This window comes from Hemiscyllium ocellatum, chromosome 14, assembly GCF_020745735.1.
Source record: "Hemiscyllium ocellatum isolate sHemOce1 chromosome 14, sHemOce1.pat.X.cur, whole genome shotgun sequence".
NCBI lineage: Eukaryota > Metazoa > Chordata > Chondrichthyes > Orectolobiformes > Hemiscylliidae > Hemiscyllium > Hemiscyllium ocellatum.
Window position 1 is genome coordinate 46,527,682 of NC_083414.1, and position 70,380 is coordinate 46,598,061.

General features: G+C 40.2%; 1 protein-coding gene and 2 non-coding genes across 6 annotated transcripts; 2 read left to right on the forward strand and 1 right to left on the reverse strand.

The window, feature by feature from the left end:
* The first annotated feature begins 3,513 nt into the window (after positions 1–3,513).
* On the forward strand, positions 3,514–3,654 carry LOC132822502 (U4 spliceosomal RNA). Its single transcript, XR_009645456.1, has one exon. It is a non-coding gene; the product is annotated as a U4 spliceosomal RNA (small nuclear RNA).
* Positions 3,655–14,492: 10,838 nt separating this feature from the next.
* LOC132822500 (U4 spliceosomal RNA) lies at positions 14,493–14,633 on the forward strand. Its single transcript, XR_009645454.1, has one exon. It is a non-coding gene; the product is annotated as a U4 spliceosomal RNA (small nuclear RNA).
* Positions 14,634–25,225: 10,592 nt separating this feature from the next.
* uba3 (ubiquitin-like modifier activating enzyme 3) lies at positions 25,226–60,590 on the reverse strand. Of its 4 annotated transcripts, none has more exons than XM_060835686.1 (18): positions 60,525–60,590; positions 60,373–60,411; positions 59,059–59,179; positions 56,077–56,157; positions 52,444–52,526; positions 51,799–51,879; positions 49,524–49,567; positions 46,062–46,126; positions 45,173–45,328; positions 44,440–44,542; positions 39,820–39,933; positions 39,685–39,738; positions 35,404–35,440; positions 35,221–35,302; positions 34,493–34,593; positions 32,628–32,691; positions 32,471–32,525; positions 25,226–30,488 (listed from the first exon to the last, which is right to left on the reverse strand). In XM_060835686.1, exons 1-18 carry the CDS (start codon positions 60,542–60,544, stop codon positions 30,400–30,402), a joined length of 1,389 nt encoding a protein of 462 aa, XP_060691669.1. In that variant the 5' UTR covers positions 60,545–60,590; the 3' UTR covers positions 25,226–30,399. The 4 variants fall into 4 exon arrangements, with proteins under 4 accessions (XP_060691669.1, XP_060691670.1, XP_060691671.1 ...); XM_060835689.1 differs by having other exon boundaries at positions 30,446–30,488; positions 32,471–32,539; XM_060835687.1 differs by lacking the exon at positions 60,373–60,411 and having other exon boundaries at positions 60,525–60,552.
* Positions 60,591–70,380: the final 9,790 nt, after the last annotated feature.

Genomic DNA, 70,380 nt, shown 5'->3' on the forward strand with positions numbered 1-70,380 from the left:
AGAAGACATTGTTTGCTAATCTCTTTCAGAAATGCAGCTTTTCGCAGAGTTAGGTGCCATTTTAAACAGAATTGTTAATTTGGAGCCTACAAATCATTTTGTTATGTTACTTTACGTTACTTGCATTAAGAAGCCATTTTGTTGTTAGTAAGAGCATGTATTAAATGGTTGCTCCTGACAACAGCCTGTATTCAGTTTTTAGATCTTCAGTTTAGTTGGAAGCATCAGCTTTTGAGGCACTGCCTCTTCTACTAGAACCTGATGAAGAGGCAGTGCCTCAAAAGCGACTGCTTCCAAATAAATCTGTTTACTATAACCTGGTTTTGTGTGATTTTTAACGAGGTTCAAGTGGAGAGAAAGCAGAGTTAACACTTCCATTCCAGTGACCCTTCTTCAGACTCCCAGGCCTGCCTGCTGCGTTTTTCCAGCGGTTTTTGATTTCCAACATTTGTAGGGTTTTTTTTGTTTATATAGTTTCAAAGGTTTATCTCAAAACCTAATAGATGTCTTGAGAGTTTCTGCCTTTCCCACTCTTACCACCTCAACATACCTCCTTGTTTCCAATTCTGTCTCAGGCTTCCTGCAGTGTTACAGCAAGTCTCAATGCAAGCTGGGGCAGCAAGACCTCATCCTCTGTCCACACATATGTTACAGCCTTCAAGAGTCAACATTGACTTTAACAATTCCAGAATATGAACATCTTTTCCCAAAACATTTTCAAGCATTCACAATTCTTGTTAGCTGTTATCATCAGTCTTTGTGTTGCCTCTCTTTGTCTTACCGAGTTTTGAGAAGATTTGTAGCTCAGATTGAGGTTTTGGATGTAAGTTTGCTCACTGAGCTGCAAGGTTCATTTCCAGACATTTCGTTACCTTACTAGGTAACATTTTCAGTGGGCCTCAGGCAAAGCAATGCTGAAAATTCCTGCTATTTATATGTTTGGGTTTCTTTGGATTGGTGATGTAATTTCCTGTGGTAATGTTATTTCCTGTGGTGAAGTCACTTCCTGTTCCTTTTCTCAGAGGGTGGTAGATGGGGTCCAACTCGATGTGTTTGTTGATAAAGTTTCGGTTGGAATGCCATGCTTCTAGGAATTCTCATGTGTGTCTTTGTTTGGCTTGTCCTAGGATGGATGTATTGTCCCAATTGAAGTGGCGTCCTTCCTCATCCGTAGGTGAGGATACTAGTGAGAGAGGGTCATGTCTTTTTGTAGCTAATTGATGTTCATGTATCCTGGTGGCTAGTTTTCTGCCTGTTTGTCCAATATAGTGTTTGTTACAGTCCTTGCATGGTATTTTGTAAATTACATTTGTTCTGCTTGTTGTCTGTATAGGATCTTTCAAGTTCATTAGCTGCTGTTTTAGTGTGTGGGTGGGTTTGTGAACGACCATGATGCCAAGAGGTCTGAGTAGCTGGCAGTCTTTGATGTAGGGGAAAGTGGCCAGGATTTCTGGACGTGTTTTGTCTGCTTGTTGGGGTCTACTGCTGAGAAATTGGCAGACTGTGTTCATTGGGTATCCATTCTTTTTGAATACATGGTACAGGTGATTTTTCTCTGCTCTGCATAGTTCCTCTGTGCTGCAGTGTGTGTTGGCTCATTGAAATAATGGGAGAAAGTGAGGACTGCAGATGCTGGAGATCAGAGCTGAAAAATGTGTTGAAAATCTAGATTCATCCCTTGTGTGGAGAACAAGGGATGAACCTAGATTTCTCCAGTTTCCTCATTTCCCTTCCCCCCATCTTGTCTCAGTCAAATCCCTCAAACTCAGCACCGCCTTCCTAACCTGCAATCTTCTTTCTGACCTCTCCGCCCCCACCCCCACTCTGGCCTATCACCATCACCTTGACTTCCTTCCACCTATCGCATTTCCAACGCCCCTCCCCCAAGTCCCTCCTCCCTACCTTTTATCTTAGCCTGCTGGACGCACTTTCCTCATTTCTGAAGAAGGGCTCATGCCAGAAATGTCGATTCTCCTGCTCTTTGGATGCTGCCTGACCTGCTGCGCTTTTCATTGAAATAATGCTCTGATGCAGCTTCATTTGTGGGTGTTGGGGTGGTTGCTTCTCTAGTTCAATATTTGGTCCGTATGTGTTGTTTTCCTGTAGATGCTGGTTTGAAGTTGCCTTTCTCTCTCCCTCCCTTGGAACCACTGAATTCTATTCACTCCCTTACCACTGTCATCAGCATCATTGCTACCCTTTCCCAGCTGCTTTCCGTTCTGACAAAAGGGTCTTTTGACTTGAAACATTAAATCTTTACAATTTCTCTCTCCACAAATCCTGCCACACCTGTTGAGTTTCTCCAGCACTTTCTGTCTTTGTTTCAGGTTTCCAGCATCTGCAGTTCTTTACTTTATTCTTTTAGGCAGTCCAGATATTCACCGCCACCTAAGTGATTTTATTTTTCTGCCTTCAAATCTTACTTGACATGTAGCCTGTAGTGTTAAGATGCTTCAGGTATTCATCTAAATACTTCTTAATGATTGAAATGGTTCTCAGCTCTACCACCTTTCAGGCAGTGAGCTCCCAATACACTCATCCTCTGAGTGAAAATAATTCTAGCATTCTCACTACATCTTTTACTCCTTATTTCAAATTTATGCCCTCTGGTTACTGACTGCTCTCCTAAGTGAAAAATTGTTTCTTATCTCTGCCCCCAGCTTTATTTTATGTCCCCCCCCATCCACTCTCTTCATACAGAAACCCTCCAGACCAGGCAACCCCAGAAAATCTCCATTAGGTTCTGACTTACTGGCTACAGTTCCGCCACTGTGTGGAGTCTGCACATTCTTCCTGTGTCTGCGTGGGTTTCCTCCGGGTGCTCCGGTTTTTTCCCACAATCCAAAAATGTGCAGGTTAGGTGAATTGGCCATGCTAAATCGCCCGTAGTGTTAGGTGAAGGAGTAAATGTAGGGGAATGGGGCTGGGTGGGGTGCGCTTCGGTGGGTCGTTGTGGACTAGTTGGGCCGAAGGGCCTGTTTCCACACTGTAAGTAATCTAATCTAATCAACATCATAATTCCAAACAAACTCATCTCTAAACTCTGGGACCTGGATGTCGGCTAACCCAATTGTAAATGAATCCACAACTTTTGGACCTATAGACCACAAACAGTAAGAATAGGTGACAATACCTTCTCCAACATAATCCTCAATACCGGTGCCCAGTAAGGGTGCATACTCAAGCATCTCCTATACTTATTGTACACTCATGTTTCAAAACGATCCCCAGCGAAGCTCCGCCCAATGTTCATTACAACAAGCGCTTCGCTCCACTTCACGTGATGTCACGGGTGTTATTAGCATATTGATATTTCTAACTGCATTCCTCGTTGATGAACACCTGGTACGTGTGTGGAATTACTGATGTATTTTCAACAGATGAACGTCGGATTGTTTAAACGCACTTGCAATTGAAAATTTAATGGCATTTAGATGGGGAAATCAAAGTAACTCACCACAACTGAAAATGGTATTGGTCTGATGGACGATCATTCGGCAGGCAGTTATCGCTAGCTTTGCGCAGTGGCAGTATCGTAGCCGATGAGGTTTAACCGAGGCGCGATTATTGCTTATTGAAAACTTTTCCCAATACCCCGCTATGACGACTTGAAATATAGTCGGCAATGGCAATTTTTGATAGTCTCTGCGGAGACTGTTATTATGTTTAAAAACAGATCAATGTTACTTCTGACCTTTTCATGTTGATTGGTCTTACTATTACGCAAGTACTATACCAGGTTATAGTCCGACAGGATTATTTGGCAGCACCAGCTTTTGAGGCTCTGCCTCTTTTGCTGGAACCTGCCTCAAAAGCCGGTGCTTCCAAATAAACCTGGCATTGTGTGATTTTTAACTAGGTTCAAGTGGATAGAAAGCAGAGTTAACGTTTCTATTCTATTCTTCAGGCTCCCAGGCCCGTCTGCTGCGTTTTTTCAGCGATTCTTGATTTCCAAAATTTGTAGTTTTTTTTGTTTATATACTTTCAAGTGTTTATCTCAAAACCTAATAGATGTCTTGAGAGTTTCTGCCTTTCCCACTCTAATAACCTCAACACACCTCCTTGTTTCCATTTCTGTCTCAGGCTTCCTGCAGTGTTACAGCAAATCTCAATGCAAGCTGGGGCAACAACACCTCATCCTCTGTCCACACATGTTACAGCCTTCAAGAGTCAACATTGACTTTAACAATTCTAGAACATGAACATCCTTTCCCACAACCAACACATTTTCAAGCATTCACAATTCTTGTTAGCTGTTATCACTAGCCTTTGTGTTGCCTCTCTTTCTCTCTCCCTCCCTTGGCACTACTAAATTCTATTCGCTCCCTTACCACTGTCCTCTGCATCATTGCTACCCTTTCCCAGCTGCTTTCAGTTCTGACAAAGAGTCTTTTGACTTGAAACATTAAATCTGTTTGTCTCCACAAATGCTGCCAGATCTGTTGAGTTTCTCCAGCATTTTCTGTCTTTGTTTCAGACTTTCAGCATCTGCAGTTCTTTGCTTTATTCTTTTAGGCAATCCAGATACTCACTGCCATCTAGGTGATTTTTTTTCCCACCATCAAATCTTACTTGACGTGTAGCCTGTAATGTTAAGATGTTTCAAGTATTAATCGAAATGATTGGAGTGGTTCTCAGCTCTACCACCTTTCAGGCAGTGGGCTCCCAATACCTTCATCCTCTGAGTGAAAATCATTCTAGCATTCTCACTACATCTTTTGCTCCTCATTTTAAATCTATGCCCTTTGGTTACTGACTGCTCACCTAAGTCAAAAGTTGATTCTTATCTCTGCCACTCATAATTTGGGCACCTTAAACATGTTCCCTTAAGTCCACTCTTCTTTAAGGAAAATAAAGCCCCACCCATCCACTTTCTCTTCATTCAGAAACCCTCCAACCCAGGCAACCCTGGAAAATCTGGATAACAAGGATACCTCCATTATATTCCTACTTATTGACTACAGTATACCTTCAACATCATAATTCCATATAAACTCATCTCTAAACTCCAAGACCTAGGTCTCAGTTTTCCCTATTGTAACTGGATCCTCGACTTTCGGGCCTGGACACCACAATCTGTAAGAATAGGTGACAACATCTTCACCATCATAATCCCCAATATCAGTGCCCAGTATAGCTGCATACTTAGCTCTCCACCTTAGTCCTTATACACTTAAGACTTTGTTCCCAAATTGCACTCCAACTCTATTTACAAATTTAGTGATGATAGTATCGTTGTAGATCAGATCTCAAATGATGACTAGACATAATATAGGATTGAGTGCCTAGGAGCATGTTGTAACCTTTCTATCAATGTCAACAAAATGGCTTCAGGAGTGGCTTCTTTGGCTTCAGGAGTGGAGGCCATGACCCTGTCTGTATTCATGATACTGAGGTGGAGATGGTTAAGTGCATTAAGTTCCTGGAAGTGATGATCACAAACAATCTGTCCTGGTCCACCCATGTTGGCAAGACAGTCAAGGAAGTACAACAAAGTCACTAATTCCTCAGGAGGCTATGGAAATTCGATACATTCACAAAAACCTTTACCAATTTTTATAGAAGGCCCATTGAAAGCATCTTATCTGAATGCATCAAAGCATGGTTCGGAAACTGCTCTTCCCAAGACTGTAAAAAAACTACAGGGAGTTGTGGACACAGCCCAGTCCATTACAAACCAGCCTTCCATCCATTGACTCCATCTATACTTTCCACTGCTTTGGAAAAGCAACCAATGTAATCAAAATTCCCACCCCAGTTATACTCTTTCATCCACTTTCATCGGACTGAAGATGTAAAAGTTTGAATATACATACGAAAAAATTCAAGAACAGCTTCTGCTTTGCTGTTATCAGACCTTTGAACAGACCTTTCAAATGTTAATTCTGATCAGTAACAAAGAAGAAAAAGGAAGTTACAGAGCCAGAAGAAAGCTTACTTAAGGTTGAGGAGGCAAGGATCAGCCAGGGCTTTAGAGTGTCATAAGGTATCCAGGAAGGAGCTGAAGAATGGACTTAGGAGAGCTAGAAGGGGGTATGAAAAAGCTTTAGTGGGTACAATTACTGAAAACCCTAAAGCATTCTATACTTATGTCAGGAGCAAGAGGATGGCCAGAGTGAGGGTAGGGCCGATCAGGCTTAGTGGAGGGAACCTGCGCCTGGAGTTGGAGGTCCTTAATTAATACTTTGCTTCAGTATTCACTACTGAGAGGGATCTTGAAGTTTCTGAGGACAGCATGAAACAGACTGATATGCTGGAACGAGTTGATGTTAGGAAGGAGGGTGTGTTAAAAATAGATAGATAAATCCTCTGAGCCAGACAGAATACAGCATAGGTTAGTACAGAAGTGAGGGAAGAGATTGCTGCACCTTTGGCGATGGGCTTTGCATCCTCACTGTCCACATGAATAGTGCCAGATGATTAGAGAGTGGCAACTGTTATTCCCTGTTCAAGAAAGGAAATAAGGATAAGGATAATCCTGGGGATTACAGACCAGTCAGTTTTACGTCTGTGTTGGGCAAAGTGTTGGACAGGATTCTTAGATACAGGATTTATAATTACTTGGAAAATCATGGTTTGATTAGAAATAGCCAGCATGGCTTTGTGAGGGACAGGTCATGTCTAACAAACCTGACTGAATTCTTTGAGGACATGACAAAACACATTGATGAAGGTAGAGCAGTGGATGTGGTGTACATGGATTTTAGCAAGGCGTTTGACAAGGTTCCCCATGGGAGGCTCATTCAAAAAGTAAGAAGTCATGGGGTACATGGAAACCTTTCTATCTGGATACAGAATTGGCTAGCTCATAGAACACAGAGGGTGGTGAAAGATGGAAAGTATTCGGCCTGGAGGTCAGTGACCAGTGGTGTTCCACAGGGATTGGTTCTGGGACCTCTGCTGTTTGTGACTTTTATAAATGACTTGGATGGGGAAGTGGAAGGGGTTTAGTATGTTTGCCTCTGACACGAAGATTGGTGGAGTTGTGGATAGTGTTGTAGGTTGCAATAGGACATTGACAGGATGCAGAACTGAGCTGGTAAGTGGCAAATGGAGTTTAATCTGGAAAAGTGGGAAGTGATTCACTTTGGAAGGTTGAATTTGAATGCAGAGTACAGGGTTATATTGAATTGAGTTGAGTTGAATTTATTGTCATATGTGCTGAGACGCAGTGAAAATCTTTGTCTTGCAAGCAATAAAGGCAGATCACATAATTAAATAGTATTGATAAGTAAATAATAGGGAAACAGTGGCAAAAACAAAAAAAAGGTACAGGCAAATGCTAAGAGTTTGTGAGTCCATTCAGTATTTGAACAACAGTAGGGTAGAAATTCTTTCGAAACCGGCTGGTGCGTGTTAGATTAGATTCTCTACAGTGTGGAAACAGGCCCTTCGGCCCACCCAGTCCACACCGACCCTCCAAAGAGTAACCCACCCAGACCCATTTCACTCTGATTAATGCACCTAACATGGGTCATTTAGCATGGCCAATTCACCTGACCTGCACATCTTTGGGCTGTGGGAGGAAACCGGAGCACCCAGAGGAAACCCACGCAGACACAGGGAGAATGTGCAAACTCCACACAGGCAGTCCCCCAAGGCTGGAATCGAACCTGGGATCCTGGTGCTGTGAGGCAGTAGTGCTATCCACTGAGCCACTATGCCGCCTGTGTTCAGGCTTCTGTACCTTCTCAGGATTCTTGGCAGTGTGGAGGAACAATGGGATCTTGGGGTCCTTGTCCATAAATGCCTCAAAGTTGCCACTCAGGTCGATAGGTGCGTTGGCTTTCATTACCAGGAGGATTGAGTTTAAAAGCCACAATGGTAAGCTGCAGATCTTAAGAGCCCTGGTTTGCCCACACTGGGAATATTGTGTTCAATTCTGGTTGCCTCATAACACAAAAGATGTGAAAGCTTTAGAGAGGGTGCAGAGGAGATTTATCAGGATACTGCCTGGGCTAGAGGGCCTATCTTATGAAGAAAGGTTGAGGGATCTATGGCTTTCCTCATTGGAGTGACGAAGGATAAGAGGTAACTTGATAGATGTGGACAAGATGTTGAGAGGCATAGGTAGAGTGGATAGGCAGATACTATTTTTTTCCATGGCAGAAATGTCTATCACAAGTGGGCATAATTTTAAGGTAATTGGAGGAAGGTTTAGGGAAGATGTCAGAGGCAGGTTATTTACTCATAGAGTAGTGGGTGCCTGGAATGCACTGCTAGCAGTGGTAGTAGAGTCAGATACATTCGGGACATTTAAGTGACTCTTGGGTAGCCACATGGAAGTTAGTACAATTAAGGGAATGTAGGTTAGTCTCATCTTAGAATAGCATAGAAGGCCGTCACAATACAGTACTGTGCTGTACTGTTCTATGTTCTATGTTCTATGACGAGGATTGATGAAGGCAGAGCAGTGGACGTTATCTATATGTATTTCAGTAATGTGTTTGACAATGTTCCTCATGGTAGACTGGTTAGCCAGATTAGATCTCATGGAATACAATGTGAACTAGCCATTTGAATACAGACTGACTTGAAAGTAGAAGACTGATGGTGCTGGTGGAGAGTTGCTTTTCAGACTGGAGGCCTGTGACCAGTGGTGTGCCACAAGGATTGGTGCTGGGTCCACTGCTTTTCATCATTTATATAAATGATTTGAATGTGAACATAAGAGGTATAGTTAGTAAGTTTGCAGATGACACCAAAATTAGAGGTGTAGTGGACAGCGAATAAGATTATGTCAAATAACAACATGATCTTGATCAATGGGCTGAGGAGTGGCAGATGGAGTTTAACTTAGATAAACGTGAGGTGCTGCATTTTGGAAAAGCAAATCAGAGCAGGACTTATGTACTTAATGGTAAGGTCCTGGTGAGTGTTGCAGAACAAAGAGACCTTGGAGTACAGGTTCATAGTTCATTGAAAGTGGAGTTGCAGGTAGATAGGATAGTGAAGAAGGTGTTTGGTATGCTTTCCTTTATTGGTCAGAACATTGAGCAGAGGAGTTGGAAGGTCATGTTGTGGCTGTACAGGACATTAGGCCACTTTTGGGATATTGCATGCAATTCTGGCCTCCCTCCTATCGGAAAGATGTTGTGAAATTTGAAAGGGTTCAGAAAAGATTTACAAGGATGTTGCTTGGGTTGGAGGATTTGAACTAAAGGGAGAGGCTGTACAGGCTGGGGCTGTATTCCCTGGAGCGTCGGAGGCTGAGGAATGACCTTAAAATAGACAAGTTCTTTTTCCTACGTTGGGGGAATCCAGATGTAGAGGGCATAGGATTAGGGTGAGGGGGACAAATTTAAAAAGGACCTATGACCTCGATAATAGAAATCGGAGAAAAAATATTCGGTTGCTGGGCCTTCCCGAGCAAGAAGGGAAGGAACAGCTAGCAGCATTTCTGGAGCGATGGCTGCCGCAGATTTTAAACCTGCGGGCTGAAATGGACCGGGTAAGGGTGGAGTGGGCCTACCGGGTCGCGACACGCGGGCCTGGCTCAGACCAGCGCCCACGCCCGGTCCGGTTCCGGCTGCAGAATTATAGGGAGAGGCAGATACTCCTGGATGCCTCTAGAAATCTTGGAAAGGATCCTAAAGCAATGATCCATAAAGGATCCAAGATTATGTTATTTCAGGACTTCTCCCCGGCTTTGGCCCGAAGGACGAAGGCGTTTGATGAGGTGAAGAAATGTCTAAGGGACTTAAATATTCAATACACCTTATGCTACCCAGCGACGTTATGCTTTAACCACGAAGGATCCGGGTATAATTTTAGATCACCAGAAGAGGCTAAGGAACTTTTAGACTCGTTTAAATAAATCGTAAGAGACAATTTATGTTGGCTTGCCTTTTCTACACTCCGTGGGGAGAAATGGATACTTTATTATACTTTACTTTTGCTTCTGGGAGCGGGGTTGTCTTCCCTTGCTATTTTATGTTATTATACTTAACTGTAATCTGTTGGAGTTGTAATTTTATAGTTATGTGTGTTTGTACGTGGCATTGATGCTATCAGATATACTCAGGTGTGGGTGGGGAGGGGTGGGGATGGGGCGCTCACTGTTAACTCTAGCTCGGTATTATATCTAAATCCTATTAAGGAGCGCCCGGGTCAAGGGTGGGACACTGTTTGGGAGAGGATCTGGTGGACCTTTGGAAAGGAAGTAAGGCCCCCTGAGAACAAGGGGGAGGATCTCCATTCAATAGTTTCCTTTTTATCATACTGTTATGAGTGTACTAAAGAACACTTTCTCTTATTTGAAAGATGTAAGCGACTCAATTGTACACTCTGGATAATTGTAGATTAGATTAGTAGTTAATTGAGTTTCATTTTTTTTCTCTTCTTCAGTATCATTCTTTTGTCGAATTTTGATGATTATATATTTAAGATCTATTTTTATATTAATGTTTGTATTTGAAAGTTCTGTTTATTTTTGTAAATTTGTCAAAATGTTAAATTTCTAATAAAAATATCTATATAAAAAGGACCTAAGGGACACGCAAAGGATGGTGTGTGTGTGTGTGTGTGTGTGTGTGTGTGTGTGTGTGTGTGTGTGTGTGTGGAATAAGCTGCCAGAGAAAGTGGTGGAGGCTGGTACAATTACAACATTTAAAAGGCATCTGGATGGGTATACGAATAGCAAGGATTTAGAGGAACATGTGTTGCGTGCTGGGAAATGGGACTAGATTAGGTTAGGATATTTGGTTGGCATGGTCGAGTTGGACTAAAGGGTCTGTTTCTGTGCTGTACAGCTCTGTGACTTTATGAATCACTGTGGCTATAACATTGTATTCTGCTCTTAGTTCTGCTCCCCTGAAGCATTTTATATTGTACAATCTCCCATCATTGCACATAAAACAAAACTTTTCACTGTATCTTAGTACATGTGACCACAATCAATCAATCAATCAACATCCTGGTGAATCTCCTCTGCACACTGTCTGTTGCAATCACATCTTTTCTACCGTGCAGTCACCAGAAATGCACAGAGTATTCCATCTGTGGCCTAACTAATATTTTAAACAGCTCCATCATAATCAGTTAAATATGAAATAATTGACCACAAAAGTATGGAGAAACTCATAAGGGAGCGTACAAGTTGGAGATTGGTGAAACCCCTCTTTGAATTCCATACACACTGTTGAGAAAACTATCCAGTGAAACATTAAAAGTTCATCACCTTCAGTGAACAAATGTCTTCAATGGCAAGGGATAGAAAGGGAGGGAAATGTCTCAACTCCAGTGTGCACACTAGTGTCATCCTAGTTTGGGTTTTAGATTAAAACTAGGTTGAACAGTTTCCTGACTGTTGTGTACATAGGCTCCAAATCTGTGAGTCATCTGGTGCAAGTGAGATGTGATATTACAATGAGAAATTGGAGAATGAATTGTATGATTGCCATGGATTTGTTTGATACCCTTTTTCATTCTCAGTTCTATAAAAGCTCCCTGGAAGCACTGCAGTGAAGTGTCAAAATGACACCCAAGACTGATATCAGAATTGAAATGAATATAGTTAACAGAAAGGCTGAACAGTTTGGAAAATTATCTGTAGAAAATAGACTTAGATGATACTGAAAGATCATGACGATCTTAAAAACAATGAATGGGTTGGACAGTGTAGATGGCTCTGATTTTCTCTGATTTTAACACTAAGACTACTTAGACTTCACATTTGTTAAAACCGCAATATCTGGGGTCCACAGAAATCTGGGGAGGCAAGCTGGCTCAGTGGTTAGCACTGCTGCCTCACAGCGCCAGGGACCTGGGTTCGATTCCAACCTCAGGCAATTGTCTGTGTGGAGTTTACTCATTTTCCCTCGTGTCCATGTGGGTTTCCTCTGGGTGCTCCGGTTTCCTCCCACAATCCAAAGACATGCAGGTTAGGTGAATTGGCAAAGCAATATTGCCCATAGTGTTCAGGGCTGTGTAGGTTAGGTGCAATAGTGAGGGGTAAATGTAGAGTAATGGGTTTGGGTGAGTTTCCACACTGTAGGGATTCTATGATTCCATGAAATCCAAAGGTTTCATTCAGTGATGCTAGGCTTCCTCGGAGGATTCACCCCTCTTCACCTAATCAGAATATCCATGACTAGATGATGTATTAATTAAATATTTTGACAATCTTGAATTTGGAAATATTCTATGTGATGGTGTGGGCAACCATGTCAAAGGTTGCAGACAAGTTAAGAAAAATGAGGAAGGATTAATTACCACTGATGCCATTTGCAACTTTGAGAAGTTTAAACATTCTAAGCTGCAAAAGGCATTATAAAGTCAGCTGAGCAAAAGCTAAGTGATAGGGCTTTGAGGAGCATCTTAAAGGAGATGATGGGAGTCGGGAAGCAAATGTGTTGATCCCATTTTCAGAAGTGAAAACTGGGACAGCCTGCGATAATACTCCCTCATGAGAGGAATAGATCTTCCCTTGCAGCTTCACAAGTGCAGCACCATTTCTGTACCACCTGAATCAAGTGAAGTGGCCAAAGTCAAAACATTTTCCACTTTGCACATATAGTCCCTGAGGAATTGTGAATTGTGATCAACTGAAACAAGTGCCTCCCAGTTTCCTGCACCCCCACTCCCCTTCCCCGTTCTGATTGCCTTATATGGAAATCTCTTCATACTTTATCTTCATAGTGAGAAATGACATGACTGTGAAACAAAGCAGTAGCAGTTAACCATGTTGAGAAAACTCCACAAATCTCACCCATTTTTAATCATGGTGGCCTAGTATATCAAAAGACAAGGCTGAAACATTTGCAAGCAGTTTCAGCCAGAACTGCCAAATGGATAATCCAACTTGGTCACTTTGTGAGCTACCTAGCAATAGATGCCAGCCTTCAGCCAATTCAATTCACTCTATGCTGTATCAAGAAATGGTTAAAGGCATTGGTTACTGCAAAGGCTATGGGGCCTGACAGTATTCTAACAATAGTACTGAAGATTTGTGCTCCAGAACTAATTGTATCTCTTGCCAAGCTGTTCTGTTGCAGTTACAGCATATGGAAAATAGCCTAGGTATGTCCAGTTCATAAAATGTTCATAAAAACTAAGAAGGGTTTGAGGAAGGGTCACCGGACCTGAAATGTTAACTCAGCTTTCTCTCCACAGATGCTGCCAGACTGGCTGAGTTTTTTTCTATCACTTTCTGTGTTTGTTGTTAATTGATTGCTATGGATAAAATGTAGCATAGAAATAACGTGATAATACTCAGACAGTTAAAAACTGCATTGTGTCCAATACTGGATTGCATATCATGAGAATAATGAGATACTTGTTGATACTTGTTGCTCAATGATTTGGAGGAGCCGGCGTTGACTGGGGTCGACAGAGTCAAAAATCACACAACACCAGGTTATAGTCCAACAGGTTCATTTTGAAGCACTAGTTTTTGAACTGCTGCTTCTTCATCAGGTGGTTGTGAAGCGGGGCCATAAGGGGCATCTTTGCCTGCAGTGAAAGAGATATACAATGTAGGCTGAGTCACATGACTGCCTGCCACATACATGGTGGATGGTATAATGGCGGTATCTGTGTTGATAGTCTGACACGTCTTGCAGTGGTTGTCATGACAGGGTTATACGATGTTGTGGTCGATGTTGTCCTGAAGGCTGGGCAGTTTGCTGTGAACAATGATCAGTTTAAGGTTTGGTGGTTGTTTAAAGGCAAGAAGTGGAGGCGTAGGCAAGGTCTTGGCTCTCTCCCCTGCATGCACTCACGCATGAATACTTATGGGGTGAATTTGTATTTGCAGAATTACATTTGCAGATACATTCTATTTTCCTCAAAAAAATGCAGAACCTGCAAGCAGTCAATGCAGTCAATCCCTACATTTGTAAATTCCACTTTGAAATAGAACCAGTCAGACTCAAGGTTGGAATACAGACAGAGTCTAACCTCACACCTTTAAAGCATTGTCTGAGCTGAGATGTCACCTCTTGTTATAAAACCTTAAATTATCTTGAGAATGTGATTTAAAAGAAGTTCTGGGATTTACATATTAAAGAAGCGAAACCAGCAAATCTATTCTAAAAGATGAAAAACCTAACAATCTAGGTTTGTTCAATGTATCATTGTGTCACTGTAAAATTTTGCTGTAAATTCTGTGTCTTACGGTCCTGCTTTAAAACCACCTGTTGAAGAAGCAGCGCTTCAAAAGCTAGTGCATCCAACTGTTGGACTATAACCTGGTGTTGTGTGATTTTTAACTTTGCGGATCAGTATTCGTTTTGTCCAAGTCAGAACATCAGGTAACAATTAGCATATTTATATCCCATAATGCAGTGCGCTCATTTCAATGTTTCGTTGCCAAAATATCTTTCTTTCAATTTATCCTCAAAGTATTCTCAAAATATAATTTATCGTCAGTAAACTAATGTGTTTTCTCGATAACGCTAATTTATTTGAATATCAATTTAGTTCTTTTATACTCACCACAACTGTAACCTGTATCTACGTGCTAAACATCAGCTCGCAGACTAACGCAAGCTAGCTTTGCGCAGTGGCAGTATCGTAGCCGATGAGGTTTAACCGAGGCGCGATTATTGCTTATTGAAAACTTTTCCCAATACCCCGCTTTGACGACTTGAAATATAGTCGGCAATGGCAATTTTTGACAGTCTCTGCGGAGACTGAACTTATTTTGAAAGATAGAATAAATAAAGAATTCTGGAGCCAGCCTCCCTTTCACATGAATTGCCTGACTTCGTAATCCATTTATGATAAGCACTGGTGGCTTGTTTGCTTTTCTCCTGTTAAGCCCCGCTAAGCTAAGTGCATATCAACGAATACGTTTACCCAGAAGTTGTAATTGTGGAGGAGGGTTATTATGTACAGTATTTCGACACATGATTTGGAGATGCCAGTGATGGACTGTGGTGTACAAAGTTAAAAATCACACAACACCAGGTTATAGTCCAACAGATTTAATTGGAAGCACACTTGCTTTCGAAGCTAGTGAGGGCTCAATCCTAACAGAATTTATAGCAAAACTTTACCGTGTAATGCAACTGAAATTATACATTGAATATACATTACTGAAAAATGTGTTGCTGGAAAAGCGCAGCAGGTCAGGCAGCATCCAAGGAGCAGGAGAATCGACGTTTCGGGCATAAGCCCTTCTTCAGGAATATACATTATACATATATTATACATTATATATTCTAACAGATGAAAGGCTTAACAGACAATCAAATTTTCAATGTATAATTTCAGTTACATCACAATTAAACCTATTGGACTATAACCTGGTGTTGTGTGGCTTTTACCTTTACTTCGACACAGGCAGACATAAAGTTTTATCCCAAAAATTAGGAATGCATGAAAAATGCATGAAAATATTGTAATCCAGATTTTGACAATCTACAGTACAATGATCCACGCACCAAGTGTGTTGTTAAAAGACTTTTGCTTAAGACCATATCGTGCAGAAACTTTTCAAAGGGTTGGAATCACCATGTGGTCTGTTGAAGTTTTGTTGAGCACAGATTTATAATTAAAACGCTTGAGAAATCACTATTGAGCAACTAATAAAATAATTACATTGACGCATCCGAAACTGCAACATGCTATATAACTACATATCTATTGCACTTCCTGTAATTTGAAACGTTGTATGGGCGACAGACCGGATATGAAATGTAGGAACGCTGTCACAATAATACATGTATTCTTTTTTGCCACTCCAGGAAAATTCAAATTGAAATATTTTTGTTTACAAGTTTTATTAAAACGGTATACTTTGGGGAAAAAAATACTTCTCAATATGTTTTGGTTTTGAGATACCAGATCAAAACTGACATCCTGCCTTACGAGTGTTGCACACTCACGCCCCTCAGCACTTCTCCGTAATGGAAAGTGCGACCCCAAAAAAATGCAGGTCCTCAAGTGGAAAGAGCTGCTGTCCATGTTTTAGTGTTGCAGACTGGTACATTAAAAAAAAAGTCCAGGATTTCACAGCTACTGTAGGAGCACAATGCTGAGAAAGGTCACTGTCTAAAACCGTGGGCCTGGAAAGTTTGAGGAGGGGTGGAATTATTTTTCTTCCAAAAAATATACTTTATTCATAAAATTTGCAAGCAAAAATATTACAATAACATTTCAACGTAAAAAATTAAAGAATTTTCAAATAAATTCAACAAATACAACCAAAGCAGTTTTCATATTTAGCAAATACATTTTTTAATAGTTATAACTGAATGAGAAAAACATTTTAAATTACAAATTACAGAATGTGCTATTTATGTAAAATTGTCCAAACATTAGGCTTTTCTTAGGAGCCTCAATACATTTTTGATCTTTTTGCTTTACATAGTAGATTCTTTGTGCAGCACACAGCACAACCCCATCAGGCAGAATGTCTGACATTGAATGTATGTTGGAGAAAGTGAGGACTAAGGATGCTGGAGTTCAGAGTTAAGAGTGTGGTGCTGGAAAAGCACAGCAGGTCAGGCAGCATCTGAGGAGCAGGAGAATCAAAGTTTCAGGCATAAGCCCTTCATCACGAAGGGTTGAATTTCTGAGGAAGCGCTTAGGCCCAAAACATTGATCTTTCTGTTCCTCAGATGCTGCCTGACCGGCTGTGCTTTTCCAGCACCACATTCTGGACATTGAATGCATGTTGCAAATATCAAAAATATTGCACTTGTATTGAAGCATCTCAGTGTGCTACATGTACAAAAAGAAGTTGAATACAACTCTTTACAATGGAAGACCAACAAATTTCGGACAGACCAAAGAATATCTTTTACAGAGTTGATGATCTTGTAATTTGTTTTTGCAAAAACATAGTTTATTCATAATTATTTTCTATTAGTACTAAAACACTTCTCTACTGAAAAAAGAAACAACACACTGGAATTTAATATTCTTCAGAGTTTCCCTGCAGATGTAAAACAAAGGCATTTTCTACTCATGTTTATTTACATTTTGAGACAAAGAGGGGTCTGACAACTGAACAGACATTTTTCATACTTTGTTAGAAAGACTTTAGATGGTGGTCTTTTCCCACAATGCGTTGGCAGCAGCTGACCCAAGCTTTAGTGCATTCTTCAGCATGTGGTCCTGGAGCTTGGAATGTGCCAATTTGCAACACTTGGTCGAGGTCAACACATTACATTGGAAGGCCAACACGTCCAGGCAGACCAAAGAGTGTCTTGCACTGAGTTGATGGTCCTCCAAGCACAGTTTATTTTATATCAATGTGTATCCTGAGGAACAGCCCACAGAACACACAGTTCTGTGTCACGCAGCTTCTCGGGACCAACCTCAACAAAAACCATTGCATTTTGATACAGTATATATGTAAACAGTCTAACTAGGGAAGTGCTGAAAATGTGTTGCTGGAAAAACGCAGCAGGTCAGGCAGCATCCAAGAGCAGGAGAATCAATGTTTCGGGCATGAGCCCTTCTTCAACCTAACCAGGGAAGGATTTGGTTTTGAGAAATGAGCTAGGCCTGGTGAGTGAAGTTTCAGTGGGGGAGCTTCTTGGGAGTAGTGACCATATTATCATGAGTTTTAAGATACTCATGGATAGGGACAACATCGATCCTTGGGTGAAAGTGATAAATTGGGGAAAAGTGAGCTACAACAATATTAGATATGAACTGGAGAATTTTGGTTGGAGGAGGCTATTTGAGGGTAAATCCACATCGGACATGTGGAAGTATTTCAAACAGCAGTTGATTAAAGTTCAGGAGTGGCAAATTCCTACAAGAATGGAGGGTTGTGACTAGTGGTGTTCCACAGGGATCAGTGCTGGGACCTCTGCTGTTCGTGGTCTACATAAATGATTTGGAGGAAAATGTGGCTGGTTTAATTAGTAAGTTTGCAGACGTTAAGAAGATTGGTGGAGTTGCAGGTAGTGAGGAGGATTGTCAGAGGATGTAGCAGAACGTGGATCAGTGGGAGGTATGGACAGAAAAATGGCAGACGCAGTTTAATCTGGACAAATCTGAGATGACGCATTTTGGAAGGTCAAGTACAGGTAGAAATTATACAATGAATGGCAGACCCTTAGGACTATTGATATAAGTAGCGATCTGGGCATGCAGGTCGACAGATCACTGAAGGTTGCAATGCCCTTGGATAAGGTAGTGAAACAGGTATATGGCATACTTGCCTTTGTTGGAAGGGGCATTGAGTATAAGGATAGACAACTTTTGCTGTTGAACTTTATAGAACTTTGGTTAGGCCACACTATGAATATTGTATACAGTTCTGGTTACCACACTACCAGAAGAATGTGGATGTTTTGGAGAGGGTGCAGAAAAGGTTTACCAGGATGTTGCAAGGTATGGGGAAATTTAGCTACGAAGAAAGGTTGGATAGACTGGATTTGTTTTCACTGCAATCCAAGAGGTTGAAGGGCAGCCTGATAGAAGTTTAAAGATTGTGAATGGCACGGATAGAGTAGAAAGTATGCGGCTTTTTCCCAGGGAGGAAGGTCAATTACTAGAGAACAGAGGTTCAAGGTGCGGTGGGGGGTGAATGTTGAAAAGAAATGTGTGAGGCACGTTTTTCACACAAAGAGTGGTGAGTGCCTGGAATTTGCTGCCAGAAGAGGTAGTGGAAGCAGACACAATAGCAGCATTCAAGAAGCACCTGGACGAATACATGAATAAAAAGGGAATAGAAGGATACGGTTCCGCTAAGTGAAGACAGCTTTAATATGGAAGGGCAAAATGTGTCGGCACAGGCTTGGAGGGTCAAAGTGCGACAGTTGAGAAGATAAGCAAGTCAAATAGTCAAGGCAGTCAAGAGAAAGGTAGAGAATAGGCAGACATAACACTGATAAATTCAACTGTATTTATTTCAATGCAACAGGCCTGATGGGTAAGGCTGATGAACACAGGGCATGGTTGGGACACGGGTCTGTGATATCATAGCTTTTATATAAATGTGGCACAGGGAAGGGCAGAATTAGCAGCTTAAAGTTCCAGGGTATACATGCTATAGGAAGGATAGAAAGAAGGGTAACAGAGGACGTAGAGTGGCGTTTTTGGTTGGGACAACATTATGGCTTTAATTAGGGAGGATATTCCTGGGAGGAGGTCCATAAATTTATTTGGGTGGAACTGAGCAATAAGAAAGGGATGATCATCTTATTGGGATTGAACTGTAGGCCCCCCATTAGTCAGCAGGATATTGAGAAACAAATTTGCAAGGAGATCCCAGATATTTTAAAGAATGATAGGATTGTAATGATAAGGGATTTAAACATTTCAAATATAGCCTAGATCTGCTATAGTGTTAAAAGGCGTAGATGGAGAGGAATTTGTTAACTATGTACAAGAACATTTTGAATGTACTTACTAGATAAAGAGCAAAACTTGACCTTCTCATGAGTCATAGAGTTTTGGAATCATACACTGCCTATAACATGGAGACAGCCCCTTCAGCCCCATTTAGTCCATGCTGACCAAAATGTCCATCCACGCTAATCCCATTTCCCTGCACTTGGCCCATATCTTTCTTGAGCTTTCCTATCCATGTATTTGTCCAAATGCCTTTTAAATGTTGTTAATGTACCCGCCTCAACCACTTCCACTGACAGCTCATTCCATGTGCGTAACAGCCTCTGTGTAAAAATGTTGCCTCAAAGGTTTCCATTCATTCTTTCCCCTCTTACCTTAAACTAATGCCGTCTAGGAGAAAGTGAGGACTGCAGATGCTGGAGATCAGAGCTGAAAAATGTGTTGCTGGAAAAGCGCAGCAGGTCAGGCAGCATCCAAGGAGCAGGAGAATCGACATTTCGGGCATAAAAGAAGGGCTTATGCCCGAAACATCTACCGCCCTGCCCTCATCAACCTTCCTGGTCACTTCATCAAACAACTCTAAAAAATTTGTGAAGCATGATCTCCCATGCTCAAAGCCATGCTGATTATTCCTAATCAAACCCTGGCTGTCCAAACACATGTATATCTTATCTCTCAGAATCTTCTCAAATAGATGACTCTCTTGGGAAATAAGGCAGGTCAAGTGACTAAGGTGTCAGTGGGAGAGAAATTTAAGGCCAGTGATCATAATTCTATTAGTTTTAAAATTCTTATGGAAAAGCCGGTGTTCTTCTCTGACCACTGCCTCCTGCTGGCCGACTGTCACCTACAGAACGAGCAGCAGGCTGGTAAGGGAACGTGGAAGCTGAACAACAAGCTGTTGACACCGGGAAACATTAAGGAGCTCAAGAGGGGATACACAGGTTGGAGAACCGTGAAGCCCCTCTTTGAGACCCCAGCGGACTGGTGGGAAACAGTAAAAGGGAACATCAAGAGATTCTTCATCCTCAAAGGTGTTCAGGAGGCGAGAGAGAGGCAGGGAAAACTGTCCCAGCTCTGTGCTCAGCAGCCTGAAGGAAGAAGATGGCTCGATAATGTCATCTCAGGCTGACATCACGAGGATCAGCAAATCCTTCTATGCCAGTCTGTATGACGTGAAGCCGCCCGACAGCGCGGTCTCCCAATCATTCCTGTCCTCTTATCATGGAGGTCTTAGACGACAGAACACGGGAGAGGCTGGACAAGCCGCTATCTCTGGATGAGCTGACCAAGGCCCTTGAGTCCTTCGAAGAGAATAAAACTCCTGGAAGCGACGGCTTACCAGTCGAGCTCTATTCTGCTCTGTGGGACTTGATTGGCCAGGACCTGCTGGAGGTGTATGTCAGTATGCTTCGGGCAGGTACCATGAGTGAATCCATGAGGAAAGGCATCATCACCCTCATCTACACGCGGAAGGGGGAGAGGGAGGAACTCAAAATTGGAGACTAATCTTACTGTTGAATGCGGATTACAAAATTCTGTGAAAGGTAATCGCCAATTGGGTCAGGTCTGCTCTGGGGTCGGTGATCCACCCTGACCAAACCTGTGCTGTACCAGGCAGAAAGATCGCTGAGAGTCTCGCACTCCTCAGGGATATGATCGCCTACGTGCAGGACAGAGGGTTGGACACCTGCCTGATCAGCCTGGATCAGGAGAAAGCCTTTGATAGGATATCGCACAGGTATATGAGAGATGTTCTCTCCAAAATGGGCTGTTGGGAGGGAATCTGCAATTGGATCAGACTGCTCTACACCAACATTGTCAGTGCAGTCTCAATCAATGGGTGGGAATCAGGTAGCTTCCTAGTCAGATCTGGAGTCAGGCAGGGCGGCCCTCTCTCTCCTGCCTTGTTTGTGTGTTACATAGAGCCATTTGCCGAATCCATCAGGAAGGATGCGAGCCTGAGAGGGGTGACTATTCCTGGCAGCGGTGGCCTGCAGGTTAAGGCCTCCCTGTACATGGATGAGGTCGCCGTTTTCTGCTTGGATCTGCTGTCCGTGCACAGACTCATGTGCATATGTGACCAGTTCGAATGGGCCTCGGGGGCCAAGGTAAACCGAGGCAAGAGTAAGGCCATGCTCTTCGGGAACTGGGCCAACCAATCCTCCATTCCCTTCACCTGAAGGTGCTGGGTATTTGGTTTGGGTGGGCTGGGGCGTGAGCCAAGTCTTGGTAGGAGCGTATCAGCAAAGTGAGGCAGAAACTGGGCAGATGGAAACTACGATTGCTCTCCATCGCGGGAAAAAACCTGGTCATCAGGTGTGAGACACTGTCATTGCTGTTATACGTGGCACAGGTCTGGCCTATTCCCAGAACCTGTGCCGCTGCAGTCACCCGGGCCAAAGATGGACCAGGTCCGAAGGGACTCGCTGTACAAAGATCTGGGCAACAGGGGATAAAATACAGCCAATGCCACCTTCACCCTGATGGCCACCTTTGTATGTGGCTGCATCAAGCTGTGTGTGGATCCCCAGTACGCAAACACCAAGTGTCACTACGTACTGAGGTTCTACCTGTCCCCGGTGTTGCGAAGGATGGGCCTGGCCTCGCTGCTGCGGAACGGTCCGAGTAGTTGGACCATTTCGTATCACCTGTCCTTCGTGGAGAAGTTTATGAAGAAAAACACCTTTGACCACAAGTCCATCAGGAAGTGGTCCGCACGTAGTGTCCTTGAGACCCTTCGGGAAAAGGAGACGACGGATCCTATCGAGCAGTTCCCTGAGCAGACTGTCAAAGCCATTTGGCAGAATGCCTCATCGCCAGAACTTTCCAACAAGCACCAAGATATGGCTTGGCTGGTGGTGAGAAGGGCTCTATCTGTGAGATCCTTTATGCAGGCCCGGACTCTCAGCCGCACCGCACGCTGCCCTTAACTGAGTGTTGCAGACTGGCACATTCCAAGGTCCAGGACTACGTGTTGAGGGAAGCGCTGAAGCTTGAGGCAGCGGCCACCAAGGCGCGGTGGGGAAAGACCACCATGTAACATCCGCCTGCCTAAGAAGAACTGGGGGCCCACTCAGTAAGTGGGTTCTGCTGGCGCCTCAGCTAAATATATGGATATATGATTGATAAACATACAGACCTGTATACACAAATGATAGATTCTGATCTTTGTATGTAAATGTTTACGTATGTATGGCATGACTAACTATACAAACCATCAAATTATTTTATGAATAAAGTATATTTTTGAAATTAAAATAAACCTTAGGGTGCAGGTAGACAGGTAGTGGTGAAAGCATTGGGTATGCTTGCTATTATTGGGCAGTGCACTGAGTATAAGAGTTGTGTTGTCATGCTATAGCTGTGCAGGGCATTGGTGAGGCCACTTTTGAAATATTGCATTCAATTCTGGTCTCCCTGCTATAAGTAAGTCATTGTTAAACTTGGAAGGGTTCAGAAAAGATTTACTGGGGACTGGACTGCCTTGGAGCATCAAAAGCTGAGGGTGACCTTAGGGATGTTTATAAAATCATGAGGGGCAAAGATAGCATGAATAGCCAAAGTCCTTTTAGCAGGGTTGGGGACTCTGAAACTAGACAGCATAAATTTAAGGCGAATGGAGAAAGATTTAAAAAGGACCTGAGGGGTAACGCTTTCATGGAGAGTTTGGTGATTGCATGGAATAAGTTGCCAGAGAAAGTGGTGGAGGCTGATACAATTTAAACATTTAAAAGGCATGTGGATAGGTAAATGAATAGGACGGGTTTAGAGGCATATGGGCCAAATGCTGGACTAGTGTAATTTTGGATATCTGCTTGGTGTGGACAAATTGGACCAAAGGGTTTGTTTCCATGCTGTACAAATGTATAATTCTAACATGGCCTCGCTCTTGCCTCAATTTACCTTGACTCCCGAGGCCAGTTCCAACCGAGCAGAAAACAGCGATATCGTCCAGCTACAGGGTGGGTTTGAGCTGCAGGCCTCATTGCCTGGAACAGTCACCCCTCTCAGGCTCGCATCCTTCCTGATGGACTCAGCAAAGGCTCCAAACATCACATAAACAAGGCAGTATAGAGAGGGTCTGACTCCAGATCTACTTAGGAAGCTTTCTGATTCCCAGCCCGTTAACTGAAACCCTAGTAATGATGTTGGTGGAGAGCAGTTGGATCAAATCCCTCTCCAAAGCCCATTTTGGAGAGCACATCCCAAATGCAGGTGTGCAATATCCAGTCAAAGGTCTTCTCCTGATCCTGGCTGATGAGGCAGGGGTCAAGTCCATAGCCAAGTACATACCTGAGGATTGCTGGATTCTCAGAGATCATCTTGCCCCATACAGCACAGACCTGACCAAGTTGGTCATGACCTTAGAGAGGACTTTGTAATCCACATTCAGCTGTGAAACTGGTTGCCAATTTCCAAGTTCCTCCGCCTCCACCTTTCACTTGTACATGTGAGTGATTAGATTAGATTAGATTCCCTGCAGTTTGGGAACAGGCCCTTTGGCCCAACAAGTCCATACCAACCCTCTGAAGAGTAACCCACCCAGACTCATTTCCTTCTGGCTAATGCAACTAACACTACATGCAATTTAGAATGGCCAATTCACCTGACCTGAATATCTTTGGTCTGTGAGAGGAAACTGGAGCACCTGAAGGAAACCCACTCAGACATGGGGAGAATGTGCAAACTCCACACAGACAGTCGCCTGAGGCTGGAATCGAACCCAGGTCCCTGACGCTGTGAGGCAGCAGCACTAAGCACTGAGCCATGCACCGCCCCCATGATGATATCGTTCCTCATGGATTCACACATGGTACCTTGACAGAAGCATCCTGTCATACACCTTCAGCAGGTTCTGGCCAATCAATTCCCTCAGAGTTGAATACAACTTGGCCGGTAAGCAGGGGTTTTGGTCAGCTCATCCAGAGATAACAGCTAATCCAGCTTCTCCTTTATACTATTGTCTAAGTCCTCTGTGATGGCGGACAGGAATGACTGGGAGGCCGTGTTGCCTGTGGGCTTCATGTCTTAAGGATTTGCTGATCCTCAGGATATCAGACTGAGATGTTACCAAGCCATCTTCTTCCTTCAGGCTACTGATCACAGAGCTTTTCCTGTGCACCTTCTGGAAGAATAAACATGAACACATTTTATCCTGCTCTATGGTGTGGAACTGGACTAGAAGTTTAGCTTTGGAGACCTCCGAGGCAAACTACAAACCTTGCTATCTGTTCACCTCCTAGAGAGCTCTTTGACATCAACCCCCATTGCAGCAGGAGTCGGTTCTGCATGCTTTTCTGCAGCTTGGACAGTTCTTTCCTTCTCTCTTTTGCCTTATAAATACCTTTTGAGGATAAAGAACTTCTTGATGTTCCTCTTGACTGTTTCCCACCTGTCCATGGAAATTCAATGAGGGGGGGTTTCACAGTTGTCCAACCTGTGTAATCCCTTTTGAGCTCCTCAATGTGTTCTGGGGTCAACAGTTCCACAATCAGCTTCCAGCCCGCTGGTCATCCTGTATAGGAGACAATCGACCAGCAGGAAGCAGCTGTCAACAAAGGACACCAGCTTGCCTTCAGTAAATCTGATCAAGAAGTTTCAAATAAGACTTTGTTTGCTGATGGTGAGAAGGATATTACTTGTCAGATCTTTCATGTACTTCTGGACTTTGCACCACCACATGCTGCTTTTGAAGCAGTTATCAGACCTGCTCAGTGCCTCAAGTATATGTAAATAGTACTTTGCATAAGTAAGATGTGCTTTGGGTTTGTTTGCTGGAAGCGTTAGGAATGTCAAACTCCAACATATGCTTGTTCTCCATGTGCAAAGACTGTACAGAACCAAACTGCTCTAGTGACTAAGTATATAAAGATTTTTTTATCAAAAGAAGTATATATTTTGAAATAAAAGAGATAACACATCCTGTATCATTAATTGAAATGTATTTTTACAATTTTAATGAACAAAATAGACTTGCAGGAGGTGAAAGGATGGCCCTGCGGGTCATCATTCTCATCAGCCTGACAGTGACTGCCTTTGACATCAAGGAGCCCTACCAAAACTGAAGTTAATGGTAATAAGGAGGAAAACTCAATTGGTTGTAGTCATAACAGCACAAGGGACAATTGTTGTGGTTGGTTGAGGGCATACAAGCAATCCTCAGGCTAATGTCCTATCTCCAAATGTCTTCAGTTGCTTCTTGGCCATTTAAATAGGGATGACTTGCAGTATTCGGAACCATTTGCAAATCTTCAGACCATGGTGACCAGTGAAGAAGCTCCAAATGTCTGATTCCTCGCTGGCTGTTGTTACTACACATTGTGCATTGAACATTGTGGATATCAAGATAATAGTGATACTCGTTACACTCAAATTGCATGCTGACACAACTTAGACTGAAATGCAGGTTGCACGGTATTCGAACTCGTATCCGTGAAACTGTAATCTAGCAAAAGTCATCAGCTGAGGGGAAAGGAAACTGGCACCAAAAATATACTTGGCAAAGTTATTATTTTCAAGTATTTACTACCATCATTTTAATAAGATGCTTACTTAACATTCATAATTGCACTGCTTAAAAGCAGTTACATTTGCAACACTTCCATGCTGGAGTTGCCATGTGTCTATTACAAAGGGCTGATCAACTTTCAACATACATAAACAGTGCTTTTTAAGTGAGCCTCTCTCTTCCAAATACACTCTAGCAACTGTGTTTCCTAACTATAGTTTCACATATTTCCATATGCTGATATTATTTTCTCCTTTATTCTTGCCCTATTACTCAATTTGGCTTTCCAAACTAGCCTTTTACATTTATCCATGGATATAGTTATGGACAGTGTTTTTGGGCTTTTGCCCAAAACATCAATTTCCCTGCTCCTCGGATGCTGCCTGACCTGCAGTGCTTTTCCAGCACCACTCTAATCTAGACATTATTTTATAGTCAACCAGTGAAAAGGTGGCAGCTATCTCCTTTATGAGCCACTGCAGAATGTGCATGTAACTGCTGTAACATCTACTGTTTTTAAATAAAGAGACAGGGTCTCTTTATGTTGACGGGGTCATTAAGGTGTTTACCACACTTGCTTTCGTTGCTCAGACCACTGGAGTTGGGATGTCATGTTGAAATTGTACAGGATGTTGGTGAGGCCTCTTCTGGAATATTGTGTATAGCTCTGGTCACCCTGCTGCAGGAAGGATTTTTTTATATTACAGGGGTTTCGGAAGAGATTTACCAGAATGCTGCTGGGAAATAGGGAAGGTGTGAGTAATGAAGATAGGTTGGGACATTTTTCCACTGGAGTGAGAGAGGTTGAGAGGTGATATTATAGATGTTTATAAAATAATGAGTGGCATAGACAAGGTGAATAGCATGGGTCTTTTCCCAAGGGAGAGTAATTTCAAAGTTAGGGGGCATGATTTTAAGGTAAGAAGAGAAAGATTTAAAAAGAACAAGGGACTACTTTTTTTAAGCACAGTGTAGTTCATATGTAAAATAAACAGCCAGAGGAAGTGGTGGATGCAGATAGTTACAATATTTAAAAGATATTTGGGTAAGTACATGAATAGAAAAGGTTTGGAAAGGTATGGGTCAAACGTAGACAAGTGAATCTAGTTTGGGAACATAGTCAACATAGACTGTTTCCATGCTATTTAAGTTTATGACTATGACCATATAAGTGAGCTATGTTACTGTGGGTCTATTGTGAAATCATGTGCAGACCTTTATGAGTGAGGGTACCAAGGATCCTTCTCTAGAAGGACATATAGAATTTTTATGACAATAGTTTAACAGTCATCATTACTCATACTACAAATACTTCTAGATTTAATGAATGAACTTTAATTATCAACAATGATTGAATTTAAACACATGTTCCTGAACTATTAATCTGATAACATGATTTTATGACTGTAAATTATGATCTCTGCCATTTTTCCTGGTTCCTTCTCTTTGCTCCTCTAACTACTTTGCAAATATTTTCACGCCTTGCCCTATTTTTCAGCAGCAACATTCAGTGGTCATCACGGGACTCTAAAGTGAGTGAAAGTATCACATTTCAGCATCAAGACTCTGCAGGAAAAGGAGACACTTGATCCTATTGGGTTACTCGCTGAGCAGACTGTCAAGGTTCACCTCCAGAACTTTCCAACAAACACCAAGACATCATTTAGCTGGTGGTGAGAGGATATTACCCATCAGATCCTTTTTGTAAAGCTTGATTGAGCGCATCCCAAGGTCTAGGACTACATAGTGGGGGAATGTAATGAAGTCTGTGGCAGCTGCTGTCAAGACACAGTAGGGAAAGATCACTGTCAGAGATTTTTCTACCCAAGTTAAATGTGGGGGGGGGTGGAATCTATTACATTTGAGACACTGGGAGGGTCTGATATGCAAATATAATCTTGCACAAGTATGAAAATGCCTCCAATGTTTGCTTGTTTCTTCATATGCTACTTGTAAGAACTGAACAGCTTTAGTGAATATGTATATAAAAATGTTCTTGCGAATAAAGTGTACTTTTGAAATTATAAAGACTCCCATATAGCAGCTGTCACCAAGAGGTAAAGCTCCCAAACCTGTGGATGCTTTGGAACTTAAACTTGAGTATGGACAAACCTATGCAATTTTGTTTTAATTAAAAGTTCATCAACCTTTAAAAAAAATCTCTCTTTGGTAATGCTGCCTGACCTGGAGTTTTATAGTGTGGAATGAGTCCCTTCAGCCCATTACATGCATACTGGTAATCAATCATCTATTTACTGGAGTCCATTTTCCATCATTTGTCTTAAAGCCTTGTACGTTTTGAGACTTTTGGTGATCTAAATTGAGAACTTGAAGCATTGCCTATTTTCATTCCTTTTTAGTACACTGTTCACATATACCAAAAAGGTGTATTCTGGAATATGCTTAAGTACCATCAGCCCTCCTACTCACCCCAAAGTGTGAAGAGCTCATGGACTTGGATCAAAGTCACCCAATCATTTGTCTCTGTCACATCTTCCCTTCCACTGGCCCAAATTTTAGTTTCTTGCCTATTTTCCTAATCTTTGATCATCTTGTCCATGAAAACCATCTCATACTCCATCAATCTTATTCTCACTAAAGAGATATCAACTTTACTCATCTCAATATTAGCTAAACTGTAAATGGTTCTCTCTTTACGTATTATTGGACTCTCCTTTAAATTAGCCACTACAATCCTTTCCAAAAAGGAAGATTCCTTCAGCCTACTGTACTTGCAAACTACAATCTCATCTCTAATTGTCCTTTCTAAGCAAAGTGCTGCGATCACCCAAATCAGTTTGCTATCCTTCCTGAAACTTCATGTTTGAATCCCTCGTTCGGTTTCTGTTCATTGTACCTAAATGGCTCTTATCAAAACGTTTACAAATTATATCCTATTGATTATGACAAAGGTAAACTTTCCTCATTATTCCTGACTCGTCAGTAAACTATGACAGTTGACCCCACAAATTTCCTCCAACTGAGTGGGTCTACTCATCTATCTAAGGATTGGCAATTAAACCCCTGAAGCCTACTTCACCGTTTGATATGATCATGGTTGATTATATCTCGGCCTCAACTCCACTTTCTTGCCTACTCTCCCATAACATTTAAACGCATTAATTAAAAATTCACATCCTCAAATTTACTTAGTGTCACAACATCCACCACACTCTGGCGTAAATTCCACAGACCCTTTACTGCGGAAGCCCTCACTCATATTTCACTACCTCTAGACTTGTCTACCCCAATGCCCTCCTGTACTCCAACATTCTATGAACTTGAGGCCATCCAACATTCTATCATTGTCTTTTTGCAGCAAACCTTGTCCCTGTATCACCCATCCCTTTGTTTGTTGATCGACATTAGGTCACAGTCAAAAAGGGTGGCACTGGAAAAGCACAGCAGACTAGGCAGCATGTGAGGAGCAGGAGAGTCAACATTAGGGCATAAGCTCTTCATCAAATTCCAGCATCTGCAGTCCTCACTTTCTCCTACATTGGGTGAAATCTCAATTTTAAACTTCTTAGCTTTGTTGACAAATCCCTCTATGGCCTTATCCTTTCCAATCTCTGTTAGCTTCTCCAGCCCCAAAGATGTCAGCTATATATGCTCATCTGGATTTAACTGCTTGTCTTATTGCCTTCAGTTGCCTCAACTGTAAGCTCTGAAATTTCCTTCCTACATCTCTCTGCCTCTCTACATTGTTTTAGTCCTTGAGACCGCTTAAAATCTAGTACTTTGAGCAGGCTTTTGTTCATCTGACTGATTATTGCTTTGAACTTTATTGTTATATATACCTGTTCTATAGTGGTATTAAGTATCTGGGACATATTACATCAAAAGAGCTTTACAAGTTGTTATTAGTTAATGCACAAACCCTGTCCAAGAGAATTATTGCTCATTTTATTATAGAATTCTCAACTTCTTTTGGAGTATTTTCAAAGGGATATAAGATACTGTACATTTCAGAATTTTTAAAAAAAAAGTTACAACAGTTTCTGATATGGGGCTTCTTAGTACTACACATCATGAGGAAAGACATTTTTGGCGTAAAGTAGCATTCTTTACAGCATTAGAAAACCATTCATAACCAAAAACTGTAATATATGACATCTGAATAATTTTCTAGTTGTGAAATGCAAGTCTAGATTTTAAGTTAATTAACTAAGGACTTTAGGCAATACAAGTTTAAATAAACCAGACACATTTGTTCAAGCTAATACTCCATTCAATAAATATATAAAATGTGAATTGTGTAACAGAACAAAATCTTGCTTGAAAATTTGACAAAAATAATTACTTAAACACAATATGATTTCTTGCTGTCTTAAAACAATCTTAACTCAATAATTACAATGGATGAAATTAAGAAAAGGAATGACATGCCCCAGTTTCCTAAATATGTCATTCCTACACGATACATTGGTGACTCCGTTCATATCCCATTTCAAACATAATATATACAATGCACCCTCAGCAATTTACGGTCTGATGTGATACCAGCAAAGGTATTGCAGTTTAAATCCAAGTCTGTTAGAAAGTGACAAAGTCTAGTACACTGATAAACATATCAATACTTCTCCTAAAAGCATTTTTATATAATTTGCTCAGAATGTTTTCACAATCAGTCAAGTGGTGAAATGGAGTTTGAAAATCACTGTCTGAGGTGTTGTTATATCAGCCACTGCCAATTCCTGTCCATTTGTAAGGCCTAATTCTGGAAAAAAAATGTCAATTGGAGGTTATAAATTGATTCTTCATAAGAAATCGACAAACAAGTACAAATGCTTATTAGAAACTGATCAGTTTCTTTTCATTTAAAAGTGCATTCCCAATGCTGGTAATGAATTGAAATAACACTATTAATTCAAAGGATGTTACTACTGCTGATGAATAAATGTTGATCTTGCCATCATAATTGCCAAAGTGGTGGTGTTGAGCAGCCTTCGTTAACCACTTAAGTACATGTTGTACAGGTACAACCACTGTGCTATGAAAAGAACTCCAGGACTTTGACCCAGCAAAAGCAAACGGATGGCAATACAGCTCCAAGTCAGGATGATGTGAGATGTGGACGAAACTTAAACTGTACTTCTCCCACACATTACAGCTCTCAAGTTTGGAATAGAAATAGAAAATGTTAGAATAACTCAGCATCTGCGAAAAAGGAAACTAGTTAATGTTCCAATCTGATCTGACTTCTTCAGAACCTTTTCCAAAAATAAATGGGAAGAGATTGAACAAGTGGGAAAAGACAGAAACAAGACAAACAACAGGAAGTGCCGGGGGGGGGGGGGGGGGGGGGGGGGGGGGGAGGAAACGGGATGACAATGCCAAGCCAGCCTATTATTGGACTTTGGGAAGGAGGTAAAAGCAGCCTATACGTGGTTGGGGGATTATAAGATGGGGAGCTGCAGAAAGGAGATTCCCAGCTGAGACAGTTTTAGTAGCAATTCTGTGAAATAACAGCTTGATATTCAGTGGTGAAGTCATGATCCAGAAAGAGATTAGGTGGTGGTTTGGACAATCAGCTTTTGCAAAGTGGCACACTGGACAACAGCTCTATCAGCACACTTGTTAAAGTCAGGATTAGGATAGTTTGTGGTTGTTCTTCACTAGCGCAGACATGATGAGCCAAACGGCCTTTATCTGTGCTGTACATCTCTTTATACTGAGAAGGAAACAAAGGGTAACTCAGCATTGAAAAAAAATTTGCTTTCATCACAAAGTTAGAAGGTACTTTCAAATGAGCCCTCGGTAAATTGCTGCAATGCATCTTGTTGATAAAAGATACAACTATCACTATGTGCCATCTGTGCAGGAAATGACTGTATTGTGGGATGGATGTGTAGAATGACAATCATGTGAGTTAATTTGCCATAGATGGCCCTGAGTTTCAAGTGTCATGAAAGCTGCACTCCCCCTTGAGGACATATGATATTAGTGGAGCACATGATTTTTCCCCAAAACTGACGATAGCTTCATGGTCATCCTTAGACTCTTAATTCCAGATATGAATTGAATCCAAACTCCACCATCTACCATAGTACAATTTGAACTCAAATTTCCAAAATATTACTTGGATCAATAGTCTAGTGATTATACCACTAACCACTGCCTCCGTTCAGTAATACAAATGCCATCATATGTCAAAGAAAGATGCTTAAGATTCTCTCTTGATGGATTTGGTTATTACTTGGCACTTCAGTAAAGCAACATTCGCACAAGATCATTTAATACAAATCAAAGCACAATGCTTCAGGCAACACAAGGGACAGAAAGATATAATGGACCAGAAGGTCAGCTCTTCCCTTGCATTTTGTATATTTACAAATCAGTAAATTGAAACAGTTTAAAAACTAAATCCCTTTCCTCCAAAAAAACTGTTGCTTTAATAGAAATGTGAATGCAATAATTCTTGGCAAAATGAGAAACAGTTATTTCATCTCTCTTTTGCTCTCAACATGCTGTTAGTATTCATCATAAATATATTCCTGGAATATTCAGCAATACATCAACTTTAAGTACTCTCAGGATTCCAGGATGCTTATTTTTCAGGAATCCCGATTAGTAAAATCCAGCAATCAGAAATGCTGAGTGCTCAGCTACGCACGAACAATACTCAGCAAGCTGTAAGTACACCGATATGTTACCATGTGGAAGAATGTCATGAAATCCTGACAACTCTTAACATCTTACCTTTCAGAGTTTTTGAAAGATTTGATCTTGTCCTTTCTTCAATTGATGCTACAGTCTGTAAAATGAGAGCTGACTTGAGCTTTCAATACAGCAATCTCTCAATTTTTTTGTTGTTTATACATTGCAAATTGAATTATTACAAAAATAAATTGCTTACTTGTAAATACAGTGTTTTATTCTTTCCATCCAAAGTTGCAGTGATAGCTGGAGATTTCATTTGTCTGTGTAGAATATGGGCAAAAATTACTACATTGATCAAAATGGGCACTCACTCTCCCTTTATTAAGGCTATTTGTGAACGATTAGCTGGACTGTCCTTGCTTCTTCACGCTTACATCATTGTTTTGTGCACGATACCTTTAGTACAGTAGTGATCATGACTTAAAATGACTGCCCAATTAAAGGTAAAAATAAAGGTTCTGATTAACTGTTGCTTCAGTTCTTTGGAACAAAATAATTGGGGATTTCCACTTCATGTAATAACGTAAATGTTTAATTAAAACCAATTGTTGGAGAAACTTATTAAGTCTGGCAAGGACTGTACCTAGGTATTCTGAACCTAAAATGGCTCCATACATTGGTGACATTATTACAGTGTAATCAATCTTATAACTGAAGCAGTTGTACCTAGATACTTTTGTATCCAAGATGGCACAGTGAGTGGGAACTTGTAAACTTTTCACTGTACTCATTTGAGTACATGACAATAAAGCTCATTCATTCAATTCAGCAAGTGGCAGTGAAAGGAACATATTCTGCCTGGAAGTCTGTGGTGAGTGGTATTCCACAGGGCTCTGTCCTTGGGCCTCGACTGTTTGTAAATTTTATTAATGACTTGGATGAGGGGATTGAAGGATGTGTCCGCAAGTTTGCAGACGACACAAAGGTTGGAGGTGTCGTTGACAGTATAGAGGGCTGTTGTAGGCTGCAGCGGGACATTGACAGGATGCAGAGATGGGCTGAGAGGTGGCAGATGGAGTTCAACCTGGATAAATGCGAGGTGATGCATTTTGGAACGTCGAATTTGAAAGCTAAGTACAGGATTAAGGATAGGATTCTTGGCAGTGTGGAGGAACAGAGGGATCTTGGTGTGCAGGTACATAGATCCCTTAAAATGGCCACCCAAGTGGACAGGTTGTTAAGAAAGCATATGGTTTTTTGGCTTTCATTAATAGGGGAATTGAGTTTAAGAGTTGTGAGATCTTGTTGCAGCTCTATAAAACTTTGGTTAGACCGCACTTAGAATACTGCGTCCACTTCTGGTCGCCCTATTATAGGAAAGATGTGGATGCTTTGGAGAGGGTTCAGAGGAGGTTTACCAGGATGCTGCCTGGACTGGAGGGCTTATCTTATGAAGAGAGGTTGACTGAGACTGGACTTTTTTCACTGGAGAAAAGGAGGAGGAGAGGGGACCTAATTGAGGTATACAAGATAATGAGAGGCATAGATAGAGTCCATAGCCAGAGACTATTTCCCAGGGCAGAAATGACTAACATGAGGAGTCATAGTTTTAAGCTGGTTGGAGGAAAGTATAGAGGGGGTGTCAGAGGTGGGTTCTTTACAGAGTTGAGAGAGCATGGAATGCGCTGCCAGCAGCAGTTGGGGAAGCAAGGTCATTGGAGACATGCATAGGGTCACAGAAATATCAGGGTGCATACATGAGAATCAGTGGTTGGCACATCGTGGGCTGAAGGGCCTGTTCTGTGCTGTACTGTTCTATGTTCTAATTCAGTTCAGAAACAAGCTTCTTCAATATTAAAAATGAAAATACTTCCCAAATTTTCTTTTCAGCACTCCCTCTCTCTAATACACATATAGGCAAACTTGCTTTCCATTACTACTTCTACATTTGCCTTGTACCTTTCCTTGCTCTGGTACCAGAAAGTAGGCAAATCCTCAATGGGAAAAATCAGTCCAAGCCTTAATTGTTAATGACAGTATGTCCGCAAGACGACAACTGGAATGACATACTAAAATATACAGAGACCTAACGGAGAAGGTGAATATTGAAAGGAAACTTACAGTGAAGCACTTTGAGTCAAGTAATCTAGGAGTTCTTGAAGTTTTGCAGATGGTGAAAATTGCAGGTCCTGAGGTACCTGACTGCAGGCAGGACAGTTTTCCTTGAAGGAAAAACGTATAAAAATAGAAAACGTAGAACCATCTCAGATCCCGTTTCACATTTTCCAATAGTTAAAAGATAAAAACAAGCATTCTTTCAGACAAATTAATGGATTTCAATTTGTAAATTTATAGAAAAACATTTACAAAAACATCATTTTTATTGACGTACTCTATGTTGTTCACTACTTAAGGTTAGACATGACATAACTGAAGATGCATCTTAATAGTATTTTTCAAGCCTCACACCTAAAGGGTAAAAAGTTCACTTTTTATGCTTTAGTATTGTCTTGCTCATTTACTTCATGGGGCAATGCTCCCACCTACCCACTTTGGCCTATACTTCATCTGCACAGCATTGTAGAGTGTAAACCAAAGTCTCCTTCACATATTTGCTATGAAGCAGGGGTTAGGACCCTCGGCACTTTCATCACACGTGTGGGTCAGGACTTAATGTATCAAAAACAAATTAATACTTCGTTCTGGTGGCTACACTCTTTCAGATATTCACACCTTAGAGTTTCAAAATTAAAAGTGGAATTAAAAAAAATACAGGATAAAGTCGTGACTTGCATATCACACCCAACAGATAAAGGTTTGTCTATCACATTATAAAGTCAGATACCCACCTTACGTTCTGCTTCAAACGTGTATGTGTAAAGGCCGTCAACATCATTGAACACCAAGTAGTTATTCAGAGGAATATATGCACTGAAAAAGTAACACTGTGCAATTTAAACCTTTATTGCAAACAGACATGATTATGAAAGTCAGGACCAATGTTTAATAAATGTTTAAAAACAGAAGTTTACCTTGATGCAATTTTGAAGACTTCAGTTGCACATACAGCTGAGGAAAAAAATACTTTAATTTAAAAAGCGCTATATTTTCTCAAAATTAACATTTAATACTTAGAATCCCTATAGCTTGGAAACAAGCTATTTGGCCCAAAAGTCCACACTAACCCTCTGAAGAGCAAGCCACCCAGACCCATTGCCCTACTATTCTACGTTTCCCCTGACTAATGCACTTAACCTACACATCCCTGAACAGTGTGGGCAATTTAACAGAGCCCATTCACCTAAGCTGCACATCGTTGGACTGTGGGAGGAAACCGGAGCACCTGAAGGAAACCCATGCAGTCATGCGGAGAATATGCAAACTCCACACACTGTCACCAGAGGTTGGAGTCGAACCCAGGTCCCTGGTGCTGTGAGGCAGCAGTGCTAACCACTGAGCCACCGTGCTACCAAAACTTAACACTTTCAACCCGTAAGTAATAACCAATATTAACAAAATTATAGTCCTAAAGTAAACGTGGTATCCAGCTTCTGCCAACATTTGATTGTGTCCTTTAATAAGTTTTGAAATTGTTATTTACTTGTTTATATTTTGTTTTGCAATTTTATGACGGACTAGACAACTTTTTTAAGACTGCGTTCTAAACATAAGTTTATTTAAGTCTGGTATATTATAATGCTAAGCTACAAAACAGAAATAGTAACTAATGAGGCATCAGAATTGCTCTCCCTGTTCATATCTAATTGATTCATGGTTCATGAGACACTCAGGCTGCCACCTGTTGTTTTCACTGGGTATTGCAATAAAGATATTCCAGAAGTTCCTTTTAAAGTATATTCATTGTCATTCAGGGATCAATCCAAAATTCATATCTCATTGAGGGAACTTTACATGGCCCAAAATGTAATAAAACTGCAAGCCTTTTATGTTCCCCCCTCAATGGGAGATTTATTATGCAACCAATTACACCACAATAATTCATTATGACATGAAATACTGAATTCAGCCATGATTGCTCAATTACATTTTTAAAGGTAGCATAAAACTTGAATTTTTCTCCCTAGAATATTGCATTTTGTCTGAAATATGATAACTATTCAAATTTAGGTTAAAAAAATTGAAATAGTACAATACATCACTGCATAAGATGCAGGTCAAAAGACTAAACAGAAAAAGTAAAAAGTGTTAAAAAAATTGAGAAAGAAATATAAAAAGATCGTAAGAATTCGTATAAATATTAAAAGAAATTAACCAACTGAGCAATGCTCTAATTAAAAGAGTGTCTGGGAAAGTAACGCAAAGGTACACTGAGCATGTATATTGCACTAGTTTTCACCTAAGAATACAGGTAACATGCCAGGAAAAAAAACTATAAATTGGGAATTGAAAGGGAAGGAAGAAAACAATCACCAAGTAATGATAGGAGTACATTCAGTGAAACTACAAGCTGACATACTCTCACAAAAAGGTCATAAAAGAAATGGCAAGACTGGTTGATGCATTGGTTTTAAAATTCTCTAGCTTCAGGAAAGGTTCCCTTAGATTGGTAAAAATGAATTTAACTTCTTTAATCAAAAGGGAGTAACATGGAGCAGGAAACTACAGACCAGTTTACTTAATTTTTTCTTTTAGGAAGTTGGCAACTTTTGACCACTTACATAAATTAATTGGATAAAAGTGTGGTTGCTACAATTTTTGGTGACAAAGATAGATAGGAAAGAGTTTTGAAGAGGATATATGAAAGCTATAAAGGGAGAGAAAGTAGTAAAGAAAATTGGCAAATATCATTGAAATAGGTGGGAAAATGTGAAGGGAAAAAAAGAATAAAAAAAAGCATATTATCAAAATAATGAAAGATTGCAGAGATCAGATGCAGAGACATCTAGATGCCTTATATGCAAATGCCGCAAGTATTTCAGAAAGCTCCTTATTGCGAGGGGAATGGAATAAAAAGTAGAGATTAATGCTTCAGTCATACAAAGCACAGGGTACTATGTACAGTATTGGCTTATTTATTTAAGGAAGAATATAAACACACAGTAAGTAGTCAGAGAAGATTTGCTAGACTAATAGCAGGAATGGGTGAGTTGTCTTAACAGTAAAGTCGGAACATGCTAAGCTTATATACGCTGAATTTTAGAGAAGTGAATTTCAAAATGTATTAAACACAAGTTCCTAAGGGATTTTGATAGGGTGCATTGAAAAGGATGTATCATCTTGTGTAGATTCTAGGCTTAAGGGTATATGAAGAGTGTAAAATAGAGATTAGGAGACATTTTTTCCCTCACAGGGTGAGTGTCTTTGGAATACTCTTCCTGATAAGGCAGCGGAAGCAAAGTTCTGAAATATTTGTAAGGCAGAATTAGACAGATCCGTGATAAGCAAGAGGATTAAAAGTTAATAGGACAGGCAGTATGTCCAGATTAGCAATAATCTTACTGAATGACAGTATAGGCTTAGGTGTCCAGGTAGTCTGTTTCTGCTTCGAATTAGAATTTACATTACTCCTTCAGAAGGAGAATAAACATCACAGATATCCTTTCAGCACTGAAGTGCCATCTAATTGTAAATATATGATTTTAATTCCAAATTTAGTAAATATTAATAGTGTAACAATACTAAACATGAAGCATTCAGTCCTGTAACATTGTTTTATCAAAGCCTTTACCCTGTCTAAAGAATTTGTTTCTCTAGGTTGAAAATCTTACCAATACAAAGTTGGAATACAATACAAAGGAGATTAGAATGCAGAGCAGTTGCTTCACACATGGCTCTTTAGTTTCAGGAACGAAACCAGCTGAAACTGCTGGGAACATAACATAGCTCTGACAGCAATACCAATTCTGTAGTTTGAGAGAACCACTGACTAATTTGGTGTGGGGATGCCAGTGCTGGACTGGAGTGGACGAAGTCACACAACATCAAGCTATAGTCCAACAGGTTTGCTTGAAATTACTAGCTTTCGGACTGCTGCTCCTCTGTCACTCAACAATGGAGCAGGGCTCCAAAAGCTTGCGACTTCAAATAAATCTGGTGGACTATATCCTAGTGTCATGTGACTTCCAATTTGACGTCTCACAGTAAAGTGATCAGTCCCATGCAAGAACACATTACACAAACAACAGATGATGTAAGAAAGTTACACTGAGAAAAATATTTGTACTTGCTACCTGTTAGCTGCCATGAACCAGATTTTACATTTGCTTGTCAGAAATGCAATAATTCTACCATTATTGCTTACAAAAAAAAGTGTGGTTAATTTGCTGCCAGTTCACTCAGAAGAAATGCTCTGGACTGTATGCTCTGTGCTTGCTGACCAACACTGACTAATGATCAAATTTTAAAATTCTAATCATCAAATTCAAATCTGACATCGTTCCTCCATTATTGCTTTAACTCCTCCAACTCCACATTGTTGATCTGTGTTTTTCTAATGTTAATGTTGTGTCCATACCTAATACTAATTTCTTCACCATTAGTAGTGGTGCCTTCAATTGCTTAGGCCCCAGGCTCTGGACTTCCCTCCCTACGCCTCTCTCTCTCTCTATCTCCCTTTTCTCAATTAAGACACTCAAAATTGGCCTTTTTGAACAGCTCCTTATCTGGACTGAACAGCTCCTTACCTGGCTCTGTCATACTGCTTTTACTAGTTCTACAAAGTGTCTTGAATATTTCATTACATTAAGGGCGTTATACAATTAAATGCTGTTGTGGCTTTAAGTAAACCACCTAACAAATAAAACAATGGCCTATCCATTCACTATGAATCATAAAGATTCAGAATTTCAGGATCAGAGAATGGTTGCTACTCAGAAGGACACCATTTGATCGGTCTTGACTACACTGGTTCCCTGCAAGGGGAGTTTTTGTTGTTTCATTCTTCTGGCATTTTCTGTTGTCAAGCAAATTTTCTCTCCCCCATTGCTTACCCATTTCACTTGCAAAGCCAAGATTGAACCTGCCTCCACTACACAACCACACGCTCTAGATCTTAACCAGTAGCTGCATAAAAAGAACCTTCCCATGTTGTCACTGATCTTGTGTTCTAGACCCTTTTACCAACTGGAACATTAGTTAAGGACAAACCATTCTGATAGCTGTAAAGCACGGAACGGTTTAAAGTTTCTTGGTCTCTTTAAAGCAGTATCGAACATTTAATACTGGTAAAACTAACTTGGGTAACTTGCTCTGATACTGTACTTTCATATTTCCATAAATATAAACCTCACATCCATCTCTTAATGCCATGCAAAAATGCCCAGTTCAAAATGTTACTTAACCATTAACTTTACCTGCAATTACTGCATTGGTAGATGCTACTGCAGGGATAATTCTCTTAACAACACCTGGAACAAACAAAAAGTCGCATCAATATGTATTCAAACTTACAGCAATACAAATTTATATTCCTATTTTATAGGATATACCTTGAGTAAGCCTATATGTTATACCAGTTATGTTAAACTGAGCAGCTCTTTCAAGTGATTTCTGAAAAACCCACTGTATATGCTCGGGATCATCACCATCCAGCGCAACGCCCTCTGTAGGAAAAACAAAATTCTTCATTTTGGTAACAAAGCATATTGCACAGAGTGCATTAGATATAAGTGAATCTCAAAATTAAGCCACAAAACTGCTCAATATTTTCTGATTCAGTAAATTAAACTAACACGGAGAATCAGAACACTTCCACTTCAAACCCTCTTGAATACAACATTAGATATTTGCAAGAAAGGTCTGCAAAGCCAATGTGCCAAAACATCACCTACAAAAGACAATCTCACAAACATGCGTGAGAATTTTTGTGTGTCTAATAACATCTGATATCAATTTTGAGTAAGATTTTCTATTTAGATGCAATTGCTGAATGATGGATATTATTGCCTAAGATTCACATCCAGTTGGATTAGAATGAGTGGTTAAACCAATTCTATAACCTGTTGCAAGTCCACTTCTACAGAGTACCAAATCTGGGAAGCTAGAACGTGGGAGAATTTTAAGGTTGAAGTGAGGTGAGAAGTGCTGTTCTTTTTATAAAAAGAACAAAGTAGTCCAAGAGAAGGGGAAATCACAAGGTTTGACAGAGATACTAATTAAAATGAATAGCTGAAACAACTTGCTAGTTAAATTCAATCATCAGAGATGGACAGCTGAGACGTTGCTTTCGATTCCCATGCCATAGGGAAACTTCTGCTAGTTGAGTTTCAACACAATTTCTGAGCTTGAAGGACAGCTGGAGTCACTGCGGTACATCAGAACACCTTAGCTGCTTCAAGGGTAGCATGCAGTGGCACAGAATGTCCAGGCATACATGAAGGACCTCACAGATAGTCACCTTCTCAACACCAACCAAAGATGTGTTGGTGCCCATTGGGAAGTTCTGGTGATGAGGCATTCTGTCAAATGACTTTTGACAGTATGCTCAAGAAACAACCAAACAGGATTTACCTTCTTTTTCCACAGGGTCTAGAGGAAGCTACACATTGTATAACAAGTCAGGATGGGTGAACTCCCTCTCAGGAACATTCATTAGCTGCTCTCAGAATATCCAATCCCATTCCTTTCTGCTTCACAAACAGGATCACAAATTAAGCTTTGGCTAATCACACCTCTGCTTCCCCACTCCCTCCAAGAGACAAGAAATGTCCTTCTGCTTTATGGCTAAAGATTATCATCAATACTCATTATGATTCAAGATGATACAAGATGCATGTACAATTAGAACATTTAAAAGACATTTGATCTGATAGAAGAGGAAAGGTTTAGGGGGATATGCACCAAATGTTGGGAAGTGGGACTAGTTTAGTTTGGGAAACTTGGTCAGCATGGACTGGTTGGACCAAAGGGTCTGTTTCTGTTCTGTATGATTCTACGACTGTACGACTCTGAGATGAAATGGTAACTTTGGGGTAAATGAATGAAGTTTAGGATGATTCAGGCTACCAGTTGTAAAATGGGAAAACCATAAAGAAGAATTTTTTTCTTACAATGATCTTGTTAAAAAACTGGAATGCAGCAAGTAGGTACAACTCAAAGACACCAAACAGGTTTCAATGCACATTGTGAGTTTAGCGTCATTAAGAATGGTAAATGGTTAGCTTTCTCCTGCAAGTGTTAATGTTGGTGTCCTCTGATCATTTGGTAGCCTGACCACTTCATGAGACATTGGAACCCTAGTCAGGGGTAAATATAGGGGAGGGGAAAAGGTCTCGGTGGGTTACTCTTTGGAGGGTCGGTCTGGACTTGTTGGGCCGAAGGGCCTGTTTCTATACTGTAGGGAATCTAATTTAATCAAATCAAGAAATCTAGTTTGGCAGCCAAATAACAAACATTTACAGCAACCTAGCAAATATATTTGCTATTGTAGTGTGCGCTGTTGGCAAAAACATGGTTGAAGGCCACTAATTTTCCAATGGGTGTACTGAACAGAGACCTATAGAGAACAAGAAATGTCTTGGATGAAGGGCAAAATACAGTAGAACTGAACAAAAAGGGGTCAGAAAATTATTGCCGTTTTTATCATCTGTGGTGATATATACATATTCCAGGCCATTTGAATGGTGGGACTGCAAACCAAATGAGATGGAGAGAGTGGGGATCGTTTTTTAAATTCTAAATCTAACAACTACCGAATAGCTAGAATGCTGACTTATTATACCAGTGTTATGAAGATGTAGGTATACCTTTAAGAGAGTTAAAAGCAGCAGAACTATAGGACCCAGCATCAAGTGTACTCAAAAATGGTAACAATGTAACACTGGGTTGAACAACCCGATTAGTTCGTTGCTTGGGGACTAAAACAAATTTGAATTCAGCCAATCAATTTAAATTATACCTGAAACATACCAAACTCCGATCCAGTTTGAATTGAGTATATGGACAATCTTAAAAGCCAATGACATAATCCGATGCTTTGGAGTATAAGGTGGGGAAAGTTGAACAGTTGAGAGGAGATCTGCCATGTCCTAGCATGTAAGAGACTGCTTGAAAAAAATCTCTCTTAGATGTCCCTTTTTGATCAGTAACCTGTAAGTGGAAATTCCTAACAAGGAGGAAAGACGACACAGGAAGATCTGAAGACAAGAACCTACAGCTGCATTGTTTTGAGATAAGAAGTGTTGTTTTGTAAATTTTAATTGGGAGTTTTATCAGACTATTATAGAAGGGGAGCTAAAAGTTAGTTTAGAGAAAGAAATTGTAAATAGTGGTTAGTTAATTATTCTCTGTTATACTTTAAAAAATAAAGTTGTTAATTTTTACTTTAAATTGTTCTTGGCCACTCGATTTTTACAGATTACTGCATGGAATAAATTTTTTCTGTGTTGCTGGTTTTAAATTAAGCAGGAGGGTTTACCCCATGTTGTAACAACCAGTGATACTTGGAGGAGTGGGAGGACAGGGGTGGGTGCGTGAGTGAATGAGAGAGACGGACAAACATACATACACAAATTACCCAGTTAAAGATCATTTTAAAAAGCATGTTACTGAAAAGAATGGGTGTGAGGAAAACCCCCAACATTATCTTGCCAGACAGCAGGCAAAGGAGTCCTGTACAAGTGGATGAAGAGACTGTAAAAGGAAGCGGAGGCCAGATGATCAATCATCTCAATATCATGTGGCTGATGACAAGATCCATCTTCATCAGGATCACACTGTCAGCAGGTGGGAGAAGTTACATTTCTCTGAACTATGGTTTAGCAGCAGGGTAGGGAGAGGCAGCCGAAGTCATCTGCGAGGCCCAACACCATTTTAAAATGCAGGTTAACTTAACTTAGACAGATAGAGAATATTCTCATTCTCCTTAATACATTCATTCCCTTGTAATCTCTTTGTAGGAATTGACATTAAGATAAAGCAATTATGCCCAGTGCAAGTGTCATTCAATCAGGTTTATAATCCTAAACAGAGAATAAACTATTTTCTTTCCAGTCTCCTTTCTTCCAGCCTCGTGTTAGCAGTTATTGAAAGCAATTATTGAATCATCTTTCCTTCCTCTCCTGCCACTCCCTAAATCTTTAAAGAGATTGGTTGCCCCTTACCTCTCTTTCCCTGAAAACTCACCACCTGCCACTTTTCAATCACTGAACTGTCCTCCAATCATAGATTTAGATTTTGTCTCTGAAGGAGCAGACAGACCTGAAGAGAGGAAACTAGTGATTGGAGGAGCTGGAATAACCAGGTTAAAAGGAACAGAGTGACTCCTTCCATGGCAATTCTGGATTCAGTTCCCCAATTTTGACAGGAAATGTGCATTTTCTTTTTTAAAAAAACCTCCAGCAAGCTGCACAAATTAAAAATTAGCCAAATGACAAATGTCTCATTTACTTAACTACTAATAGTCATCACCTTGAACACTAATATTAAAGTAATGCAAACATTTGAGTGTGAACTTTCACTGACTAGCATTATGTTTTGGTCATTCACTTTAATTTTTGCTGAGGTCCATCCTGAGCCGCTCCATGACGCAGGACTCTGTGCTCTATGGTCTGTTCCCCGGGATGCATACCGAGACAAACATTGACTGTGCCTGGAGGACCATTAACTCTGTGAAAGACACTCTTTGGTCTGCCCAAAGCTTGTTGGCCTTCCAGAACAAGAAGTCAACCCTGACTGAATATTGCAGACAGGCACATTCCAAGGTCCAGGACTATCTACTGGGGGACACACTAAAGCTGGTGGCAATTGCTGTCAAGGCAGAACTAGGAAAGACCATCGTCTGAAGTCTTTCTGCCGAAGTTAAATAAGGGGCCTGTTCAGTCATCAGACCTTCCTGGTGCCTCAAATGCATTTAAACATAATCTGGTTCACATAAGAGATGCCTTTGATTTGTTTGGATAGAATCTGACTCCAACATTTTCTTGATATGTTATTGTACAGGATTGAACTGTGTTTGTGACTGTGTATATGACGATATTATTTATGAATAGCGTAATTTTCAAACAAAAAAAGTTAAAGTGAAGGAGTTGCAGAATTTAGATTTATCAGTGCATATGCACTTTTTAAGAACATTATCAACAAATCCAAAATATTAATTTAGTTAATCATACCTCCAAACGGGATTTCTTTTGGCCACTGCAAAACTCTGACATATTCAATACAGTGTTCTGGAAGCCTGGGCATTGAAGCAATAGTACACATGGGAAAGTTAATCTGTAAAATAAATTGTAAAATTATTTTCATCTCAAACAAAATTCAGGATTTACGCTAACTGACAAACAGACGGTTAACTAAAATAATCAACAGTTTAATATTTCTCAGATGATAAAACAAAAATGATACGATTCACCTAAAAATCAATTCCATGTTTTAAACACATGATTTAAGGAAAAGGCAAGAGGAAAAATAACTTTTCTGAAGCGTCTTTCAGTGGGTATTCTTCCAGTGACTAAATGTAGAGCAACTTTAAAAAGCCCAAGAATCCACTGTGTGTTAGAATGAAATAACATATACTGATCCAAAATATGTTACCATCAATAAAACTGCATTTTAGAAAGAAAATGAAATAGCTATGATTGTATCAAATAGGACTTCATCAGATTTGACTGGGGAAATCAAAAGAGCAAGAATCAAGTGGTTAAAAAAAAGCAGGCTGAAGATCAAAATTGAGAAACGCAAGTAACAAATCAGCGATCGGAATTATCTGAAAACACTGAACCAGAAATAGGCTCAGATGCAAATATTTGAAATAGGAGGCAAGTTTTTGTTTTTGGTAACCTCAATCTCTAACTGATCAGGTCCCAAAGACTGGATCAGTAATATTTTCACAAACCTAGAAGTTACCTGAGGAGGGTACAATTCCAGTGTACACTCTATACATGCTGTCAGTCCTGGCAATATAACACGTGCATTACCCTTAAACCCTTCGGTCCCACCATCAATCAATGGTATAATGGAGCTTGGGTCTAGTGTTCCATCTTCAAAGTTCAGCAGTGATATCTATGAAAAATAAAGATGCTTCTTATTAAGAAACATGGTTTTCACTATCTTCATTTAAATAATCACTTAATTAAAGCACATTATTATTATTACAATTATCATTCAAACTCTCTAGAATGTCAAACTGTCAATAACCAGAATACAAATGGCTAGAAAGGTGCACTGGTAGTATCCTTATCTATGGACCAAGAAACCCAGTTTCAAGTCCCACCTGCTGTGGAGGTGAGTAGTAAGAACTCTGAACAGGTGATAAGAAAATATCTACAAATGCCCAGTAGAGCACTTATTGCACAGCAACCTCTGGGCGAGAAGGGTCAAGCTCAATATGAATCTGCAACCACCCCCCCACCTCCCTCAAAAGATGTGTTATAACAGATCCAAACAGGACCAGCAAAATAACTGCAAATGTATTGAGTGCCCAGATTATCCATTTGGGGAAAAGAAAGGAAATAATAAAACCAGTTGCATAAAGAGGTATGATAAGATGCTGTCTGGTAACTTATTAGGTTGATGACTATTACCTTAATTTAGTCCTATCTCCATAAGCCTGACCTGCTGAATGAGGAGTTCAACATTTTGTGTCTTAAACTCATCTGGTATTTGGGGGACTATTCCACTTCACCTAAAATGTGTTCTTATGACGTTTTGTGAATTTCTTCACTGGATTGTTGCTATTTAATTGTTCCCAAGTAATTGCTATTTGCCATTAAATTATTTCTGTTACTATTCATACCAACATCCCATTGATCCATCGTCGGGCGATGACAGAATCTAATCCACTAATAACGATATGAAATTCTGAAACAAAAGTAGTACTTTTTTTTTTACAATGAATGAGTTGAATCTACTTCCTCCTTTATTAGTCACTGATTTCCACATTCTAGCTAGATAAATAAACATTTTCAATACAAGTACAATATCAAGTATCTTAAATGTTTCAAAATAGTGTGCAAACAATAATGAGGCCAATGATTGAATATAAGATTAGATTAGACTTAGTGTGGAAACAGGCCCTTCGGCCCAACAAGTCCACACCAACCCGCCGAAGCGCAACCCACCCCTACATTTACCCCTACCTAACACTACGGGCAATTTAGCATGGCCAATTCACCTGACCCGCACAACTTTGGACTGTGGGAGGAAACCAGAGCACCCGGAGGAAACCCACGCAGACACGGGGAGAACATGCAAACTCCACACAGTCAGTCGCCTGAGTCGGGAAATGAACCCGGGTCTCAGGCGCTGTGAGGCAGCAGTGCTAACCACTGTGCCACCGTGCCGCCCACAAAGTGAACACAACAATAATTTTGCACACAAAACTCCACAGAATGACCAATTATTTTTCAAATGTTTGGCTTGAAAGAAAAACTGACTAGAACCAAGGAAAGCTTGCTTCTCTATTTAGCATAATACCCTTTAGTATTAATTTGATATAATCAACTCAGTTTAACCTCTCACTTTGAAGACTGCACTTTTATAAATAAAGTAACTCTAGGTATAGTTAGCGCACCATGACTTACAGAATGGACACAGACCCTTTGGTCCAACTCATCTCTGTCAACCAGGCATCTTAATCTGAACGAGTCCCACCTGCCAGCATTTGGTCCATATCCCTCTAAACCCTTCCTATTCATAAACCAATTCAGATGCCTTTTAAATGTTGTAATTGTACCCAACTCCATGACTTTCTCTGGCAGCTCATTCCATACACGGACCACTAGGTCCTTTTGGAATCTCTCCCCTATCGCCTTAAACCTTTCTTCTAGTTTTGGACTCCCCAACCCTGGGAAAAAGACCTCAGATGTTCACCCAATCCATGCCCCTCATGATTTTATAAACCTCTAAGGTCACCCTTCAGTCTCTGAAGTTCCAGGGGAGAAAAGCCCCAGCCTGTTCAGCCTCTCCCTGTAGCTCAAACCCTCCAGTCCCAGCAACATCCTTGTAATCTTTTCTTTTCTGCATCCTCTCAAGTTTAACAACATGTGACTAGAACTGAACTCAGTATTCCAAAAGTGGCCTAACCAATGAGTGGCACAGGCGCAACATGACTTCCTAACTCCTTTACTCAATGCCATGACCAATGAAGGCAAGCGTATCAAGCCTTCTTCACCATCTTGTCTACCTGCAACTCCACATTTCAGGAAATATGCATCTGTAACACTCGGTCTCTTTGTTCAGCAATACTCCACAGGGCTCTAACATTTACTGTACTAGTCCGATCTTTGTTTGCCTTGCCAAAATGCAACACCTCACATTTATCTAAATTAAACTTCATCTTCCACTCCTCAGCCCATCGGATCCAGGTACTACTGTACTGAAAATCTTCTTCACTGTCCAAGACATCACCAATTTTGGTAAAAAAAAACTTTGGTGTCATCTGCAAACTTACAAATCATTCTTCGTATATTCACATCCAAATTATTTATATAAGTGACAAAAAGCAGTTGACCCAGTATCGATCCGTCAGCATACTGCTGGTCACAGGCCTCCAGTCTGACAAACAACTTTCACACCAATTTTGTATCCAATTAGCTAGCTCCCCCTGGATCCCATGTGATCCAATCTTACTAACCCTAGTCTACCACACAGATTCAGCAAATGACTTTAAAAAAAACTTGAAAGAAACATACAACTTTGTCTGTAAAGAAAACATGGTTCAAATACAGCAAGCAAGTAGGTGGAGAAAACAACCTTTTCAAATTAGTTAAAACTGCCTCTTTTCCGAAAGGTGTCAGCTTTATTACAAGAAAATAAAAGTTACAGTTACACTCAGTCTATTAATCTTGATTGAACTTTGATAGGAAGGGTAAGCAGCTTTTAAGGGAGAAGGTTAAGTTGTCAAAACCTGGATCAATTCCATTTCCATAAATACACAAAGTCAGTATTGGTCAATGTGTGGAGCTCTGGGCCAGAAACTAGATACTCCCTTCCCAAAATCAGGGAAGCTACAGCAAATTTCTAATCTAATTAAGAAGTGAAGGATTTTTTGAGGTATCAATGTTGTGATCCTTCTTTGCTTTTGGGGAAAAAAGCTATAGTTTGTGCTAGGTTGGAATTTTCCCTTTAAAAACTAGGTTCCTCTGAAAGAAAAGCAATTTTCTTCCAATAAAACTGGAGCATAAAAAATAGAAAAAGGATCAACAAAAAGTTAATTACATCATGGAGTACAGTATGAGAGTGGTGCTTTGTTAAAGTAGACAAATCTGAATTTTAGAACAAGTTAAAGACATGGTAGATTACTTTTGAGTAAGAAACAGTTGAAACTGTGTGCTTGGTAATTGTTTAAAACCTGTTAACTGTAGGTCATGAGTGACTGAAAGTTGAATCTTAACCAAGTGGTTAGTCTTGTTTTGAGTGTATAACTTGAACTATTAGGGGTGTAGAAGTGTAAATAAGAGAATGAAGAAGTTTAGTTTACTGAATAAGTAACAGTGTTCATTGTACTTTTAATATCTTTAACGTAACAGAGAGAGTGAAGTTGTTAGTTTTCATGTTTTGATTTTTGTGCAGCAAATTTCTTGTTTTGAATGATGAACCTTGTGGCGTAATTCTTGAAGTAAATATTTAGGTTGTCAGATTTCAAAAAAAAATTAGACTTATTGAGATCATAAGGGTTAAATTATTTCAAGTCAGTTCTCTGGTTCAACTTGTACCTGTAATATTAAAAAAAATCAACTTGACGATGATGTCCGATATCACAATCAAATAACTACCACCGTCCAGGCATAAAATTAAGAATGATCAATTGGATGAAGCTGGGAATCAACCTAAAAATAGCCTGGCAGGTAGTCAGAAAGTCATCAATATGAAAAAGGAAAAAAATATTTTTGGCCATCACAACTTTTACATGATGGTTAAATCAAAGCATATTGAAATCACAATGGCAATGGGCCATAAATCCACTTAAAGCAGCACATATATCTTCTTACAAAATTCAAGTGTAAGTATATAATTCCATGTTGGATATCTGAGCTTCAAGAACTATAATGATAATGCATTCCATGATCAAATAAATTCTAAACATGGCCTACTTAAAGTATTATTTCTCACAAAATGAACACATTTGCACATAAAACTGCAAGTACAATTTTTGGTCACTAACTTTAATAGGGTTAGCATCCAAAAGAATTTGCACCATTGTTAACAACTGGGAACTGAAAAAAATTGCTGGATTGCAGACGGAGCCAGTACTTACGTCTGTAAAAGGATTCACTAAAATCTTGTATCTTTTTAAAATGTCTGAGAATACAGTTAAGAATTGTTTCAACTTATTATATAACTACAGCAAATTTGCATTTCAGTTTTGGAACATATTTGACAAGATTTCTTGAACATTTTGACAGTGACAAACTCCTGCATTTTCTTTGTAGTCCTGCATGTTGGATAACTATTTAAATAGAATCAATACTCTTCTGAATGCCTCAATTAAACCAGACCTAAAGCACTCAGTATGTGAAAATGTTTCTCACCTGTACTTCTTTTGAAAAAAAACTTTTGATTCTCAAATCTATGGGGAGGAAACAGTTTTACCCTATCTATTTTGTCCAGACACCTCATGATTTTGTAAACCACTATGAAATCTTCCCTTAGCTTTCTCCTCTCCAAGAACAGTCCCCAACTTCTCCAATCTAAGTTTCTCATCTCTAAAACCATTTTCTAAAATCTCTTCTGCACACACACTAATGGATTCACATCCTGCCTAAATGCATGTTGCCTAAGACCGAATATAATACTGCAGATGACGGTTTACTAGTCTCCTATATACCAAAAGGTGAATTTAAATTAAATTCAATTAGTTGAATGCAAGTTAGAATTCTTTTAAATCCCTTTTTTGTTTAGTATGCATAGGTTGGTGGATATTCTTCAGTGTGATAGTTTGAAGAGCATCCCTGTTGCTTATCCTGCTCAGAAATGCTGCAGACCCCATGTAAACGATGCCACATTTGATCAGACATCCTATCGCTAAAATTCTCCACTGGCAAACATTAGACAGAGTCTGGCAACTGTTTGAGATATATGTAGCAAGTCATTATTTCTCTGCTCAGAAAAATCTGGGCCAATAAATCACAACATAGCTCCTAATGCACAAACACTCCTGTGTTGATTATGCCTTATGGATGCAGTTTTAGCTAAGGATTTAATACTGTCAGAAAGATTATAGCAAATTCCTCATTTGCAAAAAGTCTTTTAGTCTTTGAGTTTAATTTAAAGAAGTGAAGTATTGACTGGAGTAGTAGCAGGAAGATGATGATTGAGTTCTTACAAATAAGATATTTACGCAAGTTGATTGCTATCTTTGGTACAATTTACACTATTGTTCCTTGCTCGACTTCCTTGTCTCAAGGAAGTCATCTGGTGCCCAATAGATTTGCACTAGTTAGAAGACCAATTAATAGATTAATTATTATACTCTGCAGTATATGATTACATGAACTAAGATAAATACAGAGAAAATTATATGAATCACACTAACACGCTTAATTGTCATCGCTTTGTTTTTTGCACTTGTGCTACACCGGGCTTTCCAACTTTAACTCTCAGTGCTATGGCAGAACATAAGATCTTACAGTTAGAAAGTACAACACTACATCAAAAAGAGGCATAGCATTGTCCTGCACTCAGTATTAGAAAAGCTCAAAACTGACCAAATACTAAGTGTTTGAGCTTATATATACTTTATGTACAAGGCAAAATAATGGAAAAGAGAATGAAATTGAAAAGGGATAAATAGAAACAGCTGTAACAAAGTCAAAGCAAAATAATAAACTGAATAATCTACTGATATAAACACATCAAACCATGTTACAGTATATCGCGTTATATCACGTTACATCACATACAGACAGACTAAGAGGGACACTAGTTCGACTGGGACAATACATCCATCCTGGGACAGGCTAAACAAAGACACTTAGTAATTCCTAGAAGCCTGGCATTCAAACCAGAACTCCATTACCAAACATATTGATTTGGAGCTCATTTACCAACCCCTCAGAAACAGAACCAGAAGTGCTATCATCCACCACAACAGAACAAGACACAAAAATAGCAAGCAAGAGAGAACACCAGCGCTTGATCAGAGGCTCACTGATAATGTTACCTAGCATGGTGACAAAACATCCGAGAACAAATCTACCAGCTCAGCTGGTATATCACTGGTATACAACCAGTATATCACAAGCCGAAGATCAAATTTCATGTTTCCCTTCAGAATTGCAGTGGTGTGGAGAATAATGGGCACTTAAAAACTCCACAAAATTTTACAACAGCTCAATTACCTTGGGTCAGGCAGGGGTTGGTGAGAAGAGGAGACCAATCAATTTAGAATTTTTTTTAAGAACCTAGTATCTAATACTGTAGGTAAGCATTCCATAAAAGGGGTTTACGATCTTCCAGTTGAAGGCCAACTTCATTTTCAGACCAATTATATCTTATTTTGCAAATGAAATTACTTTCTAAATAAAGGATACGGTACTACGTTGCAACCAGGAATTCGATTGTTAATAAACTCAGCAGCTACTTCAGCTTTTGGCCTTCCTACATCCTTTGGTCTATTTCAAAAAAAAATGTTAAAAAGAACAGAAAATCATCAATATCACTCAATAAACTAAAATCGATTTGTAATGGGAGTCAGAAATTAGCTCAAAAATTGCAATGTTCCAAACATATTAGCACAAGAAGATTCCTTAAGAATGTCATGATTCAAGCAGTCAGATTTAGACAGTGCCATACCTAACTTTCTGTATCATATACTCCTTGGTACTGGGCAATCACTACGCAAAGAAAGCAAATGAGTACAAGATTTTTGCACATACTTTAAATGAAACCATTTGAACTAAATAAGGCAAAACATTTAAATTTTACATAACTTTTATAAATTAAGCTTTTGTGAATTGCCACTTAAAATGCACAATGCTGCACTCAAACATGTGTTATGGAACAAAAAACTATTTCAATGCAAAAAACATGGACAATGCTACATCTGTACTGGAAATTACACTGGCTTTATAAATGAAAACTCTACAACTTTAAAGCATCTTCTATAGAAATTCTTAAGATTTAATTCTGAAATCATAACAGTAAAATTTACAATCCAACTGGATATAAATACTTACCGAAATAAAAATTGTCTGTTCAAATTAGAAACGTCAATTGTATCCATATCAATGACACTTATTTGTCTGAAGCCCATGAGAGCCTGTGATAAGAGGGTGAGATCAATGGCAGCACACAGCAAAGCTATTGAACAATCTTTCTATGCTCAGATTGATTTGAAATGCTAAATGGACTGGGACTATTGGAATGTCGGATAGCTGACACATTACGTAAAATTCACATAAAAGTGCTTCATGTCTACTAAAGTATGATTTCTGGTTAAACTGTCCTTTTCAATCACACAAAGGGCACTAAAATACATCTGCATTAAGCAGTTCATTCAGCCTACATAGAAACTTTAAACAATGCAAAGCTCAAATCAAGATAAATCATGAATTTATTTGCAATTGCAGAATAGTGGGAATTGGCTATAACAAAATTTCTTGAGCATGAGTGGAACAAGAGCATTAAATGACCTGAAAGTCAGTATGAAAGCAAATAATCAGCTGAACAAGCCTTTGGAACGAAAGCAGAATATAATGAAGCTATCAGATTCAAAAAGTGATAAAAGACAGCAAGGTTGGAGTAGTACTGTCCTCTTTAGCTTACAGGCACACAGGTGCAGACCAGGAGCTAGGTAATCGTCTGTGTTTAAATAAAACATTGCCACCATCTGTAAAGTCCAAGTCAGGAGTGTGATAAAATATTTATTTACTTGGATTATTGCAGTTTTACATACTCAAAAAGCTCAACATCATCCAGACAAGGGGTAGCACAGTGGCTCAGTGGTTAGCACTGCTGCCTCAGTATCAGCAACACGGGTTCGATTCCAGCCTCGGGCAACTGTCTGTGTGGAGTTTGCACATCCTCCCTGTGTCTGAGAGTGTTTTCTCCAGGTGGTCCAGTTTCTTCCCACAATCCAAAGATGTGCAGGTTAGGTGAACTGGCCATGCTAAATTGCCCATAGTATTCTGGGATGCATAGGTTAGGTGCATTATTCAGGAAAAGGAGGGAATGGGTCTGGGTGAGTTGCTTTTTGGAGGGTCAGTGTGGACTGGTTGGGCAAAATGGCCTGTTTGCATACTGGAAGGGATTCTATTTGATTCAATATCCACATTCACTGCCTTCATCAATTCACACAATAGCCTATTTTGTATGTCTAGAAAACAACAAGTTTTTAAAAAAACTTTCTGTTGCTAAATTATGCCTACTTTCTTGTTCCAACTTAAATATGATAATTTCTAGGAAATGAATACTTTCCTTGTGTATAGCAATTTCAGGTTTAATGGAGCAAAGACACAAGATACTGGCAAAACGTTTTGAATCTACTTCAGCAGAAGCCCAAATATTTCAAACCTTAATACAAATACAGAGGGTAGTGTTACTTTATGACTGCAATTTCTAATAAAGAACTTAATGAGAATGTAAAAGGGGCCTGTTAAAAAAAGTTAGCCTTGAAGGAAATCAAGGTTGGAAAAAAAAAGGCTACCCCTGGTCTGTCATTTGTACGAGTCGAGTGTGGTGCTGGAAAAGCACACGTCAGACAGCATCCAAGGAGCAGGAAAATCTTTTCCAGCACCATACTTTTAACTCCAGTCTCCAGCATCTGCGATCCTCACTTTCACAACATTTACAGGAGCCTATTCAGCTACTCACCAAGATTTTCAACCACCAAATCCACAAACTCTACATCCTAGAAAGTCATAAGCAGCAGGGGGGAGGAGCACCACTAAACGCAAAATTTCCCTCAAAGTCAGATGCTGCCATTACATGGAGAGAGGTAGCTGTTCTTCTATCACCAAAATTGCGGGATTTAAATACCTTCACCACATGAAATGCAGCAAGACAGTGGTCCACCACCACCACCTCAAGAGTAATTACATATGATGAATAAATTCTGAACTTGAACAGCAACGGCTAAATTTTCTTTATTCTTGCATTAGACATGAGAATTACTGTCAAGGGCAACCAGCTGCAGTTGCATCAGGATATTAACAAAGCAAATGACATTACATTTAAATCTGAAAGAGTGCAAAGTTATTCTATTTTCTGATGTCAGGTGTGTGGTTTATATAGATTGATGTAATTTATTTAGAGGTTGGATGTAGAACTAGTCACATGAGAGCTTTGGACTGTGTGTATGAAGTGGTTTAATAACAAACATGTCAGACTTTCTGGAGCCATGGTTTTAAAGTGGTACATGTCAGAAAGCAAGAAATAGTGTCTTTCTGGAGTGATAATGTCAGGTTGCTCATATTGTGAATGCTTACAATCAGAGAACAAACATTGAAAGACACTTTTTAGCGAGTTTTGAAAAGATTTGTAGCTCAAGTTGAGGTTCTGGATGCAAGTTTGCTCACTGAGTTGGAAGGTTCATTTTCAGACATTTCATCACCATATTAGGTAACATCATCAGTTAAGTCTCCAGTGAACCAGTGCTTCACCGGAGGCTCACTGATGTTGTTACCTAGTATGGTGATGAAACGCCTGAAAATGAACATTCGAGCTCAGCGAGCAAACTTGCATCCACGCTTGCCTTTTTGTTTAAAACTATCAAGAATTGTTTTCTTTTCTTAGGAAAAACCCACAGATTGGAAACCTTTGGATAGAAGGGAACATGGACTGGAAAATTCCAGTCCAAGACTAGACACACATACTCTTCCTCAGGTGGGACAGGTACTGTTTGATGAGGCAGATGCTCGGATCCTTGATGTACTTCGCCTGCTGTTTGCACTGGGCTCCACCTGGATCTGTCAGTAATGTTCAAAATAGTTGGATCTTCTTCAGTTTGGGCATTCCCATAGGTTGGTCAGAATATTGCATCTTTCAAGGCAGCTTTTAGGATGTCTTTGAAAGGTTCCCTCTGTCCCCTGATAACCACTTTGTGGATGATATTTGGAGTACAAAACATGTTTTGGGAGTTTTCTGTCAGGTTTGCAGATGATAGAGCTCATTCAATGCAATTCATTAACCAGTGCCTCAATCCTGGGGATGCTGATGTGAGAAGGGATATTAATCGTGGATAGTGTTTCCTACCCCGAAATTACTACCTAGGAATTTGAAGCAGCATCACTAGTGATATTCCTTCAACTGTATGAATTGCTTGCTGTCTATTGTCCGCATATCCAATACGTACAGGAAGGCAGGTAACATTGTGGCCTGTGAACTTAGTGCTGACTTTGAGATTTTCACAATTTTTTCTTCCGACTGTTGAAGGTTATGCTGATATACTAGCAATGGTGCTGTGTGCCTTCAGTAACGTTGGTCCTCATTGGAGGAAACTCTCAAGGTATGAGAATAATCTACATTAACCAACAACTTACTTAGGATGTTGGTATTCTGCTTAGAGTATTATGCAGTGGGACGAGGTTAGCAGACAATCTTTGCCTTCCAATGTTTAGCCTAAGGCCTATTCTTTCATATACCTTCATGAATGCACCATTGCTGCTTTAGACCTAACTTTCAGCGCGTGCACACAAGCACCAGATGCATACTGCACCTTGATTACACTCTAGTGTATGTGCTGGATGTAACAAATCTTAACATAATATTGATACCCAGTTAGACATAACCCAAAAGCATTCAGTTTTTATGGGCTTATTCTGAATTCAAAGTTTGGAAATTAAGAAAATGAAGATAAAAAAATACATTACCAGATTTTTAAGGAGTTCACATCCTAAACCTCCTGCTCCAATAACTAGAACTTTGCAGGTCTCTAGAAGGAACTGGAGTGACTGCAGAAATAAATATGACAGCTCAGTCAACATCACAGAAGGAAAATCTTAATTTATTTTAAAGCTGTCAACAAAGTTTCCATATATTTTTGATTTAAGTTGATTTTGTATCCACAAAAAGAATAAACTATACGTTTCAGAACATTAAGTATATTTCAGCCTGGATTTTGCAGTGAGCAGCAAAGCAAGAATGCTAATTATTGACCTTGTAAGAAGACGAGAAATCTAGCAATCTCCACAGCGTGAATTTCTCTCTTTCACCACAGTGGATTGCTAATGTGAAGCAGGAATGATGTCTTCAAGTTATCTAAGCAGCCAGTCACATAAGTGTTCTCATGGGTAGGTGCAAATCACAAAACTCAATTTTTTAAAAAACTAAAAGATTGGACTATACATATTGGGTGAAGACAGAAGCCGAATTTTAAGGAAAAAATACTTTTAAAATAGCTTGAATATCTACTCATTAATCATAATGCAGTCATTAATAACATTAATAAGTATAAACCTATTTTTCAGTGTCAGCTCTATTGCTCAGTAACGGTTATTACTCAATTGAGCACATGGATCGGTTATACCTCAGAGGAGATATCTCTTGCCAAATTAACTGATTTCTTGTTGGGTCAGTGTAGGGTCGTAGTGCAACCTTAGCATAGCAGGGAATGAGGGGATTCTGCATTCATCTGCTTTTGCCTTTGAGGTTTTTGCTAATTTCAAAGGAATGAAAATAATTGACATTGACAGTTCACAGTCAATAAAGCCCCACAAAACTCATACAACCAACTTATAAAGAGCAGTTCCTTTTTGCCAAGTCTGTCCCCATATGTACACACATAAGTGATGAGCATAGGTTTGTTAGAAAATACCTACAGTAGATACATTAATTGTGAATTGTGCTGGATTTTAAATACAAATGTGGACCAATATGTTGGAAAAGATAGCAACTTTCACAACTGTTTACATAATGCAAACTGAACACATGAAAACTCTGAAAGCACTTGCAATCTTTGATTTGAAAAATTTGTGTGAAAAGCTGTACGTTTCATTTCCAATTGGAATTTGTTTCTTTCTTATAGACAATGATTTACAAAAACACTTTCCCAATGTTAGCATCTTGAAATTAGGTTAGCTATATTATAGATTAGATGTTCTCTGTTCTGACAGTAGAATTCTAATTTTGGGCGAGTACTCAATACTGGGAGCAATACCATTACCAGTTAAAGTACATACAAAGTAAAATTTGAGCATGTCTACTTCTTTTTAGGTTATAAATCCATGTCTGCAAAAACTACACCATACTCTCCCAAATATTTCATTTTAAAATAGTCAGAAGAGATTTAAAGGTCAGAAACACAAGTAAACTGTACAATAAGAACGAAATTGCACCTGAGGGGCATTACCCAAATTAGAGCATTTTAATCAGAGGCCTGATAGGCTTGGGTTACTTTCTTTACAACAGAAAAGGTGTGTAAGATGATCAGGAGCTTGGACTCGTTGGATCAGCAGCTCTTCCCTTTAAGTAAAGGCTAAATAACAAGGGGGCATTATTTTAAAAGGTGAAAAGCAAGAGGTTTAAAGGGGATTTTGCTTTCACCCAGAGTGTGGTGGGAGTCTGGAATGCAATGAATGGAAGGGTAGTAAAATCTTTGAAAAGTATATGAATGTCGACTTGAAATGTCATTACGTTCAAGGCCATAGGTTGAATGCTGAAAAGTGGGATTTGGGGCAGACTTGATCAGCCAAATGACCTCTTCTGTGCTGTATGACTATGTGCATTTCCCAACTGCCAATTACAAGTAGTTACAAAGACCGATAGAGAAACAGCAGTAATTCTAAAAAGGCTTTTGAAAATTTGTTTTATCAATGATTTGTCTTCAAGGCAAAGACATACATTACCAAATGGAATTTGTGGCCAGGAAATTGCTCAAAATATAAAATGGACAGAATGTTTAACACTACAGGCATATGAATTGGTTTATATTCATGAATATTGACCCTTAGGGTATATCAGTCATTCTCAGATTGAAAATTGTTGGATTATTGGCCCAGAAAAGAAATTGCAATCTAAGTGTTCTAAGGACATACATTCTATTCCTAATTGTACATAAAGCTTCCATTAATATGTTTATTTTTCTAATTAAATGGAAAAACCCATTGAAATTTGGAAAACCACAAAGCAGTTGATCTTGTAAGTTCATTCACAATGAGGAAAAGGAGCTGGAATGTGCAAAATTAAGCCATTACAACATTCCCTCTGAATGAAGTTGTAATTGCATCTAGACTAGTTTCTACAGATAGTTTCAGTTACATACTATTCATAGCACAGAAAAAGACAATTTTGACCACCACTTTTTATTTATTCTATATCCTTGTATTGCGTTCTCACAGTTTGCTTATCTCATGACCCTTTGAATGCATCAATGTCACTGCCTCAATTACTGTGGCGAGACAGGAAGTTCTATTTTCTAATTCATTGCATGAAAATTCATGTTTACATTAAAACTAGAAATGGACTAAAATGTCCCAGAAACTAGGAGTTTTTTTTAGGCCTAAATTGATTACTCTGAATTTGTAGGCACAAACAGGGGAATTTTAAACTTAACTGACTGGCAGGATTTTGACAAACCAGACAAGCTATCTACATTTCACAACAAAGGTAAGAAAATATGGTTTACAGATGTTGCAACTCGGGAGTTCGATCAACGTTGTTGTTTTGTGTCAGTAAATAAAAACAGCAAAATGGAGTAGAGGTTTTACATCAGAGGTAAGTTTCCAAATTTATTGTATGACTCATTAGCATCTGATGTTTTGTTCTCATTGTGACATAAACATTTAGCAAAAGCAAAAAAAAAACTCATAGCTACTATCCAGTACCAAACTTTGATTTATAACAATGTTTCTCACTTCAGTACTTGGTTCAAAGTCAGGATGAGTGAATGGTCCTGAACGTTCAAGGAACTTCCTCACGTGATTCCAGCGACCTTCCCAGTCTCCAGTGTCCCCATACCCACCATCAACAGCCATTCTGCACAGAACACAATAAACTCAACTAGAGATTTAGTTTTCACAACACAGCATATTTATTAGAAACATTATTTACAAGAACTACTTGTCTTAGACATTTTTAAAAGTATTTATATTTCTTTAAAGTGAGATAGACTGAATGACACCCTAACAACTCAAATTTAAATTTAGAATTAGAAGGCCTCAAATTAGACAATTAAAATCATCTGTCAGATGCAAATTTTCAGCCACCAAAACAAAGTCATCAAATCAAATGAAAACAGATACAAAAGTTCTTTCTTAGAATAGTTATTAAATATTACAAGCAACACTGACACCAAACAAAATTCAAGGGTCAATCTGTTTCACTAAATTTGCAATTCCCCACACAACCTCCCAACCAAGGATAGTTCTGATCTGCTGCAGCACAGACAAGGGAAAGAAAGGAAATTAGACAAGTATGCAAGCAAAACATTTGTAAGTTGTCCAGTACAACAGAAAGAAGTAGGGTCTAAAGGTGCCTCAGAATTATATACAGTACCAAAACAAAACTAGGCACTTTCTAACAGATATTAAAACATATGGGATTGTTATCTCAAACCATTTTTACATTGGCATTTAGTTAGGGTCTATAATATTTCTTCTTTACTTTTCCATTTCAGGAACATTACATGGATCAACTATTTCAAAAAATAATGCTGGGAGAGATTGCGTTTTATCAAAAACTAGATTATTTGGTGCTTAGAAACAACACCTGGAAATGACATTTTTTAAAAAATGTAAATAAAGCAGTTAAATCACAGAAACTTTAGTGAGTCATTGCACAACTATTGAAATATAGGTTTAAGCCAGTTAAACCTGGATTCACATCAATCAAGTTCTCCCACAGAAAAATGATGCAAAACACAATTGGAAGTTTAGCTGTCAATTTGTTTCATGTCATATTCAATTCAAGCCAAAGATTAAATATTTAATGACGCTATGCAATGTTTTAACATTTATTGAAATCCCACCAGTTCCCCAGGTTTGCTCCTCCTTTTTTTAAAAAAATATATTCCTATTCCTCTAAGCAGTTTCTCGTGTTTAGGACCAATAAAGATACAGGTTGAGGCCAGACTGGTCCCACTGCTCGGAGCTGCAGCTCATAACAAGCCCTCCAGCCTCAGACCTCGCACAAGCGGAAAACCAGGGCCGCTACATTCATTCAACACTAACTTGTCAGTGTGCTCTTCTACTTTCCTTCTTTTCTTCTCCCTAAATAAAAGAGAGAATAAAAGAAGGTTCAGACATGCTCACCCAAGAGGAGAACGAGTAGAAGTCAATGCGAGAGAGGCCTGAGCGGCCGGAGATCACGCGGGGATACTCACGGCTCCGCCACATCCGCCATATTTTCCTGCTCCCGTCAACCAACGCAGCCACGGTGGCGACGTTCCATTGCTGCCGACCAATCGGAACATCCCACAATGCCGCGCGGCCGAATCCCGGGGGTCTATCCGCCGCCCGGGCGTGACGTCATCACTTACTCTTGGAATGGCTGCAGACCGGTCTATTGACTTCCCCACCCCAACGGATCAGTGTGGTTGGCTCTGCGGTGTCCCGAGATCAGCAAAGAGAAGGAGAGAGGAAAAAAAGCATTTAAGGATGCGCATAAGTTCATTGTCGACACTGTTGTTTAGATCACGCCTGTTATTGATAGATGTTTATCCATTAAATTCCTAACAGTGTGGAAACAGGCTGTTTGGTCTAACACGTCCATAACGAACCTCCAAAGAGTATTCCACCCAGATCCATTCCTCTACCCTATTACTTCACATATCCCTGACCTAATCTACACATACATCCCTCAACACTATGGGCAATTTAGCATGGCCAATTCACCTGACCTGCACATCTTTGGACTGAGGGAGGAAACCCATACAGACACAGGGAGATGTGCAAACTCCACACACAGTTGCCCATGATTGGAATTAAACCCAGGTCCTTGGCGCTGTGGGGCAGCAGTGCTAACCACTGGGTCACCATGCCATTAAAGAGCAACTCGACTGCCTGTACTTTTAATACAAGTTGTTGCGTGATATGTGGAATAGGAAAATCCTCAATTAAACCATTTTATTGTGTACCTTTGGAAGGCAGTAGAAGTCGCCTACACAAGAAGTACGTGGGATGAGGGTGCGTATGGAACTCTGAAGGACTGGATCTAAAGTTCTGATCAGTGTGTTTAATTCTCAACTTCTGCCCCACCACCAAAATGGACCTGTTGGTTCTGGCAGCAGACACAGAGGAGTTCATCAGACGAATGAGACTCCGGGAATTCTTTCAAGGTGCTGGCAGTGATCCCACTGAGCCCACTGATGAACTGGAACAGTCATCACAGGGATCAGGAGAGGAGCGACCAAAGAAGGTGTCAACATGGACCCCACCGGAGGGCCGCTGCCCTGGGCTTGACATATATGCTCAAACTGTCAGGAAATATATAAATGCCAGATTCATCAGTCGTACCCACAAGGTAGAGCAAAACATCACCCGTTCACAACGCAATGCCATCAAGGCTCTCAAAACCAATCACAACATTGTCATCAAACCAGCAGATAAAGGAGGAGCCATTGTCATTCAGAATAGAACAGATTACTGCAAGGAAGTGTACCGACAACTGAACAACCAGGAACACTACAGGCAACTACCAGCTGATCCGACCAAAGAACACACCCGAGAATTAAACACACTGATCAGAACTTTGGATCCAGTCCTTCAGAGTTCCCTACGCGCCCTCATCCCACGTACTTCTCGTGTAGGCGACTTCTACTGCCTTCCAAAGGTACACAAAGCCAACACACCGGGACGTCCCATCGTGTCGGGCAATGGGACCTAATGTGAGAATCTCTCTGGCTATGTGGAAGGCATCTTGAAACCTATTGTACAGGGGATCTCCAGCTTCTGTCGCGGCACTACGGATTTCTTACAGAAACTCAGCACCCACGGACCAGTCGAACCAGGAACACTCCTCGTCACAATGGACATTTCCGCACTCTACACCAGCATCCCCCACAAGGATGGCATCGCGGCAACAGCCTCAGTACTCAACACCAACAACTGCCAGTCTCCAAACACCACCCTACAACTCATCCGCTTTATCCTTGATCATAATGTCTTCACCTTTGACAACCAATTCTTCATCCAGACACACAGAACAGCCATGGGGACCAAATTTGCACCCCAATATGCCAACATTTTTATGCACAGGTTTGAACAAGATTTCTTCTCTATGCAGGATCTCCAACCAACATTGTACACCAGGTACATTGATGACATTTTCTTCCTCTGGACCCATGGCGAGGAGTCACCGATAAAACTACACAGTGACATCAACAAGTTTCATCCTACCATCAAACTCACCATGGACTACTCTCGACTGTCTGTCTCATTCTTGGACACATGCGTCTCCATCAAGGATGGATACCTCAGGACCACGCTCTACCGCAAACCCACAGCCAACCTCACAATGCTACACTTCTCCAGCTTCCACCCAAAACATATTAAAACAGCCATTCCCTATGGACAAGCGCTACGCATACACCCGATCTGCTCAGATGAGGAGGAATGTGACAGACACCTGGAAGTACTCAAGGATGCCTTCACAAGAATGGGGTACGATGCCCAACTCAACGGCCACCAGTTCCGACGTGTCACAGCAAGGAACCGTAATGACCTCCTCAGGAGACAGACACGTGCTGCAACTGACAGGGTATCCTTCGTTGTTCAGTACTTCCCAGGGGCTGAAAAATTACGCCATGTTCTTCATGACCTGCAACACATTATCAATGAGGATGAGCACCTCACCAAGACCTTCCCCACACCTCCACTACTTGCCTTTAAACAACCACCAAACCTCAAACAGATCAGTGTCCGTAGCAAACTGCCCGGCTCTCAGGACAACTCCATACAACCATGTCACGGTGGACGCTGCAAGATGTGTCAGATTGTGGACATAGATATCACTATTACGCGTGGGAACACCTCCCACCTTGTACATGGCAGGTACTCATGTGACTCAGCCAACGTTGTCTATCTTATACGTTGCAGACAAGGATGCCCGGAGGCATGGTACATTGGGGAAACCAAGCAAAGGCTACGACAACGGATGAATGGGCACCACACAACAATCAACAGACAGGAGGGTTCCCTCCCAGTTGGGGAACACTTCAGTGTTCCAGGACATTCAGCCTCGGATCTTTGGGTGACCATCCTCCAAGGTGGACTTCGGGACGGGCAGCAAAGGAAAATGGCCGAGCAGAGGCTGATAGCTAAGTTCGGTACCCATAGGGAGGGCCTCAACCGGGACCTTGGGTTCATGTCACATTACAGGTGATCACCATTGCAATACACACACACACACAGATATTCCCACACACACACTCTCACAGACACAGGTACACACAGACACTCTGCACCCACCACACACACACACCCCACCCAATACAGACAGGCACACACAGACAGACAAAAACCCACATGCACACATACATTTTGTGTGGTGAATTTGTATTGCATAGTTACATTGCATGTTGTTCAAAATCTGCATACATTCATGTAGAACTCTGAGCTCAAAAACTGCAGGAATTTATGTAAAACTCTGTTATCTCACTTATTAGATTAGAATCAATCTAAACATCAGGTCATAGACAGAGAACACAGGGGACTTACACCTTCAACATATTGTCTAGCTATCACCATTGTTAACAGCTAACCCAAGAATGCAACTTTACACATGAAAGAAGTGAAACTATCACTGTATTCTAACAGATGAAAGGCTTAACAGACAATCAATTTTTCAATGTATAATTTCAGTTACATCACACTGCAAATTTTTGCTATAAATTCTGTGTTACGATCGAGCCCTCCACAATCACCTGATGAAGAAGCATCGCTCCGAAAGCTAGTGTGCTTCCAATTAAACCAGTTGGAATATAACCTGGTGTTGTGTGATTTTTAACTTTGTACACCCCAGTCCAACACCGGATCTCCAAATCAATAAAACCATTGTTTGTGGACAAAACAAAACCCCAAAACGTTGGGATTTAGAACTCAAATTTGGGGATGCTCAATCCGTGCACCTGGGTCAGTGAGGCTGCGTTTTGACTACCATGTTAAGTTTTAGTTTTTACCTTGCAAGAACAATGCAGAATTGTTCTGTGAGATCTAAAGGATGGCAATGAGGAAGACTCAAACAATAGAATTGTAAGACAAAGATCAAATAAAGGAGGGGAGGAAGGTTTATGGGTGGGGAGAAGGGTAAGGTAGTGAGGTAGCGATAGGTGAATACAGATGATGGGTATGACCTGGTTGGTTGATACCCTGATATGCTCACCAATCATGGTCTCTATTCATTTACCCACACTGATGTTAGACTAATTGACTCGTTGTGATTAAGGTCCTCTCTCTTTTGAACAGATTTCAGTGCTTTGCTTGACTTTCATTCCCCTATGTGCTAGTCTTATAAACGGAGTTCCGAGGAAGGGTCACCTGACCCGAAACATTAACATTGATTTCTCTTCACAGATGCTGCCAGACTTGCCAAGCTTTTCCAGCTACATCTGTTTTTTGTTATAAATGGAGGAATTGGTTTAGTTGAGCAATTTGTCTTCAGACAACATGTTTTATCTAGTTTTCCATATTTCCAGAAGTCAATTTTCACTTTATAGGAATCTATGTGATCAACGTTCCCAAAGAAATTTCTGTAATAAAAATAAAGCAGTTTCGACAAGTAAAAGTGCTGACAGTTCAAAGATTGGAAATATCCCAATATCGCAATAATTTCCATGTTTGACTCCACTCTATGTGGACCGAAATAGGTAAATCGTAACAAAACCCTGCTGATCTGGAGGAATACATTATTCTGCATCTGTGTACCAGGCTGTCACAAATATGATGTAACCACCACAGATCCCACCACACCTAACATTGCTCTTCTTTAGTGGATGGAACTCTGTTGTAGGCAGGAGTTCATGATCTCACAAAATATTGCAAACATTTGCATAATTAGATTGAAATGGAAATTTACTGAGGAGGCAGGATTGTTAAAAACAATGACTTTGCTGACAAGTGTGGCATTGTTCTAAAACTATTTGCTATCTTCTTTGCTTGGGGAAAAGCTACTTTTTTTGTGCCCTAATATTGATTTGTTCAGTACATAGAACTACATGAAACTTCTGCTTTTAGAAAGGTAAAGAGCATATAATTTGTAACATGGATTGAGAAAAGACTTTGAAAGCATAGAACTATGTTTACCTGTAAGGAGGAAGTACATCACACTTAAACAAAATCATTAATTTCAAGAACTCATCAGTGAAACTTGTACAAAATTGATTTAAAAAACAGAACAAGTCTTCTTTTGTTCACATTGAATAAATTATTCTGTAGAATCTCCCAGGGGAACAGATAGTGACACAGTGGTGATAATTTTGCACTAATAATCCAGAGGCAGCAACTGGTGGAATTTACAGTAGACTAGAGTAGCTTTTATTTGTCACTTCTACCATACACAACTGATACAGTAACAATGAGATAACATTCCTCCAGTATTGAGGGTGCTACATTAACAGCACGAGCTACACAATCGTACATGGTATAATTGCATAAGAAGTGCAAATCACGCAAGTTACAGTGTAACAGAAGAATGATGAATGATAAACATTTTTCTAGCAGCAATATGAATGAATTTCAGATGGAAAAGAGTCCGAATATACAGTGTTAAGGAGCCGAATGGCTTGGGGGAAGAAACTGTTGCACATTTTGTCCATGATTGATCGTATGCTCCGGTTTCATCTGCCAGATGGCAGGAGGGAGAATAGTTTAAGTGAGGGGTGTGTGGGTGCTCCACAATGCTCTTAGCCTTTTGAATGCAGTGGTGTGGTATAAATATCTGTAATGGAGGGAAGGGAGACCCCGATGATCTTCTCAGCTGTCCTCACTATCTGTTGTAGGGTCTGACGATCCAAGATCTGAACCAGGCAGTGATGCAGCAGCTCAGGATACTCTCAATGAACCCTCCGTAGAATATAGTAATGATGGGGGGTGAGAGGTGGGTTTTCCTCTCCATGCTCAGAAAGTAGAGACACTGCTGGACTTTCTTGGCTTTGGGGCTGGTGTTGAGGGTCCAGGTGAGATTGTCTGCCAGGTGTACAGCAAGAAATTTTGTGCTCTTCACGATCTTCACAGGGGAGCCATTGATGTCCAGTGGAGAGTGGCCGCTTCATGCCCTCCTGAAGTCAACAACCATCTCTTTCATCTTGTCTACGTTCAGAGTCCATTAACTGCTGCACCTCCTCTCTGAATGCTGACTGGTTGTTCCTGCTGATGAGACCCACTACAATCGTATCATCAGTAAACTTGACGATGTGATTCGACCTGTGCATTGCTGCACAGTTATGTATCAGCAGGATGAACAGCAGTGGATTGAGCACACTGCCCTGACGGCCCTAGAGCTCAGTGTTATGGTGTTGGAGATGCTGTTCACAATCCGGACTGACTGAGGTCCTCCAGTCAGGAAGTCCAAGATCCAATTACACAGAGAGGTATTTAGACCCAGCAGACACAGCTTTCCAATCATTTGCTAAGGAGTGATAGTGTTAAAAGCAGAGCTAAAGTCTATGAACTGTAGTCTGACTGAGGTGTCCTTCTTCTCCAGGTGGGTGAGGGCCAGATGGAGGGTGATGGAAATGGCATCATCTGTTGAGTAATTGGGTTGATACACGAACAACAGGGTGTACAGTGAGTGGGTGGTAACCATTGAGACAGGATGCTGAAGACTTTTTCGGCACAGGGACGATGGTAATGGGGTGGGGGGAGTGGACCTCCTTGCTGCCATGCCATTTCATGCCTCAGACCATGCACAAAAGTTGTTCAACTCATCCAGGAGGGAGGCATCACCAGCACAAGCAGACAATGCTGTTCTGTGGTTGATGATGGCCTGGATGCCCTTCCACATGCTCCGTGTATCACCACTGTCCCGAAGGTGGCTGTGTATTCTCTGTGCGTGTTTGCATGCTTTGCCTCTTTGATGGCCTGGGTCTGTTTGGCCCTCGCTGTTGATAGGGCTGCCTTGTCATCTGCTCTGAAGGTGGAATCACGGGTCCTCAGCAGCGCACACACCTTTGCAGTCATCCACGGTTTCTGGTGGGGCAAGAAATGATGACCTTGGATGCAGTGACATCATGAATACACTTGCTAACATAGCAAATCACCGATGTGTGTACTTCTCTAGGTGTGAGCGTTCTCACTGGGTCTTCTTAGGTTCCTCCTGGCTGCTCCGTTTTCTTCCCACAGTTCCAAAGATGTGCAGGTTAGGTGGATTGGCCATGTTAAATTGTCGATAGTATCCAGGGATGTGTAGATTAAGAGAATTAGTCATAAGAAATGCAGGGTTGTAGGATATGAGGTATGGGTAGGATGCTGTTTGGAGGGTTGATGTGGATTCATTGGGACAAATAGCCTGGTTCCACACTGTAGGGATTCTATGGTATCACCATATGTCCTTCTATATTTCAGGGATACTATGCCCAATTTACATAATTGTACATAATCAAATTTCAATGAAGATTGTAGGACAGCTTGCCAGGACTGGCACTAGTGTTGAGAGTGTGGTGCTGGAAAAACATAGCAGGTCAAGCAGCATCCGGGGAGCAGGGAATTGACATTTTGGGCATAAGCCCTTCATCCCAGGATTGGCACTAGCCAAACCTAAAATGAGATATCAAACTGATGAAGCTACAAGCTACTTTCATACCAAACAGCATCAGCAGTAAATGATAAACAGGGCTAAGCGAATCCTCAACCAATGGATCAAATCTAAGCACTTCCACGTCCAGCTTTGAATGGTGGTGAACAATTAAACAACTCACTAGAGAAGTCTTAACAAGTATACTCATCATCAATGATATAGGAGTAAAAAACATGACAAATCCAATTAGCACTCCACCATGTCTACTCTCAGTAAAGTGATGGAAGTTGTCACCAACAGTGCAATCAAGCAGTACTTGTTTAGCAATAACCTGCTTTCTGACAGCCAGTTTGAGTTTAACCAGGCCCATTCACTTCCTGACCTCATTACAGCTTTGGTTCAAACATGGATAAAAGAGCTGAATTCTTGAGATGAGGTGAGAATGACGGTCTTTGGCATCAAGGCTGCATTTGACCCAAGTGTGGCATTAAGAAGCCCTAGCAAAATTGGAATCAAAGTGAATCGAGGGGAAACTCACAACTGGTTGGAGTTACACCTAGCCCTAAAGGAAAATGGTTGTGGTTGTTGAAGGTTAGTCATCGCAACTTCAGGATATCTCTACAGGAATCCACCAAGGTGGTATCCTCGGCCCGACTGTCTTCAGTTGCTTTATTAATTACTTTTGCTCCATTATAAAGATCAGAAGTGGAATATTTGGTGATAATTGCATTGTGTTCAGCACTATCTGTGACTCCTTAGATAGTAAAGCAGTCCATATCCAAATGTAGCAAAACATAGACAATATCTAGGCTTGGGCTGGTAAGTGGCAAGCAACATTCACATCACACAAATTCCAGCCAAGATGATCTCCAGCAAGACAGAATTTAACCATCACCTTTGGCACTCATTACCATCACTGAGTCCCCTACTATCCAAATCCTGGGGATTATAACTGACCAGAAACTGGACTGAACTAAACATATAAATACTGTGGATCCAATAGCTGATTAGAAGTAAGAATTCTGCTGAGAGTAATTCACCCCCTAACTTCCCAAGACTTGTCACGATTTATAGGGCAAAATAAGAATATGATGGAATACTTTTCACTTGCTTGTGTGATGTATGGTGAGACTTCTATATGTATTTATATCAGTTATTTTAGGGTGAATCTGTACTTATCGCATGTGGGCTTTGGTCAATGTGTATGAAGAGTTTAATATTAAACTCAGCATCCTCAAAACCATCAACCACTACCATTTAGAAGGACAAGGGCTGCAAATAAATGGGATTACCAACACCAAAGATTCTCCTCCAAGCCACTCACCATGACTTGGAAACATACTTCCTTCATTGATGCTGTGTCAAGTCCTGGAATTCTGCCTCTAATGGCATTGTGATTTTGCCAAAAATAAATGGACTTCAGAAATTCAAGAAGGCAGCTTACAACCACCTTCTGAAGGGTGATTAGGGGTGGGCAGTAAATGCATGAATGAAAAAATTTGCCAGTCTTTCTGGAGATGAGTTTTAAACCAGTATATATGGGAGAGCAGTTTGTGAAGTGATAATGGGAATTTGTTTGTTGTGAGAGTTTTATGATTGAAGAGTGTAAACATGGAGAAGTATTAGTTCATTAATTTCAGTTTAGAAGAATCAGAAATCTATTTATTTTGCTGAAGGGAAAAAAATCATTTATTGGAACGAACTTGATTTCAATTTGCAGAGGACATAACTGAGTTTAGATGTAAGAACAGTTTCTACTGGAAAAAGGAGTTCACATAGTTAATAAGTTACTTCAGTGTAAGAGTTTAAGTTTGAAAATTCCACACCAGAAGTTTTTGCTTCGAAACTTGAATGAATTATTTGAAGCTGAGAAACATTCATTTCAGTTGTATGACTAATCAAGAAAATGGCCATCAAACTCTCAAGTCCAGGAATTGAAAAGTTAAATCAAACCTATAGATGTGATAAAGAAGGGAACTCTCTCTGGTATTCGTGTCCTACAAAGTGATGGTATTGGGAATACAGTAAATGGGATTCTATTTCTCCATGTGTTTTGAAATCTTTCAAATTATATGTAAATAGCTTGAATTATTCTACTTCATTTTCATTTCTTTTGCATAATAAACAACTATTTTATTGTTAAAACTAAATTTGCAGCATTCTAAGCTTATATTTCAGTGAAGTAAAGAAATTTGTTAAATAAGGAAACCATAGTACCTATATGATCTATTAAGCCAGATTTCAGTCTGGGATCTGATGTGATGATGAATAACATCAACTCATATTACACCTGGATAAGTAGAACTCCAACAACACTCAAGTAGCTCGACACCATCTAGGACAAAGCAGTGTGCTTGACTGGCTTCCCATCCAACATCTTCAACATTCACTGCCTTCCTCATCACTGTACATTGGCAGCACTGTGTACCATATACAACATAACTTCAAAGCCATAATTTTTCCATCTAGGAAAAGGGCATCATTGTATGAGAATACAACCATCTGCA

What these genes read in the sequence shown, in the direction of transcription:
- uba3 (XM_060835686.1), bottom strand. Translation starts at nt 60,544, where the DNA reads ATGGCGGATGTGGCGGAGCC. An exon ending in TGGAATTGTACCCTCCTCAG is followed by an intron (nt 44,543 to 45,172) that starts GTAACTTCTAGG and finishes TTTATTTTACAG; the next exon opens with ATTAACTTTCCCATGTGTAC. An exon ending in AAAAGAAATCCCGTTTGGAG is followed by an intron (nt 39,934 to 44,439) that starts GTATGATTAACT and finishes TTTTTCCTACAG; the next exon opens with AGGGCGTTGCGCTGGATGGT.